General features: G+C 39.8%; 3 protein-coding genes across 6 annotated transcripts in view; all 3 read left to right on the top strand.

Moving 5' to 3' along the window:
- Window positions 1-4,152, top strand: part of LOC113098261 (uncharacterized) — a 5,761-nt gene extending 1,609 nt beyond the window's left edge. For 2 of the 3 annotated variants that reach the window (XM_026263276.1, XM_026263277.1), the window contains exons 3-6: window positions 2,756-2,804; window positions 2,905-2,937; window positions 3,059-3,392; window positions 3,469-4,152. In XM_026263276.1, the coding sequence (XP_026119061.1) occupies window positions 2,756-2,804; window positions 2,905-2,937; window positions 3,059-3,392; window positions 3,469-4,100 (1,048 nt within the window). In that variant the 3' untranslated portion in view covers window positions 4,101-4,152. The remainder of the gene's footprint in view (window positions 1-2,755; window positions 2,805-2,904; window positions 2,938-3,058; window positions 3,393-3,468) is intronic. The other variant, XM_026263278.1, reaches the window with a different exon arrangement.
- Window positions 4,153-10,152: 6,000 nt separating this feature from the next.
- LOC113098260 (uncharacterized) lies at window positions 10,153-12,754 on the top strand. Its single transcript, XM_026263275.1, has 2 exons — window positions 10,153-10,359; window positions 10,840-12,754. The coding sequence occupies exon 2, from the start codon at window positions 11,094-11,096 to the stop codon at window positions 12,183-12,185; it is 1,092 nt and encodes a 363-aa protein (XP_026119060.1). The 5' UTR covers window positions 10,153-10,359; window positions 10,840-11,093; the 3' UTR covers window positions 12,186-12,754.
- A 26,448-nt stretch (window positions 12,755-39,202) lies between these two features.
- On the top strand, window positions 39,203-46,238 carry LOC113098256 (uncharacterized). 2 transcript variants are annotated; one of them, XR_003288972.1, is made up of 3 exons: window positions 39,203-39,373; window positions 39,648-45,836; window positions 46,111-46,238. XR_003288972.1 is itself a non-coding variant. In XM_026263270.1 (2 exons), exon 2 carries the CDS (start codon window positions 39,874-39,876, stop codon window positions 45,625-45,627), a length of 5,754 nt encoding a protein of 1,917 aa, XP_026119055.1. In that variant the 5' UTR covers window positions 39,203-39,373; window positions 39,648-39,873; the 3' UTR covers window positions 45,628-46,238. The 2 variants fall into 2 exon arrangements, 1 of the variants encoding a protein (XP_026119055.1); XM_026263270.1 differs by having other exon boundaries at window positions 39,648-46,238.
- The last annotated feature ends 25,851 nt before the right edge of the window (window positions 46,239-72,089 follow it).

Genomic DNA, 72,089 nt, shown 5'->3' with positions numbered 1-72,089 from the left:
GGACCTGGATAAAGGCGAGGGCCTTTCAGCTGACCAGGTAACTGAGCTGCGTTGCACAACAGATCTCTATTTCCGTGCTACCAAGCAGGCTGCCTCCACCATGGGTAGGTCTTTTGCGGCCATGGTGGTAACGGAGAGACATCTTTGGGTGAACCTGGCAGACATCAGGAGGAAAGAAAGGGGCCTTCTTCTCGATGCTCCGGTCTTGCCTTCCAAACTTTTCAGTACAACCATCGAGATGGTGGTCGAGAAGTTCAGGGGGGCCAGGGTTGTGTTCCGCTGCCTTTAAATCCTTCATTGAGCGGGGCTCCAGTGCAGGAGAGTGGATGAGTATGTAACCCTTTCTATATATACCCATGTGTATTATATTGCTGTTGGTTATGTGTCTACTAACAAATTCTGTGAGTTTCCTTTACAGTGCTAAGTCACGGCTTTTACTAAACACTCATCAGCACCGGCCGTCCGGCCTTGTGCCCTGGTATTAGGCGGCCGAGATCACAGGCTTCTGCGGTAGCCTTGCTGATCATCAGAACTGGCACAGCACTGCAGGGAATCTCATGGACGTCCGGCCAGGTCACCCTGAGGGGCCTCCTGGCTGCTTTGTTGTGCTGTCGCATCCAGCGGGAAGTGGAGGTGGTAGTTATGGAAGTGTTCTTGTGTATACTGCCTCAGGTGATGCTCAAAATTTGAGCTTGCCTCTCCCATGAGGTTCAGCGCCTCTGCAATGCTTATGAACCTTTAAGTACACACATTAAGCTCTGTGTACTTTCTAAAATCCAAGTGGTAAGTGTGCACTCAAGACTTTAGCCAGAGTGTATTTGTTTATACACTTCAAGCATCACTTCCCTCAACATGAGGGGCTATATGGGCTTAGTACAGTATTTCAAAATCCATGTTATGGTAAGTGTGCACATGAAGGCTTTGCACACTTTCTGAAATCCACACTGTGGTAAGTTTGCACACTAGTCCTCTGCGTTCTTTCTAAAATACATTATAGTGAAGGCCTTGCACAGTTGCTTTCTTGAGTTGGAAAAACCCCCGTTCTTCGACTCCACTCCATTTATGTATCCTCGGATACCTATCTATTTAAACAGGGTGTAGCTACTAGAGATCTGTTGAGACAGCTCCTTTAGCAAGCTTATACGAGAGCAAGCTGTAGCCCCTGTGTGACAGGCAAGACCTTGTATAAATACTGGGTTCTTAGCTGTATCCCTTTAAAGGAATCCTTCCTGATTCCAAGCCTTTAGCTCCACCCCGGGCTGAGGCCCTAACAAATAAAAACTGGGTTTATAGCGTAGGCCTTTGGTCGTAAGGGATAATGTCATGGACAGCCGTCTAAACATCCCAGGGGCAACTCCCATGGAAATGGTAGAGTTGGTACTTAGTGTTTGCCATGAATCTGGCCTGCACTCCCATAAGCATTGCGGTCTGGTTATACTGTTCCCCATAGCGCCCCCTAGAGGACACAGTTCAAAGTTCCCTTGAAAGGGAACGTCTCAGGTTACGAATGTAACTATGGTTCCCGGAGTAGGGAACGAGACACTGCGTCCTCTAGCTCCCTGCCATGCTTCGGCCGCAAGCTTCAGATGAAGAAGTGAATGACGTGTTCTCCTGGCGCTGATTTATAGTCACGCCGGTAGTGACATCATAGGCTGTCGCCGGCCAACTCGTTGGTGTTTTTTCAAAGTATGCTTCAGACACGGGTCACGATGAGATGTTCCCCATAGCACCCCCTAGAGGACGCATTGTCTCGTTCCCTACTCAGGGAACCATGGTTACATTCATAACCTGAGACGTTTTACACATATGTGTTTAAGAATGGTGTGGACAGCAGCCAACTGCATATATGGATCTTACATATATGGATCTTTATATACTCTAAAACAATTAAAGGTTAAAAAAACATTTTAGTTATTTCACATTCATATTCATATGTAAAACATCCTGTCCTTTATATAATTTATACAATATACATAATCTAAAAAAAAATTTAATTAAGTTTGAAAAACATTCTGTTCTTTATATTCTATCCTTTATATAATATACATAATCTAAAGCAATTTAACTAAGGTTGAAAAACATTCTGTTCTTTTAAAAGGCTATAAATGAAACGGTTATAAAAAATATACTAAAACCAACTGTTTCAGATAAACAAAATCCATTATACATTTTCTAGAGAGCCGAAGGAGGTGTTTTCACCTTTTCTGACCCGCGCTGCTCCAAAAATCAGTTCCTGTGTCTGTGTTTGCAGGCCAACATTCACTCTCGTCTGAATTTACTACAAAATCATAATATCTTTAAAGATTTTGTTAATTAAAACCATCGTATCTCATGCAGGAGTAGCATGTTTTTGACAGTTTTCTGATGGTTCCATCTATGAATTACGGTTGGTCCGTGTCTAGCATCTCTTGTGCCCGCGAATATGATGGTGAAATGACTCCCTCTGGTGAAATAGCTCCCTCTGGTGAGTCTGGGGTGAGATGACACCCTGTTATAGTGAAATGTGCGCCATCTGCTGGTGGTTTAATGTTATGGCAGACTGTTATAGTCGAAATTGCTCCCTCTGGTGAGTCTGGGCTGAAATGACATACTGTTATAGTAAAAGTTGTTTAATGTTATGACATCATGATTTCTTTGTCACAGTCTGTGTGTGTGTGTGTGCGTGTGTGTGTGTGTGTGCTCCATTAAACTAGCAAATAAAAACCCTCTCCATGTGTTTTAAATCATAACATTTTTTTTTTTATTATTATCTCAGGTTCAAATATTGCAAGCAAGCAAGCAAGCCTTTGATGGTATCAATATATGTAAGTACGTATTAACCATTCTTTTTATAAATTAAAATGAACATATTTTAATTTTGTCTCTTTATAAATGTAAATCTTTTTTTTATTTTTTTTTTCACAGTGGCCGCGATTGATCCAGACAGCGCAGCCGATGGTAAAAGAATATCTATCGCCTAACATTTTTATGAGAAATCAAAAATGTAGATTTTTTAGATAAGAGAAATCAAATTTAATTTTTAGATTTAATACAATTTATCACCCAACCTGGCTTCCAGACAGTTATTGGTCTCATGCAAGATGGCGATGAAGATCCCACCGTCAACAAAACAGACAAACCTCACATGCTACCTGATTCCACTCCGGCGCACGTCGAGAATCCAATAGGATCCAGCGGCGAACCACTTCCTGGACCCAGCGGCGAACCAGCAAGAAAGAAGGCTAGAAAAACAAATCGTCCCACCTCGCCGGTCAGTCCTGGACCAGGCGGCGAACCACCAAGAAAGACTTATCGTTTTACAGTGGTGGTCCGACCTGAACCGAATGGCGAACTACCAAGAAAGGCTTATCGTTTTACCCGGGCGACCAGTCCTGAGACTGTGCTGTTTTATGGTAAGACTATCTACATTATTTGCATTTAAACTCAGACCGAGTCAAGCCGTTAAGATTTTTTTATTTTTACACCCAGCAGACTGGAGTAGAAGCCATAAGGATGACGTGACCACCTGGGGCACGTCTCAAATCGATGCTTGGGACCAGAGTTCTTGGACGAGCGAGCGTGACAAGGTGTCAACCACCAATGTGGGTCAAACACCATATCCTTCTCACTCACCGTCGTCGGAAGAAGTAGAAGTGGAAGAAGTGCTGGCGCCTCAGCCGGTTGATGAACCATTTGATGATCTGCCTCCGACTCATAGGTCCATTAATTCGATAGAATCATTTGGTCAAGAGTTTTGCGATGCACAGGTTGACATAAACAACAAATACATTGAACTCTGTGACGTACAAGATGATATTAACAACAAATTGATTGTGTTGGGCAATGAGTCTTGTGACAGACAAATCGAAACCCATAGCAGATTAGACGCATTGCACAGCGAGCTCCGTACCTATCACCTCCAGACACGCAGTCGATTCGATGCACAGGATCGCTTTATTCAGGATCTGACCAATGAAATATTCCGTCGCGTCAATGCTATGAGATCAACGATTAAACAGCAGTTTGATAGAAATTATCATATTGTGAGTCAATACCATCAGAAATATGTGCTCATTTTGCATCACCTTATTTTCACCATCATAGATGAGACAACGGAGTAAAATTCAATATAGATTTATTCAGAGTAATTCTTATATAGCACGTTCTTGTAATATTTCATCTATCCTTTGTTTACATATAATCTGATATTTCATTTATACTCTGATTTTGTAACAAGTCATATATGCTTTTTATATTCTGATTTTGTAATAGTTCATGTATGCTTTTTATACTATATGAAATTTGTAATAGTTTATGTATACTTTTTTTATACTATATTCAATTCAATTCAATTCAAGTTTATTTGTATAGCGCTTTTTACAAAACAAATCGTTACAAAGCAACTTTACAGAAAATTATGTTTCTACAATATTTAGTAGTAGCTAGTAGTTTGTGCACATTTGACAGGATTTTAGAAAAAATAAAAATAATAATAATAATACAAGACGTAGTCAGCTAGACGATGAACTATCAATATTATTAATTAAGTTATCTGTTTGTTGATTCAGGGTTAGCATCATCTGAGGTCCTCTGAGGGTCAGCATCATCTCTTCTCAGGTGTTCTGGAACCAGACTGGAGCTTGTGTAAATCCTAGTTACCACGGGATGTAAATCCCGTGGCGAAACATAGAAACAAAATAGAGACATCATTAGCATAGCTGCTGATCCAACAAAGTAAAATTAGTTTAACCCAAGCTAATGAATAAAAATGCACCTTTGATCAGATGCAACTACACTCACAATTAAAAAGATACATTATTCGAATGCTTGGCGAAAGTGATGTGTTTTTAATCTAGATTTAAACAGAGAGAGTGTGTCTGAACCCCGAACATTATCAGGAAGGCTATTCCAGAGTTTGGGAGCCAAATGTGAGAAAGCTCTACCGCCTTTAGTGGACTTTGCTATCCTAGGAACGACCAAAAGTCCAGCGTTTTGTGACCTTAGGGTGCGTGATGGGTTGTAACATGGTAGAAGGCTAGTTAGGTACGCTGGAGCTAAACCATTTAGGGCCTTATAGGTAAGTAATGATAATTTGTAACTGATACGGAACTTAATAGGTAGCCAGTGCAGAGACTGTAAAATTGGGGTAATATGATCATATTTTCTTGACCTCGTAAGGACTCTAGCTGCTGCATTTTGGACTACCTGTAGCTTGTTTATTGACGAAGCAGGACAACCACCTAGAAGTGCATTACAATAGTCCAGTCTAGAGGTCATGAATGCATGAACTAGCTTTTCTGCATCAGAAACAGATAACATGTTTCGTAGCTTGGCAATGTTTCTAAGATGGAAGAATGCAGTTTTTGTAACATTGGAAATATCATTTTCAAAAGACAAATTGCTGTCTAATATAACACCCAGATTTCTGACTGTAGAGGAAGTAACAGTACATCCGTCTAGTTGCAGATTGTAATCTACAAGATTCTGTGTAGTGTTTTTTGGTCCAATAATTAGTATCTCTCTCTTATCCGAATTTAATTGGAGAAAATTATTTGTCATCCAATCTTTTACATTTTTAACACACTCTGTTAGCTTAGATAATTGGGAAGTTTCATCTGGTCTCGTTGAGATATATAGCTGAGTATCATCAGCATAACAGTGGAAGCTAATTCCGAATTTTCAAATAATATTACCAAGGGGCAACATGTATATTGAAAATAGAAGGGGACCTAGGACGGATCCTTGTGGCACTCCATATTTTACTGATGATAAATGAGATGACTCCCCATTTAAGTAAACAAAATGGTAGCGATCGGACAGGTAGGATCTAAACCATCTTAGAGCCTGCCCTTGAATACCTGTATAGTTTTTTAATCGATCTATGAGTATGTCATGATCTATGGTGTCGAACGCAGCACTAAGATCAAGTAAGACTAGAAATGAGATGCAGCCTTGGTCTGACGCAAGGAGCAGGTCATTTGTAATTTTAACAAGTGCGGTTTCTGTGCTATGGTGGGGCCTGAAACCTGACTGAAATTCTTCATACAGATCATTTTTATGCAGGAAGGTGCTCAATTGAGCAGACACAACTTTTTCAAAAACTTTAGACATAAATGGAAGATTTGAAATAGGCCTATAATTTGCCAGTACACTAGGATCTAGTTTTGGTTTCTTAATAAGAGGCTTGATAACCGCCAGCTTGAATGGTTTTGGGACGTGTCCTAAAGATAACAACGAATTTATGATATTGAGAAGCAGTTCTTCGGCTACAGGTAACAGCTCTTTCAGTAATTTAGTGGGTACAGGATCTAATAAACATGTTGTTGGTTTAGATACAGTGATAAGTTTATTTAGCTCTTCCTGTCCTATGGTTGTAAAGCACTGCAGTTTATCTTTGGGTGCGATGGATGAAACTGAAGTGTTAGATGCTGTAGAATCTACATTCGCTATTGTATTTCTAATGTTATCTATTTTATCAGTGAAGAAATTCATAAAGTCATTACTATTTAACGTTAGTGGAATATTTGAATCAGGTGGCGTCTGGTAAACTGTTAACTTAGCCACTGTGCTAAATAAAAACCTTGGATTGTTTTGGTTATTTTCAATGAGTTTGTGTATATGCTCTGCCCTAGCAGTTTTTAGAGCCTGTCTATTCACCTTATTCCGCCCCGCCCACTTTTAATACTTCGCATTTCCGCATTTTGTCATCCGACTTCCGCTAAACCGATACGGCACGTCCGGTTACTAGTTTAGTAGTTGTACGATTGTTTATAGCTAGCTATAATGTGGCGAAATGACAAAGAACGTTATTTTATAAATTGGGAGTACGATGAAAACGTCTTACGACGATCAAATGGTCTCAAATTGTCCCATCCATCGTCGCTGTTAACGTGGGTAATGTTAGACGATATGAAGAAGTGGCCAGAGTTAACCTATATATTTAACTGCCCTGTCAGGAGGAGTTGATGGAGCAGCAAGGAAAAAATATTTTTAAAAAAATTTACCGAGGCTTACCAGTATTTACATAGTGAGACAGTGGGTCGTGTACTGTTACACAGCGAGGGTTTTTTCGTCTTTTTAAAATTGAACGTGCAACCAGCCAGTCGAGCAGTCTAAACCTCTCAGCATGGTGCTGGTTAGTTTTGTGTGTGTGTGTGTGTGTGTGTGTGATGTTAATATACACAAAGTTATAAATGTTTAAAAGTATAATAACATGTTTGATGACCATCATCAGACTAATTGTGCAGTGGAGTAAGGTAAGTGAACGTTTATCAATTATGCATTAGAAAAGGAGGAGGCTGGAACTTGGAAGTGAAAAACACCTTATATCCAGGTATGCATAATTATTAGGCAGATGTTATTTTACAGATAAAACAAGCCAAAAAAAATGATTATATATCACTTATAAAAGATTAAATGCAAAATTAATAGTTAAGATTGGTTTGGTTTGGAATTGGTAAATTTTACCAAAAAATATGATCAGAAAATCAGCTTGCCTCTTAATTCTGCACAGTGTATATGCAAAAGGTAATGTAAAGGTAAGATTTGGTAGGTGTACGTCAAGTCTAATCAATGAATAAGGTAAATGTCAAGTGTAATAATAATGAATGATTCTGAAATAAGACAACTGTGAAAGCTTTGAAATGTATTTTAGGTTTGCCATGTTCTTTACAGGGCTGAGGACCTGTAAGCTGCTCATCTGGGTTGCATCACAGCAAGTTACATTGAACGTGCAACCAGCCAGTCGAGCAGTCTAAACCTCTCAGCATGGTGCTGGTTAGTTTTGTGTGTGTGTATGTGTGTGTGTGTGTGTGATGTTAATATACACGAAGTTATAAATGTTTAAAAGTATAATAACATGTTTGATGACCATCATCAGACTAATTGTGCAGTGGAGTAAGGTAAGTGAACGTTTATCAATTATGCATTAGAAAAGGAGGAGGCTGGAACTTGGAAGTGAAAAACACCTTATATCCAGGTATGCATAATTATTAGGCAGATGTTATTTTACAGATAAAACAAGCCAAAAAAAAATGATTATATATCACTTATAAAAGATTAAATGCAAAATTAATAGTTAAGATTGGTTTGGTTTGGAATTGGTAAATTTTACCAAAAAATATGATCAGAAAATCAGCTTGCCTCTTAATTCTGCACAGTGTATATGCAAAAGGTAATGTAAAGGTAAGATTTGGTAGGTGTACGTCAAGTCTAATCAATGAATAAGGTAAATGTCAAGTGTAATAATAATGAATGATTCTGAAATAAGACAACTGTGAAAGCTTTGAAATGTATTTTAGGTTTGCCATGTTCTTTACAGGGCTGAGGACCTGTAAGCTGCTCAACTGGGTTCCATCACAGCAAGTTACATGTGCCACACAATCAGCAATTCTGTGCCGAGACTGTAGCTAGACTACAAACCTTTTATTTTAAGTGTATGCTTCCTCGTGTCAGATGAGTTTCAGACAGGCTACCTGCTGCTTTCAACAAGATAGTTGCAGCTTTGTAAATAAGCAGGAATGAGAATAATTAGGTTAAGGATAGGATATTATGTAATTGGGATGGGATGTAGAGGGTGTGGGTGAAGACTAACTATATGTTTTAAATCAGTTGTGTTAAACAAGAGACAGACTGTGATTTGTTTTTTAGAACATGGATAATTTAATATAAGTTGTATAAAATCATTTGGGATGTATTGATCAGTGTTTGTTGTTTTCAGGAAGCAAGAGACACCTTCTACTGACCATCCTATAAAATTTCAACATTTAATTTCCATATGTAATAAACCAAGATGGAATTAACTTGCAAACTTGACATAAGTTATTCCTTCAAATCAGAGATTAAAGATGAAAAAAGATCAAATTAAGATAAATAAATAACAACTATTTACAGCAGGTAATGTCAGGTGACACTGTAAAAGTTCATAATAACTATTACAGCAGGTAACTTTTGGTGACTTTGTTAAGGTTCATAAACAAAAACTATCACAGCAGGTAACTTCTGGTGACTTTCAGTAAGATCAGGGTCATGTGGATCTGATCACCCTCACAGCTGTCCACTGCATCACTGGGGTCATCGATACATCTGTGGAAATAATTAAACATTTTTACATTAGTACTTACAATATATCATGAGAATTAATATATTATGTGACCCGAACTTAGAACTGTGTGTGTGTGTGTGAGAGAGAGAGAGAGATGCATTAGAGACAAAACTGTATACACACTGTTAACTGTAGTGTTCAAACGTAGGTCAGTATCTGAATGAGAAATGTAGCTAGCTGGCCTGCCATCACCTGCAATCTCTGTAGCAGGAATAATGTGAGCTATTGTAATGTACTATAATATCTTGTACTACCGTAAATATTAAATAAATAGGTGGACAATGGTAATAATGGAACATTCGTTGTACTTTGTTAACTGCCTGTTACTGATCATAAATGTATTCATAGAACGGACTTCATAAATCTAACGTTAGGCGAGCAAACACATAGCTAGTTAAGGTTAGCTTACCCGAATCTGACAACCTTTTCATCCCCGGCGTGACCTATTTAACGGGACATCATAGTCGAGCCATTTCTCGGGGTAAGGGTGTTCGTCAGTCACCTTTCCGTCCATGAAATGGTACGAACACACATAAGAGCGCTTGGGTGGGCGCTTCAAATTTTTTTAATACAATTGTTATGCAGCCCCTAACTGAGCATATATCATACTTCTGTTCGTTCTGCGTTCTGTTATCTAGCCAGCCACTAGCTTAGGTACGTTACATCCGGTCCCTCAGCCGGAAGTAAGATGACAAAACGAGTGCAATGGCGGCACCGTTGTTGCCATGGAAAATAAGGTGAATAGCTGGACATACTGTTTTTCCATGCAATTCTAAAAACTTCTAAGTTAGTTTTTCTCCATTTGCGTTCAAGACTACAAGTTACTTTCTTGAGAGAGTGAGTATTACTGTTATACCATGGTACAGTACGTTTTTCTCTAACTTTTTTCAATTTGATTGGAGCAACAGCTTCTAAAGTATTAGAGAAAATAGTGCCCATGTTGTCAGTAATTTCTTCTAATTCATGTGTATTTTTGGGTACAAATAGCAGTTGAGATAGATCAGGCAGGTTATTTGCGAATCTTTCTTTGGTGGCTGGAACAATAGTTCTTCCCAGACGGTATCGCTGTGACATATAGTGTAGAAAAGGCCAGCCAAGTAAAGTGCCATTAGTGCCCTCTTGTGACTTTAAGAGGTATTACACTGATTTATCAGTATTCCCCTTTAACGATCCCTTTAACAGTGTTAACAGTATTGACAGGACACAGTTCAAAGCACGGACATTCCTCGCTGTTGTTCAAGCTGTTGTTGTTTTCTACTGAGTGCGTTCATATACAAGTGAGTGATTGTGTTTGTTATTCATCTTTAAATTGCTGTATTTGAAGGCATAAGTTTGTGTTATATCTAATTTCTCATTCTAATTATTTATGTGCACCATACTCATTGTGTATTGCATCATCCATATACGGCGCTAGCGCTAGTAATGCATACGAGATACGGTTATATAGTGATATTGGTGTATAATATCGTAAACTTAAAGTCACTTTGGGTTTGAGTATGTTATTATTTACTGAATAAGTGAGATTGTTTGTGGTATTTAAGCCATAATTAACGGTTCTTCCGAGCTCAATTGCCAAAGAATGTCATGCAATTTCCACAAGTGCTAATCTAGTCAGAACATGTCTGAAACGATCTTTATATCACTAATTTGCTAATAGGCTATATTGCTATTATGTTTAAGTATAGATATTATGTATATGTAACAGAGTGAATTCATATTTCATTACTAATTGGTTCTTGTTATTTCTGTTTGTTTAGAACCACTCACTCACTCATATTAAGTTACACTCCAAACTACTCTGTACTACTCTGCCATACTCTCTGCTGCCTGTACTACAATCATCCACTCAACTAAATTCAAGAACTGTAAATGCTCTACAAGTCTGAAATCATTAAAGTGTACTTCGTCTCTGACCCAGACGACTTATGTCTGCTCAATTTCCACCAGCACCCACAATAGTCTACCTCACAAATGGTCCTTCGAGCCGGAATGAAGAGCTGTCATAAGAAAGATGCATCACAGTGATCCAGATCATAGACCTGACCTTCCTGAGCCTGCAGTCAGACCCAGACGAGTGGTGCGGCTCCCTAGTTACCTGTCAGATTTCGAGCTCACTGATCATCAACGAAGATTACAGTCAAGACAGAAAGTAGATACTTATTCTGAAATGAGTGATGATTCAGAAAATCAAGGAGCGACTGCAGCCAAGCTCACCAACACCTTCACTGAGTATGGAACAGGTAGGCAGCCATGGCAGCCGCTGACAGAGTGGAGTCACAGTAGAGAGTATGAACAACAGCGAGCACCTACTTCACACATTCCTGAGCTGTCATCGCAAGTTCTAGCAGAATTCCAGCAGTTGCGGAAAGAGACAGAGGAACTAAGACGTCATTCCTATGAGCAGATACAGAGACTGAAAGAGAAGAACGAGGCCCTGGAAACTCAGTTGAGCCTACTTGCAATGAGTGATCGACCCAGTCAGTATCCACCGAGGACATCTTCCCCTGTTCCTCAACCCCGCGCCAATATTCCGCCTGTCACTACAGATGCCAGGCCTATCCCTCTGCCTAGATCCAAGCTACCACCTAGACCGAATGAGAGTGCAGCAGATTCACTCAAACAAGATCGACTACATGACTTCGAACAGATGCTTCGGCAGCTGGAGATGATATCACCGGCAACTCATGCACGACCCTCACAACACCAGTCCTTTCCCCATAGATCTAATGACAGAGCTGATGATCGTAGTATTGGCTACAACTCAACCCAGTTAAGGCTTCCCTCCAATCAAGAGAGTACGTATAGGGGACCAGCTCCAACCATCCCAAACTTTGTGAAGCCAGATCCGAGAGAGTTTTCCCGCCTGCGCATCCCTTTGGAGAACATTCTGCCAGCAGACGCTACAGAGAGATTTAAGTACCAGATCCTAGTTGATCACCTAAAGTTGGAGGAAGCTCTGTTGATTGCAGACTCCTATTGCAACTCATTATACCCCTTCACAGATACCATGGAGGCACTTAATCAACAGTTACGGACAGCCTCACCAGTTGGCCCTTCAGAGAATAGCCGAGCTTATGGATGGTCCAAACATCAGCCAAGGTGACGTGAGAGCCTTCCGAATGTTTGCATTGAAAGTTTGTTCTTTAGTTAGTATGTTTCAGCAGCTGGGAAATAAAGGCTACATGGAGTTAGAGTGCGGTTCCCATGTATCAAGACTGTTGTGTAAGCTTCCACATGATCTGCAGACTAGTTTTAGACGGTCGGTCCATCCCCAACAAGTTCCCATCCCTACCTTGCTCGATCTCTCAGCATGGTTAGAATTCTAGCTGCAAGTTCAAGAAGACAGTACCAGATTCTATCCTTCAATGAGTAGGCCAATACCCATAAACAAGAGGGGACACCAGAGAGACACAAGACAACCAATGAAGGCCACAAGTATCTTCCTCGGTACAGAGACAGACAGCTGTGACATGCCAGGTAAAGCTTCCGACCCTAAGCCCCGAGACAGGAAGATGTTCTGCCCATATTGCGATGCTCAAGACCACTACTTAAATGGGTGTGCCAGTTTCCAAAGACTTAACAGAGATCAGAAAGTGCATTGGATACAATCGCAGAAGAGATGTTGGCGGTGTGGACGAACCCATCAAGCCGCACAGTGTAACCTTAAGACACCCTGCAAAAGTTGTACATTCTCCATGAGGTTAACGATCGATCCTTTGTGAAAACACCTGAGACACCTAAGGTTGGACCCTCAGAGAATTGCTTGGTGAACACGACTACAGAGACACTGTATCTTGATCGGCCCACCGACAGTCGACGTGTCTTACTAAAGATCTGTAAAGTACTCCTCCGAAATGGCAATCAGTGCTTAGAGACGTACGCTCTCTTGGATGACGGGTCAGAACGCACCATCCTCCTTCATTCAGCAGCCCAGCAGCTTGGATTGACTGGTCGACCCGAAGAGCTTGTTCTACGTACAGTCAGACAAGACCTTCACATCCTGCATGGGGCTTCAGTAACCTTCACAGTGTCACCAGCTTCCCAACCCAAGACTTCATTTAAGATTCGTCAAGCCTTTACAGCTGAGACATTGGGATTAGCTGAGCATACATATCCAGTCGATGAGTTACAATGCAAGTATAGACACCTACAAGGTCTACAGTTGCCACCTGTTGAATCAGTCCAACCACTCCTTCTTATAGGGTCAGATTACCCGCACCTCATAACTCCAGTAGAACCAGTTCGTCTAGGCCCACCTAACGGTCCTGCCGCTATCAAGACCAGATTAGGCTGGACCCTGCAAGGTCCCACTCAAGAGATCAAGCATTGCCTTGCCAGCCAGCAGTGTCTCTTTACGGCTACTTCAAGCTCGTATACCAACCTGTACCGACAAGCTGAGAAATTGTGGCAACTAGATGTGCTCCCGTACCGCAGTGAGAAGCTCATTACCCGCTCTAAGCAAGATCAAGATGCCCTTTCACTGCTCGAGGCCAAGACTACTAGAGTTATAGTAGATGGAGTAGCCAGATATGCCACACCCTTATTAAAAGTGAAGGATATGCCTCTCCTGCGAGCTTCCCCAGATACCACTCTGCCTTGTCTCAGAGGAATTGAGAGGCGATTATTCAGAGATCCAGCACAAGCAGCAGCCTACAAGTTGGAGATGAACAAGTTGAAAGAGGCAGGATATGCACAAGTGATACATCCTGAACAATTGGAGCAAGTTGAGGAGTCATGGTACATTCCCCACCATATGACACATCATAACGGCAAAAACAGAGTCGTCTTCAACTGTTCATTCCAACACGGAGGGAAAAATCTTAACCAGTTGCTTCTTCCTGGTCCCACACTGGGTCCTTCTCTGATGTCTGTCCTCCTGAGGTTCAGTGCACACACTGTTGCCTTGAGTAGCGATATTCGGGGCATGTTCCATCAGGTGCGACTGCTACCAGAGGACCGCCCACTGCTACGATTCCTCTGGAGAGACCTCAAAAGAGATCAGCCCCCCCAAGTATATGAATGGCAAGTTCTTCCATTTGGGACAACATGCAGCCCTTGCTGCGCAACTTTTGCCCTCCAAAAGCATGTCATTGACCACAGTCAGCCAGCCGAAGATGTCAGAGAATGTATACAGAAATACTTCTATGTAGACAACTTCCTCCAGAGTTTCCATACCCAAGAAGAAGCCATGGCACTGGCATCTAAGTTGCGAGACCTCCTAGCCACAGGAGGATTTGATCTAAGACAGTGGGCCAGCAACGTCCCTCAAGTACTGGACTCTATCCCATCAGAAGCCAAGTCAAGTAACTTAGTATTGCGGCTGACCCAAGAGCAACCAGAAGCACAAGAGTCAGCACTTGGACTACTCTGGCACTGTACCTCTGACACACTGTCATACAAGTATCGCCCCATTGAAAGCTCTGCGCCTACTATGCGTCATATTTACAAGGCTCTAGCCAGTCAGTATGATCCCCTGGGGTACATTGTCCCTTACACTACGAGAGCTAAAGTCTTAGTCCAGCGTCTGTGGGACAAGAAGAGGGAATGGGATGACCCTCAACTTCCAGAAGAACTGCTCCAAGCCTGGCGAACATGGGAGCAAGAGTTACCAAACATCACGCAAATCTCCATTCCCAGATGTTATGTCACTTTAAAGTTGGATAACCCCCTGAGTATCAGAACTCTACACATTTTCTGCGACGCTTCAGAGCAAGCTTATGGCTCAGTAGCCTACATCCAAACCCTCAGTCCTCAAGGAGAAAAGGAGATAGCTTTCTTGACTGCCCGTTCCAGAGTTTCTCCAAAGAAACAACAGTCCATACCTCGTCTTGAGTTGTGTGCCGCTATGACAGGAGCACAACTAGCCAAATTACTGAAGGCAGAGCTCAGTGTTCCCATACATCAGGTCACGCTCTGGTCAGATTCCACCACTGTGCTAGCATGGATTCAAGGGGATTCGTGTCGATATAAAGTCTTCGTCGGAACGAGAATTGCAGAAATACAGGAGTTAACAGACCCCAAGGATTGGCATTATGTTGATTCCAAGTCTATTCCGGCTGATGACATCACTAGGGGCAAGACCTTGGCTGAGTTAGCCAAGTCAAGCCGATGGAGTCAAGGCCCATCATTCCTTCACCTGCCCGCAGATCAGTGGCCTCAGAGTCCTCTCCTACAGCTACCCACTGAAGATTCAGAGCTGAAGCAGGTCACATTCTGTGGACTTACAGTTCCTGTCACCAACCCAGATTTGCCTGACTGCACTCAATTTGGATCTTATAAGGAACTACTAGCAGCTACAACTAGAGCCTTGCATGGGGCGGCTACCCCTACTGAAGTGCTAACAGCTGAGGATTATAGAAAAGCCGAACTAACCCTCCTTCATCAAGCACAAATCCATAGTTTCCCTATCGAAATGGCCCATCTTAAGTCAGGAAAACCTCTACCAATGAACAGTCGTCTTTTGTGCCTTGCCCCAGAGTATGACAGCAGTACCCACCTCATCAGAGTTGGAGGTCGTCTCCGAAGAACAGAGCAGTTAGACGAATCCGCCATACACCCTATAGTCCTCGACCCTAAGCATCCCCTGAGCAAACTCATCATCCAGGACTTTGATGAAATTCTACACCATCCAGAAGCAGAGAGAGTGTTTGCTGAAATCCGTCGTAAGTACTGGATACTGAGAGGCCGAGAAGCTATTCGGCATCACCAGAGAACATGCTTAGGCTGTCAACAATGGAGAGGCCAGCCCAGCATTCCCAGGATGGCGGACTTGCCTCCTTCAAGACTGCGTTTACTTCAACCACCCTTCTACTCTACAGGAGTGGATTGATTCGGCCCTTACCTCATCAAGATTGGGCGCAGACATGAGAAACGATGGGGTATCATATTTAAGTGTCTAACAACAAGAGCTGTATACCTGGACCTGCTCTATCAGATGGACACAGATTCATTCTTAATGGCCCTCCGAAGATTCATCTCTCGTAGAGGCAAGCCATTTGAGATCATCTCTGACCAAGGTACAAACTTCAGAGGTGGCAAGAAAGCACTACAGGAAGATTTTGCTGTGCTCCATCCTTCCCTCCAGGAGCAATTAGCAAGCCACCAGATTAGTTTTAAGTTCAACCCCCCAGGTGCCTCACACTTTGGGGGCTGTTGGGAGAGAGAAATAAGATCCCTAAAATCAGCTCTCTGTTCTAGTATAGGGGATCAAATTGTGACAGAGGAAGTACTGCGTACTGTGCTTGTTGAGATTGAAGGCATTCTCAATTCGAAGCCAATCGGATATACGTCCTCAGACATAGCGGACCTTGATCCAGTCACTCCCAACATGTTGCTCATGGGGCGGCCTGACTCATCCTTGCCACAAGTAGTATACCCTGAATCAGAGTTGCTGAGCAAACGGAGATGGAGACACAGTCAGCTTCTGGCAGACCAATTATGGAGACGTTTCCTCCGTAACTATCTCCCAGACCTCCAAGTCCGACAGAAATGGCACCGAGAGGCAGAGAATCTACAACCAGGCACAGTTGTCATGATTGTTGATCATCAATTACCCCGAGCTCAATGGCCAGTTGGACAAGTAACAAAAGTGTTTCCTGGGGAAGACAGGCGAGTCAGGACTGCAGAAGTGGAAGTCAAGAATAAGACCTATCTTCGTCCCATCAGCCGGCTAATCAGCCTCCCAGCTTTACCAGATTGAGTACTCTTTAGTACTATCCCTTTAACATACTTGATGCCTTACCTAAGTGCCTTATCCAAATTACACATTTCCACAGCAAATGTGGGGGCGGCTGTAGAAAAGGCCAGCCAAGTAAAGTGCCATTACTGCCCTCTTGTGACTTTAAGAGGTATTACACTGATTTATCAGTATTCCCCTTTAACGATCCCTTTAACAGTGTTAACAGTATTGACAGGACACAGTTCAAAGCACGGACATTCCTCGCTGTTGTTCAAGCTGGTGTTGTTTTCTACTGAGTGCGTTCATATACAAGTGAGTGATTGTGTTTGTTATTTATCTTTAAATTGCTGTATTTGAAGGCATAAGTTTGTGTTATATCTAATTTCTCATTCTAATTATTTATGTGCGCCATACTCATTGTGTATTGCATCATCCATATACGGCGCTAGCGCTAGTAATGCATACGAGATACGGTTATATAGTGATATTGGTGTATAATATCGTAAACTTAAAGTCACTTTGGGTTTGAGTATGTTATTATTTACTGAATAAGTGAGATTGTTTGTGGTATTTAAGCCATAATTAACGGTTCTTCCGAGCTCAATTGCCAAAGAATGTCATGCAATTTCCACAAGTGCTAATCTAGTCAGAACATGTCTGAAACGATCTTTATATCACTAATTTGCTAATAGGCTATATTGCTATTATGTTTAAGTATAGATATTATGTATATGTAACAGAGTGAATTCATATTTCATTACTAATTGGTTCTTGTTATTTCTGTTTGTTTAGAACCACTCACTCACTCATATTAAGTTACACTCCAAACTACTCTGTACTACTCTGCCATACTCTCTGCTGCCTGTACTACAATCATCCACTCAACTAAATTCAAGAACTGTAAATGCTCTACAAGTCTGAAATCATTAAAGTGTACTTCGTCTCTGACCCAGATGACTTATGTCTGCTCAATTTCCACCAGCACCCACAATAGTCTACCTCACATATAGTTAATATCAGTTATACACAGCATGCAAGATACAAGGAAATGGTCTGTAATATCATCACTTTGAGGTACAATATCTATAGCAGTAAGATCGATTCCATGCGATATAATTAAATCTAGTGTATGATTAAAACGATGAGTGGGCCAGTGACATTTCGCTTGACTCCAAAGGAGTTTATTAGGTCAGTAAATGCAAGTCCTAATGTATCATTTGCATTATCAACGTGAATATTAAAATCTCCCATGATTAGCGCCTTATCAACTGTAACTAGAAGGTCTGAGAGGAAATCTGCAATATTAGAATAGAATAAAAATTCTGTATACGGCCCTGGTGGTCTATACACAGTAGCCAGAGCAAGAGATACATTAGATTTCTTTTGCATGTCTGACAGAGTAACATTTAGCAGAAGTATTTCAAAAGAGTTAAACTTGTATCCTGTTTTCTGGGTAACATTTAGAATATCACTATATATTGTTGCAACACCCCCGCCACGACCAGTCTGACGGGGCTTATGCTTATAACAGTAGTTTGGTGGAGTAGACTCATTTAGACCAATATAATCATTTGGTTTTAGCCAGGTATATGAAATTTGTAATAGTTCATGTATGCTTGTTTTAACTCTATGATTTTGTAATAACACGTGATGTGCTAAACTGAGGCCGAACGCCTATAAACTATACCACAAAGTGAGCGGCGATGAGAAAATAAGATATCTGGACTTCACCAGTCTGTACCCTTTCTGTCAGCTACCCAATCGAACACCCCAAAATCATTTTCACAGATTTCGAACCGATTGAAAATTATTACGGACTTATCAAAGCCACCGTGTACCCTCCCCGCAACTTACTGCACCCCGCCCTCCCTTTAAGATCCCAATGAAAACTAATGTTTCCGCCATGTAGAACATGCGATCAAGACCAAAACCAGACCTCGAGCTGTACCCACATGGAACAGGAAAGATCGCTCTCGGGCTGTTGGGTCAGTATCGAGCTTTTAAAAGCCATCGAGAAGGGCTATGTGATAGCCAAGATAGACAAGGTTTGGCATTTTCCACAACGGTCAGACACGTTGTTTGCCAAATACGTAAAAACTTTAATGCGTTTGAAACAACAAGTGTTGGGCTACCCAGTGCCGGCCCGAGCCTCTTGGGTGCCCTAAGCAGAATTTGATTTGGGCCCCCCCCCTCCCACCACGCGGAGTCGCTTGTGCTTCAAGATTATTGACACAAATGTCACTGATGACATCAGGACAGCAGGATTGTATTGTTGTGCCCCCCTTCCTCAAATATGATGATGGAAAATAAACACCTACTATAGGGGTGAAAATATAACTTTAATCAAATAAAAAAGTAAAAGAGTAAATTGTATTATTTACTAATTACAATTGTACCATTCATCATTTACCTATGGCTATAACTTTATTATGACAAATTTATTTCGTAGTCTTAAGAATTCAGAAATCATGCAATGGGAAATTAAGCAGTTTTACTATGATAAAACCATGGTTTATTTTTTGTAAGGGTTGTGATATGCACGCTTTTTGTTGAAGAAATTATATAGGCTGTGCCATCAATAGCAAAAATAACAGCAGCAATTACATGGCATTTGGCTCCCTGTGCAGGCATTTGTCATAACATGTACATAAATTGTTTATTTTGTATGTGCCTACAATATGTATTTTAACAGTGTTATTATTAACCAATCATTATTGCCTCATATTTTTTTTATATAATGCAATAATTTGCCGATCTCATGGAGCAAGCTAGCGCTAACATTGAGCTGCAGCGCGTGTTCACTCAATACTGCCACCATTGTAATCTCAGTTCTATTTACATATTGCAAAATTTATTTGCACAGGGAAAGTCAAGGCGAACCATCAGCTTAAACGCCAATTATATGATCCTGTTTAAAATCCTCGGGACGTCCATCAAGTGGGGATGCTAGGTCGTCAAATGTACACTGGAAGCACAAAATACTTTATGGAGTGTTATTATGATGCGGTCGACCGACCTTTCGGCTATCTAATGATAGACTATAAAGCAAAACCTCCGGAGCAGTACCGTCTCAGGACAGGATTGCTTTCTGACCGTCAAGTGGTTTATATCTCGAAAAAAAGGAGAGCGTGATAACCATGTCCGCCAGACTTTGTAAGCATGTGCCGGTGTTAAAACTGCTACATAAAACCACTCCTAAACAACGACACCTTATTTTACAATCGGCGTCCGACAAATTAATTTTAGCGCTCTGCGAAGTGGCTCTAAACATCCTCTATGGCATCATTCCGGTCAACAGGCAACAAAAAAAAAATTGGCATAGCCGCCAAGAAACAGGTCCTCTCCTAAGCGTCGCTGTGCTGTTTCTCACGAGCTTGATTGCAAATCGTTAGGACGGAGTATGCCAAAAAGATGTATTTAGTCCCTCACCATCAACTGGATAAGCTCAAGAGTGAAAATGCTTGCAAGAATATTCAACAGACCATGGAGAACGATTTGGATGAAATAAGAAATATTTTACGCCACAACGATTTGAATCCTTACGAAAAAGTAAAACTTTACAGCCATAGCCTGAGCAGGTTTTTGACCATTGTTAAACAAGGGGATCGTGAGAGCGGTGTTTTACCGCTTTCGTTAACTGATCTTGATCCTGGTCATAAAGACGAATGACCGACTGTCGCTAATGTTGAAGACGGTAAAGCTTTGGAGGCTGTCGTCGACGAAGTTCTTAAGAATGTGCCATCGAGAAGTGTGAAAAACAGAAGATACATATTAGACAAGATGTCTAAAGCTAAAGGACTAAGCTCGTGGAACGAATCCGGGGAGTTTGTGTTCAGGGGTAAAGCCGTACAAGGTTCTCACATGGTCGATTTGTTAAAAAATGTTACGGCCCAGCAAAACGTTAGGGATGACCGGAGACCTCCAGGATGGTCAGAGTTTCTATGCGCCTTTGCTGAATTAAACATCCCTTTTTCTACGGTGCCGAATCAACAGGTCAGACGCACTATTAACTCTCTAAAGAGTAAACCAGTAGACCCCCAATCACTTCCTGATATACCTTATAAAAAAATAAAAAAGACCCAGAGATATTCACTTCACATGGCTCCGCAGTTCGTAGACTTGGCTCGAAACAAGAACCTGTAGAACCCCCATCACCACCTGTTAGACCTTATTAAAAAAAAGGCGAGGAGATATTCAACTCGGTTGGCTCCAGAATTTTAAGACTCGCTGTTTAAATCATTGGCTATCGGCCGAGGGCAATGGCTGGAAATGTAACGACTCCTTAGATTTTGTGTGAGCATTAATATGTACCTTATGATTAAATAAAAAATAAAAGACGATAAGAAATATAATGGTTTAAGATTTTTTATTTATAAGTCAAACAAGTCTGCACGCAATGAATGCATGATAACATTTTATCATTACAAACATGCGGTCTCAATCTCTTCACAAAGAGAGACAGCATTTTATCATTTTTAATATAATCATCGGTGTATAGTTTCATCACGTGGTTATAGTCGCGAACTCTGGCTAAATGATATAGAAAAAACACACAGTGCTGTCCGCAGGTATCTGATGAATAATCCTGGACGCGTCTGTCGGAATATAATACGTCGGCATTGTTACGTTCTACAGACTAATTTTATTCTGTATAGATGTATGTCTTCCCAACCACTAAGTGGCAGTCGTGCCCCCCATGCCTTATTTATATGCAGGTAAAGCCAGGTGAAGGGGATCTCCTGGAATGAAGGATGCTCGTTTGGGGAGTGGTCTTGTCGAAGTTTAAAAGCCTCATTGCGCTCAAGGGAAGAGAGTGCGTGGTTCTTTTGTTGTTTTGGGGCTAGAGCTAATAGTTGGTTGTTTCTAAGCTTTGCTGTTGTTCAGTTGTGATTGCGTGTAAAACCTTTCAACTTAATTCTTTGCCTTGCTGTTAACTTGTAAACATTGTTAAATTGATATAGAAACTTGTTTCTTTTTGTATTTATATTGATAGCAATTGTGGAAACGTATCTTCTGATTTCAATATATACATTATAACATACATAAAACGGGAAGTTCTAGGGAGTGGGTGCCCTCTTTTTTATTGTTTTTGAATCATTTTCTAGAGAGGGAGTAAGGAAATTATATTGTTGTTTATTTACTTTTTATTTCTGTAAGGTAAGTGTAGACCTGGTCACAATAGTTAGAGGCATTTTTTTTATTGTATTTTCTTTGGGATTTTCATCCACTCCTGAAGACTTAATACTTCCTTGTTTGTGTTTCATTTCATTTCATTTATTAAGATTCCCATTAGTGCCTGATATTTCAGTTGCTATTCTTCCTGGGGTATCCTCTTCATTACATCACAATTTACATAATTAACCATTTTATACATTATTCACACACATACACACACACCCACTCACACCCATCCTCAAACTGGACATCATCTACAATAACCCTATGCAATTAAATAAATAAACAAACAAACAAAAAATGCTATACATTTGAACATATAATAAATAGCTCTCCGATACAAACTATAAAACATCTTTCCATAATACCATAGTCTTCCAGAATCATAACTCTTGTGTGAAAAGAAACAATTTTAATTTCTTTTGAAAACAATTTATGTTATTTTCCAACAACAAAAATCCTGGTAATCCATTCTTTGCAACCATGGCCCGATAAAAAACTGTTCTCTGAAACTGATTAGTTCTGACTTGAGGCAGAACACATCGCATTCCAGTGTTTTGTCTTGTGCAGTAATTATGTTGATCAGCAAAAAATGTCAATTTTCTGTAAATTATTTCAGGAGTTTTTGTTTCAATGATATTATGAATAAATGATAAAAGACAATATTTCAATCTATATTTTACAGTTAACCATGCCAAATTATTGTGCATTGTGATTATATTAGTTGTATATGGACAACCCAGAACGATACGTGCCACTTTATTCTGTGCAAATTGCAATTTGTATAAATTATTTTCATTGATATTTGACCAAACAACTGACGCGTAGTCTAAATGAGCTAATATTAAAGATTGGGCTAATCGTTTGGTCAGCCATTTTGGAATACATTTCTTACAATATCTGATTATTCCCATACTATGACCCATTTTTTTTGCAATATTTTATTTATTTGGCTATTCCAAGACAATGAGCTATCCACAATTACACGCATTAAATGAATTTCTTCTACTTGCTGAATCACATTTCCTCCTACAGTATATCTAAGTGCAATGTTAATGATGGCTTAAGAAAATATTTTGACCCCAGTATCATACATTTTGTTTTACCTGCATTAATCAGTAATTTATTGTCAGTAATCCATTGTATGACCAAATCTAACTCCATATTTAACATAATATTTAGTTGATCTATATCTCTTGCTGATTGACACAATGTTGTGTCATCTGCATACATTGCCATGATTGCATGTTTAATTACAAGTGGAAAATCATTTGTGAAAACGGAAAATAAAAGGGGTCCTAAACAACACCCCACAACTCATTACTTCCACCTCAGAGTAGCTACCATTAAAGTAAACTGTGTACTCACGTTTTCTAAGATAGCTTTCAATCCATCTAACAGCAGTTGGTTCAAATCCATAACAAACTAACTTTTTTAATAAAATATTATGGTCTAGAACATCAAAGGCTGCACTTAAATCTAAAAATACTGTGCCCACTAGTTAAGGCCACTTAATATAAAGTGGGTCTGCCTGTTCCATTGCCACGATCTAGAGCTCCCTCTGGCACTTCTTCTGTGTGAAGTCCTAATCGTTCAATGTTAGATTCGCAATCAGGCTTTGATGTGAGTAAAAACATTGCATTAGTGCCAAACATTTTGTGAGATCGAAGTTGACGCTTATTTCACAGCATTTGAAGTGGCCAAAGGAGATGTGGGCCTTGTTACTGCAATGCAGTTTAGTAGGGAAGGCCCAGGAGGTTTCTTCAGCTTTGCCAATAGAGCAGTCTTTAGACTATGACATTGTTAAATCTGCAGTACTTCGAACCTATGAGCTTGTGCCTGATGCCTATCGCCAGAAGTTTCGAAATTTGTCAAAAACAGTCAATCAGACATTTGTAGAATTTGCTAGAGAAAAGAAAAATAACTTTGAAAAAGTTATTTTTCAAAGTTTCTGTCTAGCAAAGTTAATAGTTTTGAACAGCTGCAAGATTTGCTTTTGTTGGAAGATTTCAAGCGTTGCATCCCAGAGATGCAGCAGTTATTTGTGATGAATTTGTGTTGACCCATAAACAGGTGTTTTCTTCACCACGTCCAACTAGAAATCTGTCTTTTAGGGATGAGAGTAGGGAGAGAGGCATGCCTAAAACTCCTCATTCATACAGAAATGACATGTCAGTCGCTAATGGTCGTAGCCCAGTTGCTAAATTAAATGGAGATGGGCGTGTTTGCTTTTATTGTCTTGACCCCAGCCATTTAATTTCTGAGTGCAAGGCCTTGAAGCAGAAAAACTCTGCTGCCAAGACTAAAAGTGTAGCGTTTCTTCATAGTGCATCCACTTTTGATTCTCCACTTAAGTCCAAAGTATATGAACCTTTCATTTTGAACGGCTCTGTGTCTCTTTCTGTTGGTTCTGACTATAAGCCGATTCAGATGCTGAGGGACACAGGAAGTGCACAGTCTATGATTCTGAAGAGTGCTCTGTCATTCTCATCTGAGTCATATACTGGTGAAAGTGTTTTAATACAGGTCATTGAATAGGGTTGTGTCAAAGTTCCGTTGCACCAAGTCCATTTAAAGTCTGATCTGGTTGAAGGGCCCGTGAAGATAGCTGTCTGTTCTCAGTTACCAGTGAAGGGGATAAGTCTTATTCTAAGAAATGATCTAGCAGGTGAAAAGGTTTTTCCCTGTCCTGTGGTAACGGATGTTCCTACTGCTTGTGGTCCAAATGACATTGCAGTTTCCCTCCATCTTTCCTGTTTGTGCTGTGACTCATGCTCAGGCACGTAAATATGATGAAGTTGTTGAACTTTCAGACTCTTTCTTGATTCCTCAGAGTGAGTCAGTGAAAGTCAAGCTGTCTATTGACCCTGAACTTTTTTAATCTTATCTTGATGTCCTGACTGAAGTGGAGAAAATTCCTTTAACACTTGGTGGAGAACAAAAGTCTGATCCCACTTTGTCTAAGTGCATAAGTGCCAACTGTGCTGGTGAAAGAAGTCCTAAAACTAGAGTAGGATATTTTTGGGACAGCGATGTGCTAATGCGTGGGTGGAAGCGACAATATTCTGATGAGGATGAGTGGAGTACAAGCTACCAAATTGTTCTTCCACAAGGTTATCGTAGACAAGTACTGAAGTTGGCTCATGAGAATGTTTTGTCTGGGCATCACAAAGACTTTCCAGCAGATTTCAAGGTACTTCTTTTGGCCCGGTTTGAAGTCTGCTGTGTCAGGCTTTGTTCACTCCTGTTGTGTTTGTCAGCTCTCAGGTAAACCAAATCAGGTTATTTCTCCTGCTCCTTTGCAACCAATTCCTGTTGTGTGAGAGCCTTTTGAGAAATTCCTGATTGATTGTGTGGTCCATTGCCCAAGTCAAAGTCAGGTCATCAGTACATTCTAACATTGATGTGTGCTGCGACACGATATCCTGAGGCTGTCCCGACACATACTCTTAAAGGGATACTCCACCGTGTTTTCATATTAAACTATGTTTTTCCCTTACCTAAGACGAGTTGATACATACCTCTCTCGTCTCAGTGCGTGCACTAAATCGCTTTGGCACGCGGTGAAACTTTGAAAGCACTTAGCTTAGCCCATTCATTCAATATGGGCCAAGCAGAGAAGCTACCAAACACCTCCACGTTTTCCCTATTTAAATACAGTTACTCCCGTAGTGTAACTCGACCTAGGACGGTAACACAACACAAAACGTTGCGCTTTTCTAAGCGTGTAAAATGGATAACTATATTGTGTGGCGGAATACCATGGCAAGTGCTTGTAAGCACTTCATCTTGGCGCAGTAATATCTTCACTAGAGGGAGCGGGGGCCGGTGAGAGGATTTTTCATGAGTGAGGATATTACTGCGCCAAGATAATGCGCTTAAATAATTCCTCCATTTTGAGTGATTTGAAATCATATCTCTGGTATCTTCCTGTAGAACAATGTGAGGACATTGTAAATCTGATCCACAAGTATTCTACTTTATTTTCTGATGTGCCAACGCAGACTACAGTGTTGAAACACAATATCGATGTGGGCGAGTATAGGCCAATCAAACAACATCCATATCGGCTCAACCCAATGAAGCGTGAATTAATGAGGAAGGAAGTAGAATATTTGTTACAACATTTCCCAGTCAAAGCCCATGGAGTTCACCCTGTATTTTAGTTCCAAAACCTGACTCAACTGTAAGATTTTGTACTGACTACTGTAGGGTTAATAATGTAACAAAACCAGACTCCTTCCCCCTGCCACGTATGGAGGATTGTGTAGATCGAGTAGGCTCTGCTCATTACATTACCAAGCTTGATCTCGGTATTGGCAGGTACCTTTGACCCCATGGGCCTCTGAGATCTCTGCATTTGTCACCCCTGATAACTTCCTGCAATATTCCATTATGGCATTCGGGATGAGAAATGCCCCAGCAACTTTCCAACGGCTCATGCAGAGAGTTTTGTCAGGGGTGCCCAATTGTGAGGTATATCTGGACAACTTGGTTATTTACTCAATGTCTTGGGAGGATCACGTAAATAGCTTGGAACTAGTTTTCAAGAGGTTGGCTGAAGCATCATTGACCTTAAACTTGGCGAAGTGTGAATTTGCTAAAGCTATGGTCACTTATCTTGGTAAAGTGATTGGACAAGGGCAAGTTAAGCCAGTTGATGCCAAAGTGTATGCCATTGTTGATTTTCCCACCCCAACCAACAAGAGAGAGCTCCGACGTTTTCTGGGGTTGACTGGATATTACCGTGGGTTCTGTAGGAATTTTTCAGTGGTGGTATCCCCACTGACAGATCTGCTAAGTACGGCCAGAAAATTTGTGTGGGGACCTGAATGTGAACAGGCCTTTAATTCTGCAAAGATACTCCTTTGTAATTCTCCAGTGCTGTCTGCTCCTATCTTTTGACTTCCTTTCAAGTTACAAGTGGATGCCAGTCTCTGTGGAGCTGGAGCTGTATTGCTGCAGGATGATGACTCTGGTGTTGAACACCCTGTAGCTTACTTCTCTAAAAAGTTTACGAAGAGTCAAAGAAAATATAGTACTATCGAGAAAGAAGCACTATCTCTGTTGCTGGCACTTCAGCATTTTGAAGTATATGTTGGTGGAAGCTGTAATCCCATTAGGGTGTATACGGACCACAATCCCTTGTTTTGTTTTGTTTTTGTCACAAATGTCCAACTCAAACCAGCATTTGATGAGATGGTCGCTCATTGTACAGGAGTTCAATCTAGACATTCATTATAAGAAAGGAGTTGAAAATGTTGTTGATGATGCTCTGTCACGTGTTTATGATGGTGAATTTTAAGGGAATACTGTCTTGTATTATATACAAACCTCTGGTTTGTAATTTAAGGGTGGGGGTGTTACGTTCGACAGACTAATTTTATTCTGTATACATGTATACATCTTCCCAACCACTAGGTGGCAGTCGTGGCAGTCGGGGTTGTCCCCCCACCCCCCATGCCTTATTTCTCTGCAGGTAAAGCCAGGTGAAGGTGATTTCCTGGAATGAAGGATGCTCGTTTGGGGAGTGGTCTTGTCGAAGTTTAAAAGCCTCATTGTGCTCAAGGGAAGAGAGTGCATGGTTCTTTTGTTGTTTTGGGGCTTTAGCTAATTGTTGGTTGTTTCTAAGCTTTGCTGTTGTTCAGTTGTGAATGAGTGTAAAACCTTTCTACTTAATTCTTTGCCTTGCTGTTAACTTGTAAACATTGTTACATTGATATAGACACTTGTTTCTTTCTGTATTTATTTTGATCCCATTTGTGGAAACGTATCTTCTGATTTCAATATATACATTATAACATACAAAAAACTGGAAGTTCTAGGGAGTGGGTGCCCTCTTTTTTATTATTTTTGAATCATTTTCTCCTATTTACAACTAGAGAGGGAGTAGGGGAATTATATTGTTGTTTATTTACTTTTTATTTCTGTAAGGTAAGTGTAGACTTGGTCGCAATAGTTAGAGGCATTTTTTTATTGTATTTTCTTTGGGTTTTCATCCACTCCTGAAGACTTAATAATTCCTTGTTTGTGTTACATCAAATAAATTGTTGTATCACAGTTATGTTTTTTACTTTAATGTTGCTTTCCCCTATACTAGACTGGGTGGAACATAACAATGTCGTTGACGGCTAGAAAGTTATTGATGCTGATTTGAAAGCGGGAGCTGTTGGTACTTGGTAAATACGTCTATGCACTTCAGCAGATATTTATGACCATCATTATCCTTGGCGTAGGTGATCATGTCGACGAGATCAGCCTGGAACTGAGTATCGATCCCGTACACGACCACTCTGTTTCGTTTGTATTTTATAGGCACTGTTTTGTGTAATGTGTAAGCATCCTCACCAGCCAGCCATTCTAAAAACTTTCAAGACGGTGTCTCTTAATCGTTTTTTACCACCTAAAGAGCCCGGTTTGGAGGGCGTATAATAAGTCTCTTTCATGAGCTCTGACATGCTGCTGTTGCAACCGTTGGAAAAGAATGACGCGCACAAGGGGTTTGAATCAATCTTTTATTAAAAAAAAAATGTTACAGCATACAATACAAGTAAAATGGATATAATAAAAGATAGTAAACATGGATATAATAGAAGATAGAAAACATAAATACTATAAGTAAAAATGCATATAATACAAAACATACTATAATACAAAACATGCATACAGAGACTAAGTAAAATGGTATTAATATAATACAACATGTAAAAATACACACTCTAAGTAAAAAAAATGGATTAATATGATTCAACATGCAAAATGGATATAATGAAAATACACAGTCTAAGTAAAAATGGATATACCTCCTGGCATCCCCAGAATCTCTTACCTGTCGATTATAATTATCGATTTAAGTGATCCAGGATGTCCCTAGCAGGTACCCAACTTCTCTCCTCCGGACCGTAACCCTCCCAGTCCACCAAGTACTGAAATCCGCGTCCCCTCCGTCTAGAGTCCAGAATCCGATTAACCGAATAGGTGGTCTCCCCATCTACGAGTCGCGACGGGGGGGACCGGGGTAGGCGGAATGAAATACGGGCTTTATTTTAGATACGTGAAAGGTGGGGTGAATTCTCCTGTACGCAGGAGGGAGTTTAAGGCGGACTGCCACCAGACTAATGATCTTGGTGACAGTAAACGGGCCAATAAATTTGGTAGCCAATTTATTAGATACAGAGCGGAGAGGAATATTCTTGGTAGAAAGCCACACTTTTTGACCCACGACGTATACGGGAGGCCTAGACCGGTGGCAATCGGCTTTGGCCTTGGTGCGTGCCCCCACTTGGAGTAGAGTCTCGCGGGCTCTAGTCCAAGTGCGGTGACACCTCTGGACGAAGGCGTGAACCGCGACTTCAGATTCCACACTGAGAAAAATAGGTGGCTGGTAACCTACACTACACTCAAAAGGAGATAGGCCCGTAGCTGATACTGGTAAGGTATTGTGGGCGTACTCCACCATAGACAATTGTTGGCTCCAGGAGGAAGGATTCTAAAATTTAGAGCGATGTTTGACCAGGGTCTCGAAGGGACCGGCAGCGGTTGGAGTAACCCATCAGGGGGCCGATTGGAAGTCTTACCAGTGGCACAAACCGAGCAAGCCAAAACAAAACTATGAATGTCGCGAGCTATAAGTGGCCACCAGAATCGTTGCTTGACTAAAAATCTAGTGAGGTTAACCCCTGGATGGTAAGCTACATTAGAGCAATGTCCCCACTGGATAACACACACCCCACTGCGAACACACTACACTTTATATTTATATACACATACACTTTATTTATCTAACACACATACTTAGTATACACTTAAATTTTGCACATAATACACATGTACATACATAACTAAATTTTGTAATATACCTGCCTACAATTGTCAGTTTGTATATTGTCATTCACTATCTACTTATTTGTATTTTTTATTCTTTTTTTATGTGTTTTATGTTCTGTCTCTGTCATTCTGTTGTACTGTGGAGCTTCTGTCATGAAAACAAATTCCTTGTATGTGTAAACATACCTGGCAATAAAGCTCATTCTGATTCTGATTCTGACGAGAGAGTGGAGACCACTAATGTCTCAGGAAAAATACACTCGGGAGTGGACGGGCATTCGGAATGGTCAAAAATATGTGACAAAGAATCGGGTTTGATATTTTTGGAACCCGGGCGGTACGAGATAGTAAGGTCAAAACGTCCGGAAAAAAGTGCCCATCGAGCCTGCCTGGAGTTCAACCTTTTGGCGGTGCTAATGTACTCTAAATTCTTGTGGTCAGTCCATACTATAAAAAGAAACCCCCAATCCTTCTAACCAGTGTCGCCATTCCTTCAATGCCATCTTAACTGCCAACAAATGTCGGTTACCAATATCGTAATTTCGTTCAGTAGGAGATAAATGATAAGAAAAAAACGCGCAAGGATGGACCTTGTAGTCTAAGGGAGAACGTTGTGAAAACACCACTCCTAACCCCACCTCCGACGCATCGACCTCCACCACAAACTGACGTATAGGGTCAGGGGTAATCAAAATAGGGGCTGAAATGAAGTGGCTCTTCAGTTTGGCAAACACAGCCTCAGCTGTGTCTGACCACCTGAACACAGTCTTGGCGGAGGACAAAGCGGTCAGAGGTGCGGCTAGTTGGCTGAAGTTGCGAATAAAACACCGGTAGAAGTTAGCAAACCCCAGAAACCTCAGTAGGGCCTTACGGGAATCTGGACTTGGCCACTCTACCACAGCCTTAACTTTCTCGGGATCCATGCGTATTCCCTCAGTCGACACAATATACCCCAGAAATGGAATTGACTGTGCATGAAACTCGCATTTCTCCGCCTTTGACAAAAAGCCCATTCTCTAGCAACCTCTGAAGCACTGGTCAGACGTGCTGCACATGTTCCTGGAGAGAAGAAGAAAAAATCAATATGTCGTCCAGGTAGACATATATGAACTGATCAATCATATCTCGCAGCATGTCGTTGACGAGTGCCTGGAAGACCGCTGGGGAGTTGGAAAGCCTGAAGGGCATAACCAAATATTCAAAGTTCCCTCTGGGGGTGTTAAAAGTGGTCTTCCATTCATTCCCCATTCATTCCCCTTCCTTCCCCGAACCAAATGATGAGTATTGCGTAAGTCCAGTTTTGTGAAAATTGACGCTCCCTGCAACCTCTCGAAGGCCGAAGACATCAATGGCAAAGGATAAGTATTCTTTACCGTGATGTTGTTCAGTCCCCGGTAATCAATACAAGGTCGCAGTGATCCGTCCTTCTTTCCCACAAAAAAGAACCCCGCCCCTGCAGGAGAAGAGGAAGGGCGGATGAACTTAGAAGCTAGAGAATCAGAAATATATTTCTCCATAGCCTCCCTTTCCAGAATAGAAAGTGAATATAATTTGCCTTTAGGCGGAGACTTACCTGACAATAAATCTATGGCACAGTCGTAGGGATGATGTGGAGGAAGAGAAGCAGCACGAGACTTACTGTCCGAGTACGTCTCCGGGATCGGGAGATGTGGTTCCAGCTGGGAGGGGGTCTCAGATGGTACTGGGAGAACAGGCGGTGTGGGCGGCGCGGTGGGAGCTCGTAGTAGCTGGAACTGTTGAGTGAGCTTGGACACCTGCGTCACCAAGGCTTAAACCGTGCGACCAGTGTCGTTAAGACTCCTCTCCTGGTAGTCTCTCCTCTGAACACTGGCGCTGAGAAACTCTTCGAGGGTGGAATGGTGACTACTCGCTGCCTCCATAATGGTCAGATCATTCTGACGGTTTAGTATGGAAAACAGGAGGCAAATGCAAGTTGACAGAGTTTATGATGAGATGGATGAAGAGAGAGGAACAATCCAGAGACGACCGAACAAGAGACAAGCAAGGGCAGGAACATGAGAATCAGGACAGACATCTAACACGGAGGACCTCAAACAACGATCTGACAAACAAGAGACGAAAGACAGGGTGTTAAATAGGCCGTTGGAATGAGATGCACCTGACGATCAGATGATCAGCAGCAACACCCACATGAAACAATCAACATGACGTAACATGAATACAGCTGGAGACGGTGCATTCATGAACCGTGACAATTTCTCCCATCACTAGTTCACAATGGTTGCTACACCGTCACTGATGTGTTTCTGTGGTTCAATGTACAAGAAAACAAAAAGCTTGGGAAATCCTTTTCCTTGGTTAAAAAATACCATCTGATGTACAAAATGCCTCTAAAGCCAGGCTTTCCCAAAATAAGGGTTTGAGAGTCATCATATGATTTGTATTGCAGTCTTAGCAGTAGCAGGGTCCAGTGTGGTAAATATGATGGCAGTCTTTGCATGGAATTCATTCTGGTGGCGCTGAAGTCTCACCTTGCTTCTCCATATGGAGCCAGATACATACTCTGAAAAAGCATTCAGACCCCTAAATTCAGGCCAACTGCTGAGCCAATCTGGATGCTCCTCATCTTCAAAAATTCAATATAATTACATTATTTAAATTAATTTATATTGTTCTATTAGTTTTTCATGCAAACAGACAATTTTCACTGATGGAACAGGTAAAAATATTTCAGTTCTTACTGAGGGAATGGACCTGGGTCATAACTATAAGATAAGTATCAGATCATAGAAATTTGATACATATCTGATAAAATTTGTGAAATTTGTTGCTGGCCTCTTTTGATCTGGGCAAACCATAAACAACGTCTTAGTAATTACATAGCAACACCCTAGCAAACAGTAAATAAACACTAGAAGAGCATTTAAATATACAGTAGGTGAAAAACATAGAATGTCCGAATTAACAGTTTTCGAAAAGTTACCCAAATGATCTATTGATTCTGGCAAGACACTGAAGTGTGCATACAGTGGGTACTTTGAAAACCCACGAGGCCACAGAAGAGGATTTGTGAATGCCAGTGAAGCAGCACATCATGATGAATAGTACGTCCACGCATTTATGCACTCTTCAGAAAAACAGTTCTAAATATTACATAAAGAGCATAAAGAACCATGCTTTAAAAGTCTTACATGATACCTTTATGCTGTTATAAATAACATTTTAAATAATAGTTTGCCATAAATATAAGTATTATTAAATATTATTAAATATTATTTATTAATATTTTTCCCCTTTTAATCTATCTGGTATTTTAATATTTTATATCACTCATACACACACACATAATGCAAGTAATGACTAAACCTAAGTAATATATATATATATAATAAAAATAATAATCTATCAATATGGATCATAAATTGTTACTTGAGGAGGAGAAGGTATCATTAAGTGAACAGAGCTGATCATACATTTTCTGTTAAAATAACAAGAGGAAAAATAAACATGACTGGTTTATGCTTTTTAAACATACATATTTTATGGAATTTTAAAGTTAAAATGTATCTGTCTATCTATCTATCTAGCTAGCTAGCTAGCTATCTAGCTATCTATCTATCTATCTATCTATCTATATATATATATATATATATATATATATATATACACACACACACACACACACACACACACACACACACACATAGAACTTTCACTTCTTATAATTAATTGTTTTTTTAGAACATTTTTGTTTGTGTGGTTATTTTTTCATTATTTTTTTTATTTACATTTTTTAAACATTTTCTTGAATCATCTTTTAATATAAAAAAAACTCAAGTATTTGTATTTAAATATACAATATAAAAATAAACATAATATGCATAATTATAAAAATTAAAATAGCTGATTTAAGAAAAACACACACACATAAAAAAAATAAAACAATGATACATTACACCAAGGTTCTAAGGTGTAAATTGGATTTTTGTGTAGGAGATTTTTTTCACACTGTTTTGAACCCATTTTCAGTCCATGTGTTGGTCATGGTGTGGCAAGAGTCTTCAGTTCTTTTATGAGAAGTGCATTAGACTATTCAGAGAGAGTCTCATGGTTGATCATATTATGGTGTTTTGGAAGTGCCATCGCTCTATAATTTAATCTGTTTCCTCTTTTGAAGACTGTGTGGTTAGGAGACTCCTGTTGAATTTCCAGTCTGCACCTCATGTTACATGAATACAACAACAAAACTAACTACAGCAGAGGTTTTACTGCACTTTGTAAACCAGTTAAAACAAGTTAAAATAGGTGGCAAAATATCGGAATACATTTTTGGGAACCTAAGCATGCGGGAATGACACTGCTGCATGCGTCAGCGACATTTTATCAATATGAAATAATGCAGCATTTCTGTATTATCTAAAATAGACCAGTTCCAAAGAAGGTCATGAAGTTTACACTGGGGATGTGAAAGATATCTGACCACATGTTATTGATAATAAACAACAAAATAATTTCACAAAAACTTTATAGGTTCATCTGTATGACTGTAGCTGAGAATTATTACAGATAAGTTCAGTTTTAACAATATTTGATGTTGCAATATTAGTGCTATTATTGAATATTTTGATGATAAATATTTTAATTTGCTAAATATTGTAGCTGTAATTCTAAAAACAAAAAAAAATAAAAAAAAAATAAATACTTCTAAATAATAAATAGGATCAACTTTTTTTTTTTTTTTTTTTTTTTTTTTACAATTTTCAAACAAATTGAGTAATTCGACCCTGAAGTAACACCTTGATGTTTTTGCACATCCACAGCCAGTGCAGCCCATCTGTTTTTAAAAATCGTTAGGCCAGTGATATAAAACAGTAATATGAAGATTAAACAGTATATAGAAGTTAATTTTAAGATTAATAAATAATTTAGCCTTATTAAATTATGACTTTCACACAAACACACACACACACACACACACACACACACACCATCAAACCAAAAATTTCCAAAATTACCAAAATATCTGACTGCACTAATTTAAGTTATTTTTTAACTCTCACAGGCAGTAATGGTCACTCCAAGATTACATTTTAATATGATAGCAAGCTGCACACAATTAGGAGGTAGAGAAGGAAGTGTGTTCTCCACGGGTGCAGCGGACTGATGATTACACGTGAGGCAGAAATGGGACTCATGGGTGGTGCCATACTGATACCAAACACCAGTCTCATGACTCTCTTCCCTGTATTTTTTAGCAAAACACAGGTCATGCTACCATTGTTGTTTGTATCCTAAGTTGGCGCGCTTAGATTTGTTTATTTTTAAATGCCAAAAATGAGGTCAACAAATGCTCAAAAAGAACATTTACACATTTCATTCTGCAACATTAAATAAATCAGTAATTTCCCTTTGTGATTCTTTAAAAGCCTTTGCTTGTCTTCAAAAAAAGCTGTTATTATCAAAAAGGCTGTTGGCTAAGTCAGACTTCAGAGGTTAATGTGACATTAAGCATTATCACGCTAAACAGGGAAAGATCCACTCACTAACCGATTTCACAGCCTTGTTGTGTATATTTTATAATCATACTCTTTGCACACTATTGTAACTATTCTCAAACTTTCAAGGATTTTTATTTTTATTTTTAAGACTGAAAGTGTCTGAAGCTCAATGGTGGTTATTTTGAATTAATGTGACTGTGGTGTAGTTTAATTTTATTGGACAAAATTTAGCTTTTCTGGTGATTGTATTTAGGCTTCAAAATTCATTAGAAAGTTGTATATATTTGTGAAGATAATTATGATGAAAAATTAAAGAATTTTAAACAGTTGTTGGTTAAATAGCAATAATCAAAATGGAAATATTCTATTGGGTTTTTGTCTAGTTTTTGCAGTACTGCCTTCAATTTATTTTTAAATAAAACACTTGACAGTAAGTTTTTATGTTATTTTATTTTTATGCTATTTTATTTTTATGTTATTTTATTTATTTGGGGGGTGTAAAAAATTTAAAATAAATGGATCATAATTATCCTTAAATAGGGTTCATGTTCTATATGCCAATGCAAATGCTTTATATTCATTTAAAATGTATTTTAATATTTATATTCATTTATATATAAATATAAAAAATGATGACTGTTGATTGGCATGAGGCGTCATTTTCTCCATACTGAACAAATTTGCCATTAAAAAAGTTTATGCAAAAGTCTGGTTATTAATGGTTATCAACACTGTCAAGAACAGTGTTGAGTAAAGCAAATAAAGAGAATTGTTTTAATTGTATATTATTTTTTAATTTCTACCCAAGCCATAATTGTCAAATTATGCAAAAAGTGTGAAAATATGATTCAATGTGTATTTAAGAAACACAAAATGCACAACACAACATGATAGCCTTGTTGACAAAGGAGTAATTTTAACGCAAGTAATACATCTTTTCAGTTAATGCATTTCATGGGAATTGAACCAATTGACCGTGGTTTTGCTGCTTTACTGTATGAGCTACAGGAAGGTCGTTCCAATGGTCTTGATTTCCTCCAACAAACAAACAAACAAATAAACAAAAAACAACTATAAACATTTATTGTTTATTAGCTCAACAGATATATAAGTTTCTAACTAATGGTACCATACAGTATATCAGCTGCTCACTAATATCGACGTCTGCCAGTTGGAAAGGAGAAAAAAAAAATACATAGGAAAATTTACATAGAAAAAAAATTATTGTATTAAATAAACACAATAGTACTTGTAAATAGTACGCCATCTTTGTCCACTGATGTTTGTAATTGTGGCACAGTGTTCTCAATGGCCCTTGAGACCAGTCAAAAGTCATGTAGATATTAAGTGTAATGGCGTCTGTTTGACCTGCTGATATCCAGTGTTTGTTTTTGTATTAATTGGGAATTATTATACCGGCAAACTCAAAATTGGATTAAAAATTAAACTAGGCTATAAATACCTGGATTATAATATTATTATATAGCCTAGTGTTTATTTACTGATATACAGTCAAAAAGACAAATGAATCAATATTTTATTTATAACAAGGTTTTATTTATTTATAAAATAATAACACACCACAGATCCCCAGGAAACAGTAACAAAAACACAGTTACAGAAATTTCAGAAATAGCGCATGGGCGCAATCTTGTTATGCTTCTAAAATCACCTATTGAAGGATGTATGAATATGACCGGCAGCCATATCACCCTGGAGCCCAAGACCGGTTGCCCACTGAAGCTAAGCAGGGCTGAGCTTGGTCAGTACCTGGATGGGAGACCTCCTGAGAAAACTAGGTTGCTGCTGGAAGAGGTACTAGTGAGGCCAGCAGGGGGTGCTCACCCTGTGGTCTGTGTGGTCCCCAGTGTAGTGATGGGGACACTATACTGTCAACGAGCACCGTCCTTCGGATGAGACGCTAAACGGAGGTCCTGACTCTCTGTGGTCATTAAAAATCCCAGGATGTCTTTCGAAAAGAGTAGAGTTGTGACCTCGGCATCCTGGCTAAATTCGCCCATTGCCCTCTGACCATCATGGCCTCCTAACAATCCCCATATCCGCTGATTGGCTTCATCACTCTGTCTCCTCTCCACCAGTAAGCTGGTGTTTGGTTGGCGTTCTGGCACAATATGGCTGCCATCGCATCATCCAGGTGGATGCTGCACACTGGTGCTGGATGAGGAGATACCCCCTGTCTATGTAAAGCGCTTTGAGTGCCTAGAAAAGCGCAATATAAATGTAAGGAATTAATTAATTATGATGTGTCATTCCCCCACACACATTAATCGTCATTGTGACAAAAATCTAAGGACATCAAATAAATGTAAGGACGTTCATACAAACCGTTGTACTGGTCCAAATGCGCCACCTGCTGGCAATTTTATGATTTTGTTTAAAGCAATGCAAATGTGCCTTTAAAAATCAAAACTATTTACAAGTAAAGGTGTCCATGGAGTATCTGTGCGTGTGTTTTAACTAAGATTGGACTATTGTAATGCACTTCTAGGTGGTTTGTCCTGCTTCTTCAATAAACGAGCTACAGGTAGTCCAAAATGCAGCAGCTAGAGTCCTTACTAGGTCAAGAAAATATGATCATATTACACCAATTTTACAGTCTCTGCACTGGCTACCTATTAAGTTCTGTATCAGTTAAAAATTATCATAACTTACCTATGAGGCCCTAAATGGTTTAGCTCCTGCATACCATGCTAGCCTTCTACCACGTTTCAATCCATCATGCTCCCTAAGGTCACAAAACGCTGGACTTTTGTAGCGGTAGTTCCTTGGATAGCAAAGTCCACTAAAGGAGGTAGAGCTTTTTCACATTTGGCTCCCAAACTCTGGAAACTCTAGCCTTCCTTATAATGTCCGGGGTTCAGACACACTCTCTCTCTTTTTAAATCTAGATAAAAAATACATCTCTTTCGCCAAGGATTCGAATAATGTATCTCTTAAATTGTGAGTATAGTTGCATCTGATCAAATGCAAATTCTTATTCTTATTCTTATTCTTATTCATAGCTTGGGTTAAACTAATTAATTTTAATTTGTTGGATCAGCAGCAATGCTAATGATGTCTCTATTTGTTTCTGTTTTGCCACGGGATTTACATCCCTTGGTAGCTAGGATTTACACAAGCTCCAGTCTGGATCCAGAACACCTGAGAAGAGATGATGCTGACCCTCAGAGGACCTCAGATGATGCTAACCCTGAATCAACAAACAGAATTAACAAATATTGCTACAAGTGTGATTACATCATGTAATAACTATTAATTATTAATAATATTAATAATGTTCATCGTCTGGCTGACTATGTCTTGTACTAGTTTTTCTAAAAATCCTGTCATACGTGGACAAACTGACAGTCACCACCTATAAGCTACTACTAAATATTGTAGAAACAATTTTCTGTTGCTTTGTAATGATTTGTATTGTAAAAAGCACTATACAAATAAACTTGAATTTAATTTAATTTAATTTAATTTAATTGAAAGATAAGACTATGTGTGTAGAAAGGTAATTTACCCAGTCATAATGTGCTGGAAACTGAAATGTCCTTGGAAGTGCTTGGATTTTACTCAAAGGTGTAAGAACCCTGGTGTACCATTCTCTGAACAATAGGGGGGCGACGACGACTAACCATCCACTAAAACCATTGGGAATCACTAGTGGGAAGAACTGGCTGCATCAGATTCTTTAAGCAGTTGACTCACTGAGTATTAGGCATTAGGTGTGTTCGACTTCACACAGCACTGTGCAAACCGATCGCAATCTGACTTAAAGCAGTGCATACCGGTTAGAAATTTTGTCCGACTTGAGACTGCGCCGACGCAACATGACTGTTACGTGTGGCATCAAAGTATCACATGAGTGTTCGGGCAGCCAGATGACTCAGCTGCCGCAGTTTCTCCAGAGTGACTGTAGGAGCGCTGATGTATAAGCGATCTTACTGTGCTGTTACTTATGTCTAGAAGTGTTTCTTTTCCGCCTCCTACTGGACATTTAAGGTACTGCACTTTGTTTGCCGTTTACTTTCGGTTTCTCTCAGTGAATGCAGTCGGGAAGAACGTTCATACAGTTCCTATGGGCTATTGATTCCATCGTTAAAACCTTGGAAATATATGTCTGTAAGTGCTAAGTTTTATACTAAATAGTGCTTTAAGTGTTGTGTAGATTAAAGTAAAGTGTAGATCAGTATTATTGTTGTATTTGTTATATACAGATATGATTTGCATCATTGGTTCGATACTTTGTTTTAGCATACTGCTAATTTCTCTTCTGTTTGTATAGAATCTCATTTGATTATAATTTCTTGGCATGTACAAAACCGAACTGTATTGTTAACTGGATGTGTATGTAAAGGTGTACATAATGTTCATACATATTTATTCTTGTTTGTAGTTTTACATAAAAGAAGTGAGAAGAACAATCACCAGTAAAGTCACTAAAGTTACGAAGACTGCTTTCTGGAGTTCTTTTCTGAAATTGTACGCTATCTGTTAAGCCTTTGCCCAAGCAACGCAATTGGTCAGAACAGAATAGTAAAAAGACATTGACACAGCGGGTTAAAACAGCGGAATTACACGACCATTGTTACATTGCATTGCACATCTCTTCAGCAGCAAGTATGGAGTCACACTGTGATGAGAAAGAAACCTCTCAGGCCTTTGAGATTAGATCACAAGCTTCTAGCTGGAAATCATCACAAAGATCAAGTCGGTCATCAGCCAGTGCGGCAGCGACTCGGGCGAGAGCTAAAGCAGAAGCAGCTCGAGCTAAAGCTTCGTATGCAGAAAGAGAAGCAGCTATGATGAGGAAAAAAGCAGAAGTAGAAGCAGATCTATACTTGCTACAATCTCATAAAGAAGCGACTGCAGCATCCGCTGAAGCGGCAATTTATGAAGCAGCAGCTGACATTGAGGAAGGAAATATAGCGGAATTGGACCATGAGACACACTCAGTTCGTACTCAGCGTACTAAGGAGTATGTTCAGAAGCATGCAGTGGAACAAAATCAGCAGCAGTATTCTGGTACTCCGATTCTACAGTCATCCTTAAAGAATGCTGAACCTCTTCTGTGTGAAGCAACAGTAACATCTCCACATGTATATCAATCTTATGGAATGGAGGGATTAAAAATAAAACAGGAGACAATGGATAACCAGAGAGATCATGGACATCTCTCTGCTTTTCAAACATCTCCAGCTCCCAGCATTAAAGCTCCCATGTTTAGCCTACCATATACATCTGATTTAGCAAACTACATGGTAAGAAAAGAGATGGTGAGTTCTGGTCTTGTGAAGTTCGATGATCATCCTGAGAACTACTGGGCTTGGAAATCATCTTTCCAAGATGTCACAAAAGACCTTGGACTAACAGCCAGAGAAGAGCTCGACCTTCTTACAAAATGGCTCGGCCCAGAGTCATCAATGCAAGCCAAACGGATCAGATCGGTTCATGCACATTTTCCTATAGCAGGTGTCCGTATGCTTTGGCAGCGATTGGAAGAGTGTTATGGTTGCCCAGAAGTAATTGAGAATGCGCTGTTGAGAAAACTGGAAGAGTTTCCAAAGATTTCTAACAGGGATGGACAAAGACTCAGAGAGTTAGGAGACATGCTTATGGAACTGGAATCTGCAAAGTCAGGCGGACATTTACCTGGATTAGCAATTCTTGACACTGCTAGGGGAGTAAATCCCATCATTGAGAAACTTCCCTTTAATCTACAGGAAAGATGGATCACTCATGGTGCTAAATATAAAGAGGATTATCGTGTCGCATTTCCCCCATTTGGCTTCTTTGTCAAATTCATTTGCGACCAAGCAAGAATAAGAAATGATCCCAGTTTTTTGCTATCTATGCAGTGCTATCTCAAACAGGAGAAATTTCCACGGGTAAGCAACAAAATACCTGTGTCAGTGAGGAAAACTGAAGTGCTAACCACAGTTCCTAATTCTAAAGCCAACCAACCTCCAGATCCTGGTAAACAATGTCCAATTCACAATAAGCCACATCCGTTGTCAAAGTGCCGTGGTTTTAGAGGAAAACCCCTGGATGAAAGAAAAATGTACCTCAAAGAGCAGTCTATCTGCTTCAGGTGTTGCAATTCCACTAAACACATAGCAAAGGAATGTGCAGCAGCTGTTAAATGTAGAGAGTGTAACAGTGATCGCCATGTCTCTGCAATGCACCCAGGATCAGCTCCATGGGCAGTGGAATCTCCAGTAACACAGCAAGAGCAGGGCGGGGAGCCTGAAGGTGATATATTATCTGAGGTTACTTCTAAGTGCACAGAAATCTGTGGCAAAGCTCTTAGACCTAGATCATGCTCAAAAATCTGTTTGGTGGATGTTTACCCATCTAACTCCCCTGGAAAGGCTAAGAGGATGTATGTTGTTCTGGATGACCAGAGTAACCGGTCTCTAGCGAAGTCTGACTTTTTCGAGCTGTTTGGGATCAATGGAGATTCTTTTCCCTATACTCTTCGTACATGTGCAGGCACAACAAAGACAATGGGAAGAAGAGCAGATAATTTCATTGTTAGTTCACTGGATGGGAAAACTCAAGTGTCACTTCCCACACTCTTAGAATGCAACATGTTGCCGGAAGATCGCGACGAAATTCCTACTCCTGCAGTTGCACAATACTTCTCTCATCTCAAGCCAATGGCTGACAAAATACCACCTTATGATGCAAACGCTCCCATTCTTCTTCTTTTTGGAAGGGACATTCTAAGTGTGCATAAGGTTCGAGAACAGTGTAATGGACCTGGTAACCTGCCATATGCTCAGCGTCTTGACTTAGGCTGGGTCATTGTGGGAGAGGTTTGTATGGGAGGAGTACACAAATCCGAGACTGCAAATGTTTTCAGAACAAACATATGGCAAAATGGACGGACATCTTTTTTCACACCCTGCTCAAAAGGAATTCAGATCAAAGAACAGTTTGGTACTCCAAATGATCAATACCAATTCTGCTGTCCTGTCTCAAGCTGTTTCACGGATCACCTGGGTGATAACGTCTTTCAGAGGACTCCTGAGGATGATAAGCTTTCACTGTCTGTTGAGGATAACATCTTCCTTGAGGTTATGAACAGAGAAATGTACATGGATGAGTCAAACCACTGGGTAGCTCCCTTACCATTCCGTTTACCTCGCAGCCCACTGCCGAACAACCGAGACCAGGCAATGAAACGTCTTAATGTCCTCCAGCGCACCTTACAAAGGAAACCCGAGATGGCCAAACACTTTGTGGAGTTTATGCGAAACTTGTTCATCAACCAACATGCAGAAATAGCTCCCCCACTGCAGCCTGATGAAGAATGCTGGTATTTACCAATATTTGGTGTGTACCACCCTCTGAAACCTGGGAAGATTAGGGTCGTCTTTGATTCTAGTGCACAGTATGAAGGCGTCTCGTTGAATAGCATTCTTCTTCGTGGACCAGATCTAAACAACAAGCTCCTGGGGGTCTTGATGCGATTTCGTAGGGAGCAGATTGCAGTTACAGCTGATGTAGAACAGATGTTTTACTGCTTCAAGGTCAGGGAAGATCACCAAAACTTTCTGAGGTTTCTGTGGTTCAAGGATAATGACCTATCCAAAGAAATCACAGAGTACCGAATGACAGTTCATGTTTTCGGTAACAGCCCGTCGCCAGCTGTGGCAATCTTTGGGATGAGACGAGCAGCTGAGTTTGGAGAAGACGAGCATGGAAGAGAAGCCAAGCACTTTGTCCATAAAAATTTTTATGTGGACGACGGCCTGATCTCTGTATCCAGTGCCGCTGAAGCCATCAGTCTACTGAAAAACACCAAAAACATGTTAGCTGAGTCAAACATCAAGCTTCACAAGATTTCATCAAACAGCCATCAAGTAATGGAAGCATTCCCTCCATCTGAAAGAGCAAATGACCTGAAGGATCTGGATTTGAGTGTCGATCCTCTTCCTCTCCAAAGAAGTTTAGGGTTGAGCTGGAACTTAGAGACTGACTGTTTCACTTTTCAGGTGTCTACAGTAGTTAAACCATTCACACGACGGGGCATACTTTCAACAGTTAACAGTCTCTATGATCCTTTGGGATTTGTTGCACCTGTCACCATGCAGGGTAAGGCCTTAGTAAGAGAGCTGTCATCAGAGCAGTTTGACTGGGACACGCCACTCCCATCTGATAAAGAAGCCCAGTGGAAAGCATGGACAGATTCATTAGCAGATCTCAAGGAAGTCCAGATTCACAGACCCTATGTTCCAGTCTCGATTTCCAACACTTCCAAGAGAGAGATAATCATTTTTGCTGATGCCTCTACATTAGCCATAGCAGCGGTTGCCTACCTGAGGGTTGTAACTACAGACGGTCAGTGTCACATTGGGTTTGTTATGGCCAAATCAAAGTTGGCACCATACCCTGCTCACACAGTGCCACGTCTAGAGTTGTGTGCGGCAGTTCTTGCTGTCGAGCTGGCAGGATTGATTAAAGAAGAGCTGGATGTGGATCTAACTGCAGTAAAGTTCTACACAGACAGTAGAATCGTTTTAGGATACATCTACAATACTTCCCGGCGATTCTATGTGTATGTTGCTAATCGAGTGGCCCAAATTAGACATTCCACAAAGCCAGAACAGTGGCATCACATTGATTCAGACCTCAATCCGGCAGATCTCGGCACCAGATTCATTCCAGCAGCTATCCTACCTCAAACTAATTGGTTCTATGGTCCAGGATTCCTCCATCACCCTATTCTCAGGGAAACTCCTGAAAATGAATCATTTGAGCTTGTAGAGCCAGAGAAGGATCAGGACATTCGCCCACATGTAGTAACCTTTGCCACGCAGACAACAGAACAGTCTCTGGGATCACACAGATTCGAACGCTTCTCTGAGTGGAGATCTCTTGTAAGAAGTATAGCCATGCTGGGCCATGTTGCAAAATCATTTTCTCAAGACAGAAATACCGGGGATTGCGAAGGATGGCATTGGTGCAATAAATGTCTCCAGTCTGAGCGCACACAAGCAAAGACTTCTATTATTAAATGTGTGCAGCAAGAGCACTATAAAGATGAATTCAAGAGTTTGGAGAAAGGTGAAGAAATCTCACAGCAAAGTGCTCTGAAGAGACTATCTCCCTTTGTAGACACTGAAGGACTTATTCGAGTGGGAGGTCGCTTACAATCAGCAGAACTGTCTGAACAGGAAAAACACCCACTAATAATTCCAGCAAGTCAACACGTAGCCACGTTGTTGGTCAGATACTACCATGATCGAGTGGCACATCAAGGACGACATCTAACTGCCGGTGCAGTACGTTCAGCAGGTCTCTGGATTGTAAAAGGAACTAAACTAATCAACCGTGTGATTCATCAATGCGTTCTCTGTAGGAAGTTAAGAGGTAGACTCGAAGAACAGAGAATGTCAGATTTACCTATGGACAGAGTGAAAGTGGATCCTCCATTCACTCATGTGGGTCTGGATGTTTTTGGGCCATGGAACATAATATCACGCCGCACTAGGGGTGGCAGTGCTGAAAGTAAAAGATGGGTTGTCATTTTCTCTTGCTTAAGTACAAGGGCTGTTCATTTGGAAGTCATTGAGTCCATGTCAACCTCAAGCTTCATTAATGCCCTCAGACGGTTTTTGGCAGTTCGCGGACCAGTCAAACACTTCAGATCCGACAGAGGAACAAATTTCATCGGAGCCTGTCGAGAACTGAAAATCAATGCAGATGATCCAGAACTAAAAGGTTACTTGCAGGAGCAAGGTTGCGTATGGACATTTAATGCTCCCCACTCTTCCCATATGGGGGGAGCTTGGGAAAGAATGATCCACATAGCACGGAATATTCTGGATGCATTGCTGCTAAAAACCGGCCTTTCCCGTCTTACCCATGAGGTTTTGACTACTCTCATGTCCGAAGTCATGGCAATAATGAATGCTAGACCTTTACTTCCTATTTCTTCTGATCCAGACACATTGGAAGTTCTGTCCCCTGCCATGCTCCTCAATCAAAAGGCTAGCACTGTACCAGCACCTCTTGGGGACTTTGACATTAAGGACCTCTACAAGAAAGAATGGCGACAAGTTCAGTGTCTGGCGGATGCTTTTTGGAAAGCTTGGAGGAGAGACTATCTTGCAACATTGCAAGTACGGAGGAAATGGACTGAGAAAAGACGGAACCTCGAGGAAGGTGATGTTGTCTTGCTTAAAGATTCCAAAGTGAAACGTAGTGAGTGGCCAATTGGACTCATTGTGAAAACCATACCCAGCAGTGATGATAATGTGAGGAAGGTGGAGGTAAAGATAGTTAGAGAAGGATCTGCTAAGGTATACCTAAGGCCTGTCTCTGAAGTAGTACTACTCCTGCCTGGGACGTCACAGAAGGATCCATAATGGTATAATAATTTATTATACCAGGCGGGGAGTGTGCTGTTACTTATGTCTAGAAGTGTTTCTTTTCCGCCTCCTACTGGACATTTAAGGTACTGCACTTTGTTTGCCGTTTACTTTCGGTTTCTCTCAGTGAATGCAGTCGGGAAGAACGTTCATACAGTTCCTATGGGCTATTGATTCCATCGTTAAAACCTTGGAAATATATGTCTGTAAGTGCTAAGTTTTATACTAAATAGTGCTTTAAGTGTTGTGTAGATTAAAGTAAAGTGTAGATCAGTATTATTGTTGTATTTGTTATATACAGATATGATTTGCATCATTGGTTCGATACTTTGTTTTAGCATACTGCTAATTTCTCTTCTGTTTGTATAGAATCTCATTTGATTATAATTTCTTGGCATGTACAAAACCGAACTGTATTGTTAACTGGATGTGTATGTAAAGGTGTACATAATGTTCATACATATTTATTCTTGTTTGTAGTTTTACATAAAAGAAGTGAGAAGAACAATCACCAGTAAAGTCACTAAAGTTACGAAGACTGCTTTCTGGAGTTCTTTTCTGAAATTGTACGCTATCTGTTAAGCCTTTGCCCAAGCAACGCAATTGGTCAGAACAGAATACTTACTATCACTCTCTGTTTTTTTTAAAGTGATAAAATATAACTTAATTCACACCATATTTCTGATATTATCGATCAATCTTATCAGATTAATTTTGATCGTTCACTTTTATTTTATATCCGTGAGTGCAGTACACCTGCAAATCATTAGCACTCGTTAGCTTGTCATTAGCGTTTTCATTTGAACCTATCGCTGTTTTCTTTTCTCCTCTCCTCTCTCTGGCTCCAGTTTTTCATCAAAAAAGTTCATCAAACAACCGCAGTAAGAATATTTAATCAAGCAAGGTGAGTAAAGGCTTCTCCTGCTATTTTTATTTGCACCTCTTGCCACATGTACAGTTTATCTATCTCTGCCAGAGATGAGGGATTCACATGTGATAAATGCAAGGAAATAGTTAGGCTAATAGAAAAGATTTCAGAATTAGAGACACGCATCCAAACTTTAATTGAGGACCGTAAGAATGCAAGGGCTCTAGATACTGCTTTGGATGCATCTAGCTCAGGGATTCCTTGTACGGTCCCGGCAACAGAGCCCCTGCAGCAGGGCAACTGGGTGACAGTGGGGCAGCGTAGTCGTGGGTCAAAACACCACTCTTCTGTTCCGATCAAAACATTAAACAAGTTCTCCCCACTCAGTGATGCACCCACTGAGAAAACTGATGAAAGTGCTCTAGTTATTGATGATTCTATTGTACGGAACCTGAATATGGAGACACCAGCCACCATAGTCAAATGTTTACTGGGAGCCAGAGCGCCTGACATCTTGGCAAATGTAAAAGTGCTGGCTAATGCTAAACGTAAATATAGATTGTTATTCATGCCGGCGCTAATGATGTTCGACTTTGCCAGTCGGAGATCACTAAAAATAACATTAAAGAGGTGTGTGAACTTGCAAGCATGATGTCAGACACTGTCAGACACAGATTGTCATCACACAATGGATGGATGTCTAAGTGGTGCCCACAGAATAACATAGGTTTCATAGACAATTGGACGAGCTTTTGTGGCAGACCTGACCTGTTGAAAAGAGATGGTCTTCATCCCTCCTGGGGTGGCGTCACTCTTCTCTCTAGAAAAATGGCAAATAGTCTTAGTGTTTATGCTTGACTAACTGAGGTCAGGAAGCAGACAGACTGGCTAAACCGACCATCTGCTAGCTGCCTCACATCACAGAGGTCAGTTAATTCTCAGCACATAGAGACTCTTTCATCTACAGTAGATATCACACTATAGAGACTGTGTCTGTTCCCCGAACTAGAAAATACAAAAAACATCCAAACCAAGTTAAGATTAACAATTTAATTGTGGTTCAACAAATAGAAAAAGATGCAATATGGATAAACAAATGATAAAGCTTGGCTTATTGAATATCAGATCCCTTTCTACGAAAACACTTTTTGTAAATATTATGATCACTGATCATAATATAGATGTGCTCTCTTTGACAGATACCTGACTAAAACCTGATGATTACATTATTTTAAATGAGTCCACCCCCCAAGATTACTGTTATAAACATGAGCCACGTCTAAAAGGCAAAGAGGGAGGTGTTGCTTCAATTTATAACAACGTTTTCAGGATTTCTCAGAGGGCAGGCTTCAAGTATAACTTGTTTGAAGTAATGGTGCTTCATATAACATTATTCAGAGAAACAAATGTTAATGATAAATCCCCTGTTATGTTTGTACTGGCCACTGTATACAGTACAGCAGGGCACCATACAGATTTTATTCAAGAGTTGATTTTACATCCGAGTTAGTTCTGGCTGCAGATAAAGTTTTAATAGTTGGTGATTTTGATATCCATGTTGATAATGAAAAAGATGCATTGGGATCAGCATTTATAGAAATTCTGAACTCTATTGGGGATAGACAACACATTTCAGGACCTACTCATTGTCGAAATCATACTCTAGATGTAATACTGTCACATGGAATTGTTGTTGATAGTGTTGAAATTATGCAGTCAAGTGATGATATCTCAGATCATTATTTAGTTTTGTGCAAACTTCATATAGCCAAAATTGTAAATTCTACTTCTTGTTATAAGTATGGAAGAACCATCACTTCTACCACAAAATACTTCTTTTTAAGTTATTTTCCTGATGTATCCAAATTCCTTAACATATCCAAAACCTCAGAAAAACTTGATGATGTAACAAAAACTATGGACTCTCTCTTTTCTGTCACTTGAAATACAGTTGCTCCGTTACGCTTAAGGAAGGTTAAGGAAAACAGTTTGACACCAAGGTATAATGAGCATATTCGCACCCTAAAGAGAGCAGCCCTAAAAATGGAGCGCAGTTGGAGCAAAACAAAACTAGAGGTATTTCGTATTGCTTGGCCGGAAAGTAATCTAACCTATAGAAAAGCATTAAAAACTGCTAGATCTGATTACTTTTCTTCTCTTTTAGAAGAAAACAAACATATCCCCAGGTATTTATTCAATACAGTGGCTAAATTAACAAAAAAAAAAGCCTCAACTAGTGTTGACATTTCCCAACACAACAGCTGTAACGACTTTATGAACTACTTTACTTCTAAAATCGATACTATTAGAGATACAATTGCAACCATTCAGCCGTCAGCTACAGTATCGCATTAGACAGTGCACTATAGACCCCCTGAGGAACAGTTCCACTCATTCTCTACTATATGAGAGGAAGAATTTTATAAATTTGTTAAATCATCTAAACCAAACCATGTCTGTTAGACCCTAAAAACTCTGCTTGTAATAACCTAGAACACTGTCTAAGACTTGATGGTTGCTCTGTCAATTCTTCATCATCAGTTAGAACCTAGGTGTGCTATTTGATAGCAATATTTCCTTAGAAAGCCATGTTTCTAGCATTTGTAAAACGTACTGGATCCGGGCGACTGCAGTGACCCTCTGTTCTGGATACAGACTGGATGTATAACACATGGAAATCTGATAATATTTGGAGAAGTTGTGGCCATTTGAAGGTAGACAGTCAAAAAAGCTAAAAAAGCAGAAAATAGCCTTTAAAGATTGTGCAGTCCTCACTGCTGTGAGTGACAATGGGGCTCATTTACATCTCATTTAGATAAATCATACCCCCTGCATAGCATCGACAGACACAACGGGAAAAATCGGACCACATACTATTAATAATAAAGGAGAATGTGCATTGTAAATGTCAGTAATTTATCTTTTTTGACATTTATAAAAATTATTTAGTGGCTGAAATATGTGAGTTTTATCTTTTTATAAAAAATCTTTAATCTTTCAGATGTGGCCATCATTTTTAATGTTATTATTTTAATGTTTATGTAAACAAAAAGTACATATTGATGCTAATTTTATTTGTTATTTGCTGATTTCTACATAAAACTTGGTGAAATGATTTCATTGTGTAGCATTAGGACTTTTTTAACAGGATTATGTGATAACCGATGAGCTAGCTAATAACAATAGGTAGATATGGGAAGGTCTAAACATGGACTAAACATGAGATAACGTGTACATGTTCTTAGAATGAACACAAAACGACAAACTTTGATGTTTATGGAAACTCACTCCATAAGAAACAAAATAATTCTTGCAGATCTCGATGCCTCCAATGAAATAAGTCGTTCGGGCACACTTTCTCTTTGTCGGGGTCTTCTTTGTGGATGTAACCATCTCCGAAGTTTGCACTGTGCGTCTGTTTGCCTCTAAATGTTACGGATTTTCCCCATTTCTGTCTTTATCCCCATCAAATGTTACTATCGATATAGCCTCTGATAGCTTACGTTCCAACTCATCTGACGCCAGTCCAATACATTCTTCCTCGTCATCATCTTCGCTCAGTTGTAGTTTAGGGATATTACAGTCTTATTATGCCGCTTTCATCAGCGCTCAGATCGTCTTCAGAGCTTACTGTGACTCGCTAAATCTCTTTCAGCTCGTTGACAGTCCCACTAGACCTAACTTGAAATGTCCAGATAAATCATCTTTAATTGATCTTATCCTAACCAACGTTCCTCACAAATACTCAGCAGCTTCTGTTTTTGCAAACGACATTAGTGACCACTGTGTTGTTGCCATGGTCAGAAACACAAAAATTCCCAAAACCAAGCCACGTATCATTATTAAGCGTGACACAAAACATTTTTCGGCACAAGGGTTTTATTTTGATTGGGATAAAATGTATCTTATTGCAGATGTTGAAAATGCTTGGAAATTTTTTTATGATGGTTTTAAAGAAATGGTTGACAAGCATGCTCCCCTCAGAAAATATAGAGTAAAAGGCCGAAACAATGCATGGTTCACTGTAGATTTAGCCAACTCTCTTCATGAGCATGATAAGGCCTGGGCAAAAGCCAGGAAAACAAGTCTGGATTCAGATTGGCTGCTCTTCAGGAGACTGCGCAACTTGTGCACTGTGCTACCAGGAAGGCCAAAGCTGACCACTTTCTTATAGAAACTTCAAATAATTTAAATAACCCCTTAAAATTCTGGAAGACGATTAAATCCTTGGCTGGAAATTAAACTGGCATTGAGCTGCCACCATGTATTCTTAAGGTCTCACATAAATTATCCAATAAGGCTGAGATGCTTGGCTGTTTTAATGAGCATTTTATTGCCTCTGGTTCATTATTTGATTCCCTCAGCACTTCACATCAGAATCATCCTAAAGGTAATTCTCATGGTCATTCTGGAGTCAGTAATTCTTTTAGTTTCAAACCATTTTCAGTTTCAGAAGTGCATAAAGCCCTCACACTTTTAGACATTAGAAAATTGGCTTGTCCTGATAACTTGGAGCCTTATTTTCTACAGTTAGCATCTGATCTTATTGCACCCCTTTTGACTTATCTTTTTAATCTTTCTCAGGACACTAATGAAATTCCACTTATATGGAAATCTGCATTTGTTTTTCCTCTGTTAAAAGGAGGCGACACGACTGATTTAAATAACTATAGACCCATCTCAAAACTGTCTGTCCTGGCCAAGGTTATGGAAACTCTGGTGAATGAACAATTGAAAGAGTTTCTAACTATCAACAATATTCTGTCTAATTTTCAATCAGCTCTCTTCATTGACCTATCGAAGGCTTTTGATACTGTGGATCATTCAATATTAAAACAAAGACTTCTCAGTATCGGGTTGTCAGAACAAACAGTTTGCTGGTTTGACAACTATCTGTCAGGTAGATCCCAGTGTGTACAGGCATATGGTCTCACTTCCAGCCCTCTTAGTATATCCAAGGGTGTGCCCCAGGGGTCAGTGCTGGGACCACTTCTATTTATTTTATATATCAACAATCTTGATCAAAATGTCTCCAACGCAAATTTTCATTTTTATGCCGATGATTCTGTGATTTACTGCTCTGCATCAACTCCAAACCAAGCTCTTTGTCAGCTTCAACTTGCTTTTGATACTGTACAACGTACCTTGTTCGATTTAAAACTTGTTTTGAATGATGACAAAACAAAACTTATGTTGTTCTCAAATGCAAAATCAAAGTCACGGAATCTTCTACCCATCACTACTTTTCAGGGCTCCGAGATTGAGTCTGTATCTCAATTCAAGTATCTTGGTATCCTAATTGATGATTCACTCTCTTTTAAACCTCACATTCAACAGTTGGTAAAAAAATTAAAGCTGAAGTTGGGTTTTTATTTTAGAAACAAGTCATGTTTTTCCATTGAGGCCAAAAGGAGGCTTGTTGCTGCCACTTTCTTGTCAGTGCTGGACTATGGCGATATTATATACATGAATGCTTCCATCACAAGCTTGAAACTGTTGGATACTGTTTATCATGGAGCTCTTAGGTTTATCACAAACTTTAGAGCACTTACTCATCACTGTTCTTTATATGATCGGGTTGGTTGGTCTACATTGTCCACCCGTAGACTTAATCATTGCTAATTTTTAACTACAAGGCAATTCTTGGTCTGCTTCCCCCATACCTCCAATCTTTCATTGAAAAGAAAAATACAGGAAGATATTGTCTTCGTTCTGAGGACTTATTATTATTATTTGTCCCTCAAGTCCGGACCGAACTGGGAAAAGGGGCGTTCAAGTATGCGGCCCCCTGCACTTGGAATCAGCTGCAAAATGTCCTGAATCTTAAGGAGCCAGTTTCATTGGCTGATTTTAAATTACTTTTAAATAACATGGAAGCTACACAAACAGGCTGTAGATGTAATGACTGACTCAGTTATGACGGACGATTCTTGCTGTTGTTTATCACTTGCGATAATATGTGAAATTCTGATTTCTTATGACTTTATAATTATTTATTACTTGTATAAATTGTTATATGTTGATGTTATATGTTTTTATGTCTGTAACCTTGTTAATTGTGCTGCTGCCTGTCTTGGCCAGGACGCTCTTGGAAAAGAGATTTTTAATCTCAATGAGTTTTATTCTGGTTAAATAAAGGTAATAATAATAATAATAATAATAAAAAATTCCCAGGGACGTGTATGATATTTACAGACACTAATCCATATGGGGATTTGATTAAATGTACAGCCCTACTTTTGATTTATTCATCAAAAATGGCAGAATTCCGTGACGTTCTGCTTTATGAAGCAACTTCTATTTGTGACTGAATTCCGCGATACAATCCTTGTCGCTTTTCAAACACAGACGGGCGAATTATGAATGAAAGTTTGACACAAATTCAGACACAAAACGAAGTTGTTACGTATCCTCACGCTTTTTAAAAGTGCGTTACGTATCACATCGTATGGAATAACGTGGTAGACTACACCACTAACGTTAGTTAGCGAAATAACGTTCTTCAACCTGATATTTATCATCTCAAAGTCAACATTACAACTATGATAGCACTGTGCTTTCATTAAAGCTTATTTTCTTTATAGATCGGTAATCCATTTATACCTCTTTCCTCCTGTGTTCCCTCGCTTCGGGCGCTCAGAAACTTTTTCAAACTAATCAGTCTCGTGCCGCTCCATCGTCCTCTCGTGCTGCTGCATTCACTGCAGTCGGCCACTGGAGAACTGCTTTATTGGATGGTTGTTTTGCACGCTTAGTAAACAAACTACAGCTAGTCCAAAATGCAGCAGCAAGAGTTCTTACTAGAACCAGGAAGTATGACCATATAAGCCCGGTCCTGTCAACACTGCACTGGCTCCCTATCAAACATTGTATAGATTTTAAAATATTGCTCATTACTTATTAAGCCCTGAATGGTTTTGCACCTCAGTATTTGAATGAGCTCCTTTTACATTATAATCCTCTACGTATGCCACGTTCTCAAAACTCAGGCAATTTGATAATACCTAGAATATCAAAATCAACTGCAGGCAGCAGATCCTTTTCCTATTTGGCGCCTAAACTCTGGAATAACCTACCTAACATTGTGTAGCCGCACTGGGTTGTACATAATTATTAACTCAAATGATATATAGGGAATTTGAATAAATAATGACTTACTGTAAATTACCTCAAATCAAACAGTGGTTTGTCCAGCAAACGGCCGTAAGATTAACTTATCAATTTTCAATAAAGTTATCACTTCTTATAATTCAAGGAAAAATATTCTCTGGCCATGTAAACATTATCCTATCATTATGATGAACTAGCTTGTAGCTAGATCAGGCATTTCATTGACTTGTAATGTGAGTGTGTTAGACAAAGGCAATCATGAATATAAATTGGTCTTTAATAATTGAACTAATAATACATCAAACTACAAATCACACAGAGTAAATACTCGTACGACAATACAGACAGTAAACTTTGTACAAGACATAACGGAATCCAAATGAGGGAGAGAGAGAGAGAGAGAGAGAGAGAGAATGAATGTGGGACAAAGGGCGAGAGAGAGGTGAGAGAGAGAGAGAGAGAGCGTGATGGGTCCAGCGTGCGTGAGCGTGGTCTTTTGAGACCAGCGTGCGTGTGGACTGTGTGAGCGTGGTTCTGTTCTTTCGTGTCTTCCGGGGGTTGTTGCGGAATCGCGCGGTATTTGAAAGGTCCAACAAAGCAATGTTTCAGAATTCCTCTTCCTCGTGTGGAGAGGCGAATAGGTGAATAAACTTAGTAAAGAAAAGAAACAAAAACAACAGAAATGGAAGCTCCCGACGGAGCCATGAGAACGGCTGTCCTCTCAGCAGCCATGCTGAGAGGGACGGCAATAGGAGAGCGGCCCAAGAACGTGCAGAGGGACCAGCAGAAGTGCGGAAGCGAAGAGCTAAGAGGGTCGAAGAAAGCAAGAAGGCAAGAAGAATTTCCTGGGTCAGCTCTTATGGCTTGAAATATTTCACGCCTCTGTTCGCGTGAACAACCAATGAACATCCGCGATCTGAAGCGGGAAAAAGTTCCTTTGTCTCTGTGGAAACACCCACCCTAATAAATTAGAGCTTATCAGATTTAAACAGTGATATTCTAGCAAGTTCGTAATTACAGATTAATACATTTTTCATTAATTTAATTTATATAAGTGAGTCCGTCAAAGCATGACGATTAAACAGATACCAAAAATAACATATATAAATGATCAAAACATGAAGTTACATTCAACTGCAGAATTACACACACTTAAAATTTGATTAACACATGGTAAACTGCAGATACTACAATTTATATGGGGAAACATCTACTGCACAAAAAGGCAATACTCAATACATTTAGAATACATTTGAGTACATTTTACTATTCTCTTTTCGGTCCCACTTTATATTAGGTGGCCTTAACTACTATGTACTTACATAAAAAAATAAGTACAAAGTACTTATTGTGTTCATATTGTATTGTAAAACACTTTTGCTGCTATTGAGGTGGGATAGGGGTAAAGTTAGGGAGAGGGTTGGAGGTATGGGTAAGTTTAAGGGTGGGTTAAGGAGTAAAGTATGGGTCAACAGTGTAATTATAAATGTAATTACAGAAATTAAATACAGGTGTAATTACATGTCGTTTTTTAAAAATTTAAGTACAATGTAAAAACATGTATGTACACAATAAGTACACTGTACTAAATTATTAATTAAAATGTAAGTACATAGTAGCTAAGGCCACTTAATATAAAGTGGGTCCCTCTTTTCTAAGAGTTAGCTTTCCTGTCCTGTTTCCCAGTGGGATCATAAAGTTTTATGAGCTGGTCAGGGGAAGGGTTACAGAATCAAGATTCTTATTTGAGAACATTAAAATTAGGTTAAAAATTTCCAAAGTATAAGCTAGCAACTTATACTCTTCACATAACAAGGATTAACAATTTTATGCAACGCACAAACATATGTGACCCGTCACGGAAACCAGTGACACAAGTCGGCATCACAACTTTCGAGCAAAATGAGAAAGAAGCATTTTTTTTCAAAATTGGTGATTTTCGTTTTTTTGCAGAATCTGTTAGTTGAGATCACAAAGAAGCCTCTCCGTGTTTGAGATAGCAGTATAGGTATATTTAAAAGCGTACATTTTGAGGTTGAAATCAGGTTGTTTGTCGGAAATTCTAGCACGCAGTAGGGGCGTTTCATTGTCTGTATTTCCATACTGGATAAGCCGGCTTTTGTTTCTTTTGTTATTGCCCCCACCCTCCGAGGGAAGCGTGGCTACTTAATATGCAGCGCTCTGGCCGGCTGTAGCTGATATCAAAATTCAATGAAGATGTACACCGCAAAGATGAACGCAGACGAGCTGAACTGTTACAACGAAAATGTTTTGAAGTACTTGAAGACAAGCCGGATGCTTATAAACAAGCGCTCACTGATTCTGAAGACGATCTGAGCGACGATGAAAGCGGCATAATAAGACTGTAATATCCCTAAACTACAACTGAGCGAAGATGATGACGAGGAAGAATGTATTGGAGATTGGAGAATCATTGGAGATCTAAATTGGAACTGGTTACATCCAGTATCTGATGAATTTAAAGCTTACTGTGACTCGCTAAATCTCTTTCAGCTCGTTGACAGTCCCACTTGACCTAACCTGAAATGTCCAGATAAATCATCTTTAATTGATCTTATCCTAACCAACGTTCCTCACAAATACTCAGCAGCTTCTGTTTTTGCAAACGACATTAGTGACCACTGTGTTGTTGCCATGGTCAGAAACAATTCAGTTCCAATTTAGATCTCCAATGATTACAATTTCATTCTGATTTAGTCCTGATAAAAGCTGCATTAAAAGAAGGCAGAGCATCCCTGACAGCTGATGGTGTCCTATAGCAACCAACTACCATAATGTGGCGATCAGTCCTATACACGTTGAGCGCTCAATGTGTGCTCTACAACTACTACTACATACACACAAACACACACACACACACACACTGAAGCATGCGCGGTGTTTTCTTCTTTTCACTATACTGACACATGATGTAGGCTACAACATGTGCACGCCAGCGCGCTAGGAGAGGATTTCACCATTACATTTGATAAAAATATCGTCATTCATTCGTATCGTAAACACAGACAGAAACTACAATGTCTTTACGACAACCTGTCAAAATAAAATCTCGGTATAACTTGAAGAAATTTAAACAGAAATATAGTATTGCACACTAGAATATGATATACTTCAAGTAGGCCTAATAGCTAATAATAATAGTTTATTAAAAAACACAGAAACTCTGTCTACAACCCACCAAAAAAAAAAAAAAGATTGGTCTAACTCAAAGAAATTATGTAAGAAATTGCAGAGGTAAAATATTCTTTAAAAAACAATAACATTTTTTTTTTTCAAAAACTATTTCTAAAAGCACATAAGTGTTTGTGCCTATAATGTTTATTTGTTTATTATTATCATCAGCTAATAAAACCTATGCTTCAGGGACCATATTCATATTACATCTAAGGCTAAATGTAGCTCTTACATTTACATTTATTCATTTAGCAGATGCTTTTATCCAAAGCGACTTACAGATGAGGACAGTGGAAGCAACCAAAAACAACAAAAAGATCAATGATATATAAGTGCTATAACAAGTCTCAGTTAGGTTAACACAGTATACCTAGCTCTTGACTGGTTGTGTATGATGATGAACACTAAACTGTAGAAAATCAGTTGAGTCTCCCCAGCTGTAAATGTCATTGGCTGTTAAAGTTGTGTTGTGTTTCTTATAACAAACTGACATGTTGATTACACTTAATCTTTCATGCTCTCAATTACATGTCGATGCATTTGTGAGTGTGGAGGTGCTTATGGGATAATGGTCAGGGACAGGTGAGAATATTTTGCCACCCCTCAAAAATTCCTGCCCCCTTTTTGCCACCCCATCAATATTTTTCAAGATCCGCCCCTGCAAGCAGAGTATGTAGGTCCTATAATTAACACCTGTTTTTTTTTTTTTTCAGAATTTAGCAGTAAGAAATTACTCGTCATCCAATTTTTTATATCGACTATGCATACCATTAGTTTTTCAAATTGGTGTGTTTCACCGGGCCGCAAAGAAATATAGAGCTGAGTATCATCAGCATAACAGTGAAAGCTAACACCATGTTTCCTGATGATACGTATGTCCCAAGGGTAACATATAAAACGTGAAGAGTAGTGGCCCTAGTACTGAGCCTTGAGGTACTCCATACTGCACTTGTGATCGATATGATACATCTTCATTCACTGCTACGAACTGATAGCGGTCATATAAGTACGATTTAAAGGTGCCATATGCAAAAATTGAGGTAAAAATATCCAAAACATGACCTACACGCATCAAAAGAATAAGAAATAAGGGCGATGATGTCATTAAAAAAATGTCAAGTTATAGTGCTGCAGAGATATCAACCTTAATTAGCATTAGCAATACTAGCCCCGGCCCGACAGGTGTCGCAATACCAGTTTCGGCCATGGGAGGCGGTATGCGGGCAACATAACCACCAGCCAACCTGCAATACACGAATAACTCGCACGGCTTGTGGGCGTGTACTTGAACCTGATGTCAATCGTGTGGAAAGTACAGCCCACTACTTCATTTCAGTTCAGGGAAGAGAGCGTCACCCGCTACAGGGAAACAACCGCGCTCGGAAACACAAATCAAATCCGATAAGAAAGAGCCAAATCAGAGTAAACATCGGCACTGCTTTCAATCGCTGGAGACAACTGATGGACCTGAAATAAATGAGGCTCCACTCCGAATTGCAACATTTCTTTTGGATTGTTAAGTAAGATGCTGTTAGTATTTCACTAGAAGTTTGTTTTATATGTTTGTGTATTTGTTTTCGGGAAGTTATAACATAGAAATGTATAGAAGGCTGTTCGATAAACGTGCTAATGTTAGCGATGGCTAACCGTAGCTGCGTTTGATAATTAGCTAGCTATAACTTACCCATTGTTTTATTTCATAAGTAACCTGCTCTGTCTAGTCTGTTGGTCTCCGTGTCCTCTTTGCTTCGTGGTTTTTCTGTGTGTGAGAAAATTGATGTGTGGCATGAAAGCGTGTGAAAAGAATCAATTGCGTGTGTCTCATGGTGAATGCTTGAGAGATGACAGCTCTGGTTACGTTGGTTGGCACTAGCTTTGATCAGCTGTCTGATATTTACCAATGATGTTGACAGAATGCTGTCTGTCAAATTAATTTAATTCAAATAATGTGTATATACAACTCAAAATTTAATATGAACAAAACGAATAGGAACATATTGACTGGTAAAGGTGAAGGGGAGTAGCTTGAAGATGTAATGTTTCAATATCACTTGACATCACCCAACGTTCCTCTGGAGGCAAAACATCCCCTTTTAGGCTTCTGCTATGGCTGTAGTGTTGTTGTGAAGGTAGGGGCAGAGCATAGAGACTACGCCGTTTCTCCTTTGTTGCTCTAGAGTAGACCAATTCACTTTATTGAGGCATACTGCCCCCATCTGGTATGGAATGTGGAGTATGACTTGATTTTTTTTTTGCCAGACATGACAGATGGCACCTTTAAACCATGCTAATGCACTTCCATTGATTCCAACAAAGTGTTCAAGTCTATGCAAAAGAATGTTTTGGTCAATTGTGTCAAATGCAGCACTAAGATCCAATAAAACTAATAGAGAGATACACCCACGATCAGATGATAAGAGAAGATCATTTGTAACTCTAAGGAGAGCAATCTCAGTACTATGATACGGTCTAAATCCTGACTGGAAATCCTCACATATACCATTTTTCTCTAAGAAGGAATATAATTGTGAGGATACCACCTTTTCTAGTATCTTGGACAGAAAAGGGGGATTCGAGATTGGTCTATAATTAACTAGTTATTTGGGGTCAAGTTGTGTTATTTTGATGAGAGTCTTAATAACAGCTAGTTTGAAGGTTTTGGGGACATATCCTATTGTCAATGAGGAATTAATTATAGTTAGAAGAGGGGAGCGTGATGGATTGTAATGTGGTATAAGGCTAGTAAGGTACGCAGGAGCTAAACCATTTAGTGGGTTTGCAATTACTGTGAAGACAGGACCAGACTAGAGGAATTATAGTGCCTATGGTGAAGTGCCTAAGGAGAAGTGAGCTCACTAGTGGACACCCAGGGAAACAAAGAATGACATCGTGACATCACCCCCTCCTCCACAGAGCAGCTGCCAGATGCTCCACCCGAAAACCAAGGGAAAACCAACAGACAAAGAAACTAGGAGGGAGGTGGAGCGGCGGAGGCCGGAGTCCCCCAGGGCGGAACAGAAGACCACCACATCCTTGTGGTCGAGGCCGGAGTCCCCCATGGCGGAGCAGAAGACCACCACAACCGTGTGGTCAGGGCGGAAGCCCCCCAGGGCGGAGCAGAAGACCACCACATCCTTGTGGTCGAGGCCAGAGTCCCCCAGGGCAGAGCAGAAGACCACCATGTCCTTGTGGTCGATGCCGGAGTCCCCCAGGGCGGAGCAGAAAAAGGAAGCTGCTGTAACTCAGGCAAGCAATGTCCGATCTTCCCGAAACGTCACACGTGTGATAGGTGTTCTGTTCCAAAAAAAACACCCATGACCAAATTCAGTTATAGTCATAGCGCCACCTGCTGGTAACAGGAAGTGACAAGGTTAACACTGTTATGGACTCCTCTGGACAAAGTGTTAAATAGGCTGGCAAAATTCTAAAAGCATAATAAAACATGCTAGCAACACTTAGCTAAGTGTTTAAGCATGCAACTATTGCATTGAATAAGGAAGTTGCTCTAACTCAGGCTAGCAACATCTGATCTGCCCCAAACTTCACACGTTTGACAAAAGTACTGTACTGAACACATCAACATGCCATTCGGTTATAGTCATAGCGCCACCTGTTGGTAACAGGATGTGTAATGTGTAACACTGTTATGGACTCCTAGCAACATATTAAAAAGTGCCAGCAAGTGATAAATACACTGGCAACATGCTCGGAACATACTTAAACATGTTAGCAACACTTGGCTAAATGGTAAAGCATCATATTACTGCAGTGAATCAGGAAGTTACTGTAATTCAGGCATACAGTGTCCAATCTGCCCCAAATTGAACAAATTTGATGAGAGTCCTGTCCTGAAGTGTCCTGAGTGTTTTCAGTGTATGGTGGCCGGGAGGAGCATCATCCAACCTCGTGTATTGAGCTCCAAAAAATGTTTGGTGATAAATTAACAGATTTTATAGAAACTGTTATTTGCTTATTTGTAAAGTAAAGGAGAGAGAAAAAGCGGGAACAAGAAAATTTTTGGAGAAAGTAAAAAGAGAGTTGGAGGAAATCAAGGCTACACTGAAAGAAACCAGCGAGATCAACGAGTTGAAGGAGGAAATCAAGACGAAAAATAACACTCTGAAAGAAATGATCAAAACGAAAGACAATAAAATCAATGAACTAGAAAGAAGAGTGGAGGATTTGGAACAATATACTCGCGTGGAGGATGTAATTATACTAATACTGTACTGGACTGGCAACGAAACACAGGAGTTATGCACGGGTTGTGGCCCAGGAGGGAGGAACAGGTGGCTGAAAGGTGTCTGGAAGCCTTGGAGGCCAGCTGGACCCTCCGGAGGAACTGCAAACATTGGAACGGCAAGTGGAGGAGTTTTTTGAGAGTCTGGGAATGTCTATTCGTAGCGATAGCATAGCGACTTGTCATGTAATTCCAAGAAAGGTTATCTCAGAGAAACTTCCCAAACCGGCCACGCCAGTAATTGTAATGAGATTTGCAAATCGCAAATATAAGATGGAGTTAATGAAACAAGGATATCTACTAAAAGTCACTGAAGTATATATTAATGACCATCTAACAAAAAAGGACGCAGAAATCGCTTGGCAAGCTCGTATGCTGAAAAAAGCCAAAAAGATACAAGGAATTTGGATAAGGAACTGTAAAATAATGATAAATCTTAACGGAACACCGGAAGAATCCAAAGTAATGGAAATTAAAGATATTAAAGAACTGGATAAGTATAGAGAATTATTTTTCTCTCGAGAGATCACATGGAATATGCTGGCGTGAATATGAACAGTGGTCGAGGGATGTTTATAGACTTCATCAAGGTTCAAACAGCTGGATATGGTTTCTATGCTCTTATGGATAAGGTGGGCTTTCTAGCAAACTGGATGGATAATGGATCAACGTGTGTAAAAATATACTGATGCAAGATTAAGATAATGACTCCTGAGGACCTGAATGCTAAGTTAATAGGCTTGTGCTGTGATTGGCTGAAGGTTCATATAAGAAATGTACGACGTGCCTACAAAAAAGGTTTGATGAACCTTTTTATGAAAGATCAAAAGGTACTCAAAAGTAAAAGGAGACTGTTGTGTAGGAAAAATGTCAGAATCAAAAGATGAATCTTTACTTTTAAGTGATCATAAAGTGCATGATTTGAATGTGACGTTGACCCAGGAAGACATGTGTTTAATTCTAGCAATTCTAGTTATTCTTCTGAAAAAAAATATGCCGAACATATTTATTGATTCCATGTTTTCGTTAATTCATTACAACTGCAGGAGCCTCTATAAAAACTTTGATAAGATAAATGATTACTTGCATACTCTCAAGGGACGATTTATGATGATAGCTTTATCAAGAACATGGATGCAAGAAGAACAAGGTGTTGTATTTCATATTGATGGATATGAATTGTATCACATTAATAGAACAAATAAGAGATCAGGAGGTGTTGCTTTGTTTGTAAATGAAGATTTAAAATGTAAACGAATTCAGTGTATGACGATGGCAATTCATGATATAATGGAATGCATATCGGTGGAAATTGAATTGAAAAAGATGAGTAATATAATTGTTACGTGTATATAGAGACGACCAGGGTCTCTGATGGAAACATTTATAGAAAAGATGGATGAGTTATTGAGTAAGGTAAACGCAAACAAAACTTTGTTAGTTTGTGGAGATTTCAATATTGATTTATTAAAGGTTACCAAGCAGAAGTCATCCACCGACTTTCTTGAGTTAATGTACGGAAGAGGGTTATATCCGTTGATTGATAAACCCAGTAGAATTACAGAGCAATCAGTAACTTTAATCAATAATATCTTTATAAAATGTTTTAGAGAAAACATAAAATGTGGATTAGTTATAAATGATGTAAGTGACCACTTGCCAATTTTTTTACTTTTACTTGGCAATTAAAAAGAAGTAAAGAGGAGGTGTAGAATTGTAAGAGTAAGAAACGATGATGCTATTAATAGGTTTCGGAATGATCTCCTAAATGAAGAATGGGAGGGGGTGTATGTGGAGGATGTTGATGCTGCCTACAATGCTTTTTTGAAAATGTATATAACATCTTATGATAAACATTGTCCAATAGTGGTACACAAACAAAAAGTTAATGAAAATAGAAAGCCATGGGTATCAAAAGGATTGATGAAGGCATGCAAAAAGAAAAACAAACTTTATAGAAATTTTATAAAATATAGAACAAATACTGCTGAAATGAAATAGAAGGTGTATAAATATAAGCTACTATTAATTATGAGACAGGCTAAGAAGGATTATTATAATAATAAACTGTTGGATGATAATAAAAATAATTTAAAAGGTACATGGAACATTTTGAAAAAATTAATGGTTAACAAAACGGCACATACAGCCCTGCCTGATAATTTTATTTATAATAATAAGACACTGCATGATTTGAATGAGGTGGCTAATGAATATAATTCTTTTTTTTTTTGTAAATGTTGGGCCAAATCTGGCAGATAGTATCAAGATAAATGACACGTCATTACAAAGAGAGGGGAGAGGAGATAGTAGAGTACTGCAGTCGATGTTTTTAGGGGATGTCAGTGAATCAGAAATTATATCTATTGTTTCTAAGTCAAAGAGTAAGACTTCTATTGACTGTGATGGAATAGATATGGTTATATTAAAAAAGACAATTGACTGTGTTGTCAAACCCCTTTGTTATATTTGTAATATTTCCTTTGGAAGTGGTATTTTTCCAGATAGAATGAAGAGGGCAAAAGTTATTCCACTATTTAAAGCAGGAAATAAGCAAAGCTTCAATAACTATAGACCGGTTTCATTACTTTTACAATTTACAATGAGAGGAATGGCCCTTAATTGGTTGAGAAGTTATCTGCATAACAGGAAACAATATATACAGTTAACTGATGTCAAATCTGATCTTATGGAAATTAAATGTGGGGTACCACAGGGTTCTATTTTGGGACCTAAACTTTTTATTTTATATATTAATGACATTTGCGATGTTTCCAAATTATTACAGTTTGTTTTATTTGCACATGATACTCATTTCTTCAGTTCTGGAAATAATATACAGAAACTAGTAGAATTTATTGAATATGAAATGACAAAACTGAAGAAATGGTTTGATGTAAATAAGTTGTCGTTGAATTTAAAAAAGACTAAATTTATGGTCTTTGGAAATAGGAAAATAAATGAATCTGTTACTTTATGCATAGATGGAGTTGATATTGAGAGAGTGTTTGAGTTTCGTTTTCTTGGTGTAATTATGGATGATAAGCTATCATGGAAACCTCACATAGCACACATTAAAAGAAAAATCTGCCAAAACATTTTTGTTTTAAACAAAGTGAAGGAGGTATTAAATAAGGAAACAAGGAAAATACTTTATAGTTCACTTATCGTACCATATTTTATTTATTGCATAGAAGTCTGGGGGAACACATATCAGTTAAATATAAAACCTTTATCTATTCTACAGAAGAGATAATTATTCATAAAGTTAACTATCGAGAACACAAGTAAATTATTTGCTAAATCCAGAATATTAAAGTTAGAAGATTTGGTTAAGTTTCAAACACTAATAATTTTGTTTAAAGCAAGACATAAAATCTTACCAGAGAAAATACAACACCTTTATCAGTTAGAAAAAGAGTTCAGTAGGAGAAGGTATAATTTTAAACATCAATTTGCACATACAACAATAAAACAAATGTGCCCCTCAGTTATGGGAGTAAAATTCTGGAACTCCTTGCATGATAATCTTAAAGTTGTAGTAATAGATTAGATTAGATTAGATTCAACTTTATTGTCATTATGAAGAGTACAAGTACAGAGCTAATGAAATGCAGTTAGCATCTAACCAGAAGTGCAAGAATATAGTGTTTTATATACATAAAAGTGCAGAGTAAGTAAAGCTATGATATACAGAATGTACAGTGGAGTTGCTATATACAGTATTGAGCAGAGTATATACAGAGTATAAATATGAATGCAATGTAGATATTGTATGTACATTATGAACAGAGCAATGAAGGATTATATATACATTATGAATAGCAGGAACGTGAGAACAGTGGTAATAAATACAGTTGAATGAGTGTGCAAAGTATTGTTGAACAATCTATTATATGCAAAATAACAGTAGTGAAATGATTTTTTTGTAGAAATAGTCTACTGTGCTTGTACAGTAACCACTTAGACAGTTTATAGTGTAATGGATTTAACCATGTGCAGTCTGTGCAAAATATGAGTAGTGCAATACATGTATGTAAAGTACTGTGACCAGTGCAGTAAAAGAGCAGGTGCAGGTTAGATAGGTGGTGCGGCATTCAGAAGTCAGAGCCTACTAGTTCGAGAGCGTAGGCTTCTGTAACGCCTGCCGGATGGAAGGAGGGTGAAAAGTCCATGGTTAGGGTGAGAGGCATCCTTGATGATGTTTCTTGCCCTGCCCAGACAGCGCTTCTGATAAATGTTCTCGATGGATGTTAACTGGGTGCCGGTGATCCGTTGAGCAGTTTTCACCACCCGCTGGAGTGCTTTGCGGTCAGATGCGGAGCAATTGCTGTACCACACTGAGATGCAGTTTGTGAGTATGCTCTCAATGGTACAGCGGTAGAATTCAGCAAGGATCCTGGGACTGAGGTGAACTTTTTTAAGGCTCCGTAAGAAGTAAAGGCGCTGCTGAGCCTTTTTGACCAGGGTGGAGGTGTTTAGGGACCAGGTGAGGTCATCTGAGATGTTGATGCCAAGGAACTTGAAACTTGACACACGCTCCACTACAGCTCCGTTGATGTAGATGGGTGTGTGTGCATGATTCCTAGTCCGCCTGAAGTCCACAATGATCTCCTTTGTCTTCTGGGTGTTTAGTTCCAGGTTGTTGTTGGCACACCACACAGCCAGGTGCTGCACCTCATCCCTGTAGGCTGACTCGTCGTAATCCTTGATCAGACCTACCACCGTGGTGTCATCTGCAAATTTGATTATGGTGTTGGAGCCATAAACAGGAACACAGTCATGTGTGAATAGGGAGTACAGGAGAGGGCTCAGTATGCAGCCTTGTGGCACTCCAGTGTTCAGGGTGATGATGGAGGAGGAGAGGTTATCTAACTTAACAGACTGAGGTCTGTTAGTCAGAAAATCTAGAATCCAGTTGCAGATGGGTGTGCTGATTCCAAGATGGCTGAGCTTGGAGATCAGCTTGGAGGGGATTACCGTATTAAATGCAGAACTGAAGTCTATGAACAGCATTCTCACATGTGTGTTCTGACTGTCCAGGTGGGTGAGGGCAGAGTGAAGTGCCTTTGAGATGGCGTCCTCAGTTGACCTATTGTTGCGATAGGCAAATTGGAATGGGTCTAATGTAGCAGGGAGACAGGATTTTAAGTGGGATGCGACCAGTTTCTCAAAGCACTTGGCAATGATGGGGGTGAGTGCAACAGGACGGAAGTCGTTAGGGACCGAAGCAGTGGAGTGCTTCGGTACCGGCACGATGGTGGAGGTTTTGAAGCAAGTGGGGACAGTTGCTTGGGCCAGGGACAGATTGAAAATGTCCGTGAAGACCTCAGCCAGCTGCTCTGCACAGGCTTTAAGCACACGACCAGGTATTCCGTCAGGGCCAGCTGCTTTCCGTCCATTCACTTTACCCAAAGTGGAGTAAACTTCTGATGTGGAGAGTGTGAGAGGCAGTTCACTGGGTTGATGCTCAGTTTTGAGTGAGATCTCCTTATTATTTTTATCAAAACGAGCATAAAAGTGATTGAGCTCGTCTGGGAGGGAGACAGAGCTGGAGGGGGGCACAGAGTTAGGTAGTTTGTAATCTGTGATAGTGTGATTGTATGCCTTGCCACATACGCCGGGGGTCTGAAGAATTGAAGTGTTCTTCAATCCTCTGTTTATGTTTGAGTTTGGCCTGGCAGATACCCTTCCTCAGGTTGGCTCTGGCTGAGCTGTAAGCCTCCTGGTCACCAGACTTGAAGGCTGCATCTCTTGCTCTGAGCAGGAGGCGAACCTCTCTGTTCATCCAGGGCTTCTGATTAGGGAAAATTTTTATTTTTTTTATTATTCTGTGTGTGGTCACTCTGCTCACACATGTGTTGATGTGCTCCAGGACAGAGTTGGTGTAATTGTCAATGTTGATTCGAGAGTTTGTGGTGGCCTGGGCAGCAAACTCACTCCAGTCTGTGTGCTGGAACTGATGAAGAGTTGAAGAGTGGAATCTGCACCTTCCAGCCAGATTTTAACAGTGCTTATTGTAGGTTTCACACATTTGATAACCGGGGTATACTTGGGGAGCAGGAACAAAGAGAGGGGGTCAGACTGACCCAGATGGGGGAGGGGTGTGACTTTGTAGGCATCAGTCACATTAGTATAAACATGGTCCAATGTTTTATGTCCCCTTATAGTGCAGGAGACATTTTGATGAAATTTGGGGAGAACAGATCTCAAAGTGCAGTGATTGAAGTCCCCAGCAACAATAAAGGCACCATCCGGGTGCAGGGTTTGTAGTTTGCTAATAGCAGCACAGAGTTCTTTCATAGCCACGCTAGCATTAGCGTCCGGAGGTACATAAACTGCAGCTGCAACAATGCAAGTAAACTCACGTGGTAGATAGAATGGCCTGCACTTGATAATCAGGAACTCCAGATCAGCAGAGCAGTGGGTATCAACAATGACAGAGTCTTTACACCATGATTTTTTAACATAAATGCAAACTCCACCACCTTTGTTTTTACCAGAGGTTGCTGCTACTCTGTCAGCCCTGAAGAAAGAGCGTCCATCCAAATGCACCACGCTGCTTGGGACATTGTTGCAGAGCCATGTTTCAGTGAAAAACATAACATTACAGTCCATAAGCCATTTTTGTGTGAGGGTCCAGATCTTTAGTTCGTCCATCTTGTTCATCAGAGACCGTACATTGGCAAGGAAGATGCTGGGCAGAGCTGGTCGATGTGGGTTTAGCCTTGCTAGCATCACTTAGCTAAGGGCTAAAGCATGCTACTAATGCAATGAAAAAGGAAGCTGCTGTAACTCAGGCAAGCAATGTCCGATCTTCGACAAACTTCACACGCGTGATAGGTGTTTTGTTCTGAACAAACACCCATGACCAAATTCAGTTATAGTCATAGCGCCACCTGCTGGTAACAGGAAGTGACAAGGTTAACACTGTTATGGACTCCTAGGAACAAATTAAAAAGTGTCAAAAATTGTTAAATAGGCTGGCAAAATTTTAGAAGCATAATAAAACTTGCTAGCAAACACTTAGCTAAGTGCTAAAGCATGCTACTAATGCAGTGAAAAGGGAAGTTGCAGTAACTCAGGAAAGCAATATCCGATCTGACCCAAACTTCACACGTTTGACAAGGGTCCTGTCCTAAATACATCAACATGCCTGTATTCGTTTATAGTCATAGTGCCGCCTTCTGGCAACAGGAAGTGTCATGTTTAACACTTTTATGCACTATTTGCAACACATTAAAATATACCATTGTGTGCTAATCATGCTAGAAATATTCTCAAACATGCTAGCAACACTTACTATGTGCTAAAGGATGCTATTAATTCTATGAAACAGGAAGTTGTTGTAACTCATGCATACCCAGCATTCCCAGTCTGACCCAAACTTCACATGTTTTATAAGAGTCCTGGCCTGAACACAACTAAAGCCCAATATTCAACTAAGTATAGCGCCACCTGCTGGCAACAGGAAATTACTTATTTTATAAGAACTTAAACATGTCTGATCTGCCATAAAACGTTGCATGTTTGGTAAGAGTCCTGGCCTGAAGACATTAACATGCCGGTATTCAGTTGTAATCATAGTGCCACCTGTTTGCAGCAGGAAATGTGGCACAAATATTTACTATTTTATAAGCATATGGCCCAACATTCACTGTTCCTCCTATGGGCACCGGGTGGTGGTGAGTCCGGGTGCGAGGGTCCTTTCATCGCTGCTTGCAGCTTTAATGATAATTTGTAACTGATACGGAAGTTAATAGGTAGCCAATGCAGAGACTGAAAAATTTGGGTAATATGATCATATTTTCTTGACCTGGTAAGGACTCTAGCTGCTGCATTTTAGACTACCTGTAGCTTGTTTATGCAAGACAACCACCTGGATGTGCATTACAATAGTCCAGTTTAGAAGTCTTGAATGCATAAAATAGCTTTTCTGCATCAGAAACAGGTATCATATTTCGTAGCTTGCCAATATTTCTAAAATGGAAGAATGCAGTTTTTGTAACATGGGAAATATGGTTTTCAAAAGACAAGTTGCTGTCTAATATAACACCAAGATTTTTGACTGTAGAGGAAGTAACAGTACATCCATCTAGTTGCAATTTGTAATCTACAAAATTCTGTGTACTGTTTTTTGGTCCATTAATTAATATCTCTGTCTTGTCCAAATTTAATTGGGGAAAATTATTGCCCATCCAATCTTTAAAATTTTTAACACACTCTGTTAGCTTAGATAATTTAGGAGTTTCATCTGGCCTTTTTGAGATATATATGAGTATCATCAGCATAACAGTGGAAACTAATCCCATATTTTTTAATAATATTACAAAGGGGCAACATGTATATATGAAAATAGAAGGGGACCTAGGACGGATCCTTTGGCACTCCATATTTTATTGGTGATAAATGAGATGACTCCCCATTTAAATAAATAAAATGGTAGCGATCAGACAGGTAGAATCTAAACCATCTTAGAGTCTGCCCTTGAATACCTGTATAGTTTTGTAATCTATCTATGAGTATGTCATTATATATGGTGTCGAACGCAGCTCTAAGATCAAGTAAAACTAGTAATGAGATGAAGCATTGATCTTACGCAAGAAGTGGGTCATTTGTAATTTTAAAAAGTGCAGTTTCTGTGCTTTGGTGGGCCTGAAACATGACTGAAATTCTCATACAGATACATTTTTTGCAGGAAGGAGCTCAACTTTTTCAAAAGCAGACACAACTTTTTCAAAAATCAGGTCAGGCTGTGGCTTCGTTGCACACAATGGCAGTGCTTCAGGCTTATCAAGCTGATTTGCTGAAGGACCTGGATAAAGGCGAGGGCCTTTCAGCTGACCAAGTAGCCGAGGGGGCTCTCTGCGATGCTTAGGAACCTTTAAGTACACACGCTAAGCTCTGTGCACTTTCTAAAATCCACATAAGTGGTAAGTGTGCACAAAATACTTTTCTGAAATACTGTATGGTAAGGGTTACGCGCTCAACTCCGTTCCCTTTTCGAGATGGTAAGACCTTGGTTCCTGGGGCTCCATTCAGTCAGCGTGTATTTGTTATACACTTCAAGCATCGCTTCCCTCAACATTAGGGGCTATCTGGCCAATTCTCGTGGTAGTTTAGCAGCACTCCCCTTTTCCAGGAAGGGTAGCTTATGAGTGCGCTACTCTGAATCCGGAGTTCTCCTCTCATATTAGACTGAGTTCTCAGTTTTTTCCCCAGAGCGCTCCAGTATGATTTCCACAGATTCAGTTGATGACTCTCAAACATATTGTTTGAGATGCACCATTCCATCTATGAGCTGCTCGATCAGATTGCCACGTGAGCCCCTCCTTAGAACAGTATTTGAAAATCCATGTTATGATTAGTGTTCATGTGAAGTATGGCTGCACGTTTTTTGGGGAAAAAAAGGACATTGCGATATTTTATTTTTCTGCAATATATATTGCGATATGAAATCTAATCTAATTTTTTCTTACAAACAAAAATGGGGTGAGCACACCATCGTGTCAATTGATTAATATGCGCTCATGTTGTTTGAAGACGGTGAGCGTGCGGCTGGGGCTCTCTCTTTCTCTCTCTCTCTCTCTTTCTCTCCCTCCCTCTGTCTCTCTCTTTCTCTCTTGCGCTCTCTCTCTCTCGTGCTCTCTCTCACTCTCTGTCTCTCACTCTCTCTCACACGCTCTCTCTCATGCTCTCTCTCTCTCTCTATTCCTCCCTCTGTTTCTTGCTCTCTCTCTCACGCTCTCTCTCTCTCTCTCTCTCATGCGCTCTCTCTCGCGCTCTCCCTGCCCTCTCTCTCTGCCCTGTTAAACTGACAGGACTTAAAAACACATGCAAATGATAAACTTTCACTCTATGATGGTTAAGCTGTGCAATTAATCCGCTAATCACATTCGTCAAGGGCCGGGGAGCAGCTGGCCCAAACAGTTAATGAATAATGGCTCAACTACGACAGCCTACATCGCACATCCTGCGATGTGACGATCGTGGATTCTATCGCGATATGGATGCTTAAATGACACATCGTGCAGCCCTAATGTGAAGTCTTTGTGCATTTTCAGAAATCCACACTGTGGTAAGTTCGCATGCTAGTGCTCTGCGTTCTTTCTAAAATCCTATATGGTGAGGGCTTCACGCGGTTGCTTCATGCCCTTTCTTGAGTTAGTAAAAGCCCCGTTCATCTTGGATAATGTCATGGACAGCCGTCTAAATGTCCCAGGGGTAACTCCCATGGAAATGGTAGAGTTGGTACCTAGTGTTTGTCATGATTCTGGCCTGAACTCCTCTTAGCAAGGCGGCGTGGGTATACTGTTCCTCATAGCGACCCCTAGGGGATGCAGTTAGAACGTCTCAGGGTACAAATGTAACCATGGTTCCCTGAGTAGGGAATGAGACACTGCGTCCTCTAGCTCCCTGCCATGATTCGGACACAAGCTTCAGATGAATAAGTGAATGACGTATTCTCTGGGCGCTTATTTATAGTCATGCCGGTAGTGACGTCAGAGGCTGTCACCGACCAAGTTGTTGTTGTTTTTTCAATGTATGCTTCAGACACGGGTCACGGGAACACCCCATAGCACCCCCTAAAGGATGCAGTGTCTCATTCCCTACTCAGGGAACCATGTTTAAATTCGTTAATGCTGCATTAACTTTATTTTTTGTCAATTTTATAGTGTAATAGCCCCAATCCTGCTAAACAAGTGCTTTTGTGTTCCGCAGAAGAAAGTAATTGTGTGTAATTGTAACATTTTGGGAAAAAAAGCTTCATGATCTTTGTGAGAATTTTTCATGTATTATAGAAAAAATGTGTGTGCAAAAAGCAAGCTGACTCATACTTGATAGCAGAACTTAGCAGGAAGTTGAGTTGTGGTCAAACTGGACCTGTGAGTAAAATGACAAACAGCTAGACAAAACAAGAATGCAATGTTTTTGATTTACAACTATTAACAAAAGACGATTGTGATTTCATTCATGTGAAATGAGATTCTAAAACCACAAATGGATGAAATCAGTAAGCTGAAAAAAAAAAACACTAGGTAATTT

The sequence above is a fragment of the Carassius auratus genome, unplaced genomic scaffold, assembly GCF_003368295.1.
Source record: "Carassius auratus strain Wakin unplaced genomic scaffold, ASM336829v1 scaf_tig00216461, whole genome shotgun sequence".
Lineage (NCBI taxonomy): Eukaryota > Metazoa > Chordata > Actinopteri > Cypriniformes > Cyprinidae > Carassius > Carassius auratus.
This window is presented reverse-complemented; position numbering and strand designations above follow the sequence as displayed.

Excerpts from the sequence above, each read along its gene's own strand:
- LOC113098260 (XM_026263275.1), top strand. The coding sequence starts at position 11,094 with ATGCATCACAGTGATCCAGATCATAGACCTGACCTTCCTGAGCCTGCA.
- LOC113098256 (XM_026263270.1), top strand. The coding sequence starts at position 39,874 with ATGGAGTCACACTGTGATGAGAAAGAAACCTCTCAGGCCTTTGAGATT.